The 60146-nt window shown below is 45.8% G+C and overlaps 3 protein-coding genes across 10 annotated transcripts; 2 read left to right on the top strand and 1 right to left on the bottom strand.

Moving 5' to 3' along the window:
- Nucleotides 1-2492: 2492 nt before the first annotated feature.
- On the top strand, nucleotides 2493-23911 carry WDR91 (WD repeat domain 91). Of its 3 annotated transcripts, none has more exons than XM_090042802.1 (15): nucleotides 2493-2658; nucleotides 6659-6838; nucleotides 7378-7585; nucleotides 10191-10273; nucleotides 10781-10911; nucleotides 12282-12459; nucleotides 12745-12900; nucleotides 15928-16127; nucleotides 16470-16620; nucleotides 18068-18162; nucleotides 18814-18982; nucleotides 20143-20251; nucleotides 21445-21557; nucleotides 22600-22797; nucleotides 23388-23911. In XM_090042802.1, exons 1-15 carry the CDS (start codon nucleotides 2500-2502, stop codon nucleotides 23550-23552), a joined length of 2295 nt encoding a protein of 764 aa, XP_089898928.1. In that variant the 5' UTR covers nucleotides 2493-2499; the 3' UTR covers nucleotides 23553-23911. The 3 variants fall into 3 exon arrangements, with proteins under 3 accessions (XP_089898928.1, XP_089898929.1, XP_089898930.1); XM_090042804.1 differs by having other exon boundaries at nucleotides 2494-2658; nucleotides 6605-6838; XM_090042803.1 differs by lacking the exon at nucleotides 6659-6838.
- A 1381-nt stretch (nucleotides 23912-25292) lies between these two features.
- Nucleotides 25293-30719, top strand: CYREN (cell cycle regulator of NHEJ). Of its 5 annotated transcripts, XM_090042812.1 has the most exons (5): nucleotides 25293-25625; nucleotides 25754-25803; nucleotides 26468-26620; nucleotides 27771-27837; nucleotides 28874-30719. In XM_090042812.1, exons 3-5 carry the CDS (start codon nucleotides 26493-26495, stop codon nucleotides 29105-29107), a joined length of 429 nt encoding a protein of 142 aa, XP_089898938.1. In that variant the 5' UTR covers nucleotides 25293-25625; nucleotides 25754-25803; nucleotides 26468-26492; the 3' UTR covers nucleotides 29108-30719. The 5 variants fall into 5 exon arrangements, with proteins under 5 accessions (XP_089898938.1, XP_089898937.1, XP_089898935.1 ...); XM_090042811.1 differs by lacking the exon at nucleotides 25754-25803; XM_090042809.1 differs by having other exon boundaries at nucleotides 25754-26620.
- Nucleotides 30720-32332: 1613 nt separating this feature from the next.
- Nucleotides 32333-46511, bottom strand: TMEM140 (transmembrane protein 140). 2 transcript variants are annotated; one of them, XM_090042806.1, is made up of 5 exons: nucleotides 46268-46511; nucleotides 40454-40554; nucleotides 39508-39601; nucleotides 37093-37240; nucleotides 32333-34221 (listed from the first exon to the last, which is right to left on the bottom strand). In XM_090042806.1, exon 5 carries the CDS (start codon nucleotides 34162-34164, stop codon nucleotides 33577-33579), a length of 588 nt encoding a protein of 195 aa, XP_089898932.1. In that variant the 5' UTR covers nucleotides 34165-34221; nucleotides 37093-37240; nucleotides 39508-39601; nucleotides 40454-40554; nucleotides 46268-46511; the 3' UTR covers nucleotides 32333-33576. The 2 variants fall into 2 exon arrangements, with proteins under 2 accessions (XP_089898932.1, XP_089898933.1); XM_090042807.1 differs by lacking the exon at nucleotides 46268-46511 and adding an exon at nucleotides 41249-43257.
- Nucleotides 46512-60146: the final 13635 nt, after the last annotated feature.

The raw sequence follows: 60146 nt of genomic DNA, 5'->3' as shown, positions 1-60146 counted from the left end.
GATGCTTTGCCCTAAAGTTTGGTGTCATCGGCGAACTTGGCCAGTCCGCTTCTGACTCCAATGGCCTCATCATTAATGAAGATGTTGAACAGTATGGGTCCAAGGTCAGAGCCTTGGGGGACTACTTACTGTTGACTACTTATGACAAACTCAGGGGACCTAAGCACCTACAACTGACTTAGCTCAGCAGCTCTCAACCTTCTTAGTATCAAGGCACCCCTTGAGAGTCTCAAGGCACCCTTTCATAGATACTGGCACCCCTCATACAATGTCAGATCTTAGTTTTTCACTCATTTTCTGACTACAGAGAAATAATAGAGCAATCCTGCTGCTGCAAAGAACTCACAAAGACCACAACAAGTCAGGATGTTTTTGGATTCCTTGTTTGCAACCTCTGGGTTTCTCTTGTGAATCATGTTTCCATGCCTAACAGTGCTAACATTGTGCAGCAGCCTTGAAAGGATATCAAGGCACCCTGGTTGCGAATCACTGATTCAGCTTCTTGGACACTTAAGTATTTCAAGCAGGGTGAGGCCTTTTAATGACCCAGGATTAATCAATTTACAGGGAAAAAAAATCTCAGAAATTCAGCTCAAGTCAAATGAGATGCTTTCCTTAAAGAATCATAGAAAATAAGGGTTGGGAAGGACCTCAGGAGGTCATCTAGTCCAACCCCCTGCTCAAAGCAGGGCCGTCCCCAAATAGATCATCCCAGCTAATGCTTTGTCTTTGGCCTTAAAAACTTACATACACCTTTCTGGGTCCCAGTGCTTTACCACCCTCTTGGTGAGAGTTTTTCCTAATATCTAGACTGCCCTTGCTGCAACTTGAAACCATTGCTCTTTGTTCTGGTACACATCAGTTGTATATTTGGCCTGAAAGAATATGGTTCCAGATCTGGTTTTCTTTATTGCTCAAACACAGAAAAGCAGGTGTCAAAACACACACATGTGGAGAAGAACATATTGCTAAAAATTAATACTCCCCTGAACTAAGGGTACTACCAGAGAGGGCCAAAGGGGTGAGGTAAACAGATCAGTCAGGCATGTGGACCCATTTTTTTGAATGGTGGTAGCAACAAGAGGATGAAGAATTTGCAGCCAGTGCATGGGCACAGGCTTGTTCTTCCCTCAGGATCCTGGGTGCAGGGAGAGATGCTGCACTGAGCAACCAGGCATCATCCCTTGCCACATTTGGGCACCGAGCTCCCCACCCTGGGCTGAGTCTCACAGTGGGTGCTGGAGTCCCCTTCCAGCTGGTGGCAGCTCACCTAAAAGCCCTTCTCCTGATCCGCCTTGATCTCCATGCCCAGCTGCTTTGAGGCGCTTGGTGAAGCCACGGAACAGCAGGTACTCGTGCACCAGCTCGTCCACGTGCTCGGCTGCTGCCGCCATGGGGCCTGAGTAGGTGGGACCGGACCAGGGGGAGCGGAGATTGGTGCAGGTAGCTGCATACAGACTCCCCCACCACCAGCCCCACCATTGCCCAGCCTCTCCCTGCCTGGATGTATTAAGAAGGGGGTAGTTTGATGGGACGGGTGTTTGCGTTCCTGATTCCCAGGACAGGCTGAGGGAACTGGCCTTATTTAGTCTGCAGAAGAGAAGACTGAGGGGGTGATTGAATAGCAGCACTGGTGATGTGTAGGGGGTGCAAGCGGGTGCATGCGCACCCTGAGCGTGGTGGTGCACCCCCTGCAAAAAGGTGCCGCTGACACTGCTGGTGGTGCCTGCAGGCGGTCGCCACTCATCCCCCTGCCCCCCACCACTCTGCTTACAGTGCCATGGCCACCAGCCGCCTGCTGGAGCTCCCTGCTTGTTGCTGCCCGCAGGAGCTCGCCGTGCCCCCCCAGCCTCCAGGGGCACATGGTGTTCATGAATAGCAGCCTTCAACTACATGAAGCAAGGTTCGGAAGAGAATGGAGCTAAACTGTTCTCAGTGGTGACAGATGACAAAACAAGGATCCACGGTCTCAAGTTGCAGCAAGGGAGCTTTAGGTTAGATATTAGGAAATATCTGTTGCTAGGAGGGTGGTGAAGCACTGGAACAGGCTACCCAGAGAGCTGGTGGAAGCCCCATCCTTGGAGGTTTTCAAGACCTGGCTGGGATGATGTAGTTGGGGCTGGTCCTGCTTTGAGCAGAGCGTCGGACTCCTGACCTCCTGCGGGCCCTTCCTACCCTCAATTTACGATTCTATCATCAGCGAGGACATTTTGTTTAACAGAGAATCCACAGCAAATCCCCTCCGGGGAGCACTGAAGAGCCCAGCACGCCAGGGCAAGCCACTGCCCCTTCCCACGCCCCGCCCGGCATGGATGACCCCCTCACCCAGGGCGAGGAGAAGGAGATGCCCCCTCCTACCAGCTGCCTACCGCCCTTCCCCCTGCGCCGAAAAGCCGTCGCCCTGCACTCCCCCCTCCCCCCACCCCTTGCCCGACGCCTTCCAGGGCGAGACCTCCGCGTTGCGCCGGGGGGCGGGGCGGGGCGCCGGCGGTCAGGCGGATGCGGGGCGGGGCGGATCGCTGCTGCTCGGGCCCCATGGCGGCCGCGGCCGAGTTCACGGACGAGCTGGTGCGCGAGTACCTGCTGTTCCGCGGCTTCACCGGCGCCCTCAAGCAGCTGGACGCGGAGATCAAGGCGGATCGGGAGAAGGGCTTCCGGGTGAGCCGCCGCCGGCCGGGAGGGGACCCCAGCGCCCGCCCTGGGATGCAGCCCAGGACCGGCCGGGCTGATGATGCCTGGCTGCTCCGTGCAGCATCTCTCCCCGCGGCCGGGAGCCGCTGACAGCAGCAGGAGGGTGGCTGCCGGGGCGGTGTCCCTTGCTTTACCTGGGGCGGGAGGGAGGTTGAGCTTAGATGGTGGTTTGGAGAGGGATGATCCTGCCCCAGGCAGCAGGGGTTGGACCAGGTCAGCGTTTGTCAACTCGCGGGTCACGAGGATCTATGAAAAGGTCACGAACAGACTTTAAAAATAATGGATTCTCCTTTCCAGGGGAAAAAAAAACGTGGGGAACGGGGGCTTTTCCCTGTGCAGGATGGCAGAGTTGCAGCCTGTGAGGGGCTGCTTCCCTTCCCCCCTCCTGCCCTACACACCCATCCCCTGCCCCATACACCCCGGGGGGGCAGGAGGCAGCAGGTCAGGAGTGAGGGGCACTGGGTTGGGACTGGCCATCGGTATTTACAAATGGGTCCTGGTCCAAAAAAGATTGAGAAGCACTATATTAGATGACCTCTGGAGGTCCCTTCCAGCCCTACTTCTCTGTGGCTTTATGCCATCCCTGCTAATCAGGTCCCTAATGGGCTTCCTGGAGTCTTCAGCTTTTCTCTGGCCCTTAGTAGAAGAGGGCAGGCTTTTTAGCCTGCTTCTGGCTTGAGGGAAATGCTTCCTCAACCAGCACGTGGCTGCAGTGGGCCTTGCTTGAAAGCATGTGAGCCTGACTTTTCCTACCGGTGTTGCTATGTGTCTGTCCTTGCAGAGCACTTTGCTTCCTTGAGGCTTTACAAGCTAAACTCCAGAGGTAGTAAAGCTGTGAGGCTGGCCAGGCCAGTGGCAAGTGGAGGAGATGCAGTCGCTTGTATATGTAGGTGCTGAGCCTTTAGGGTGTGAAAGATCAAGATTGTGAGCTGGAAGAGATGGAGGAAGGAGGAGGATGGTAGCAAGGTGGTCTTTCTTTCAGAGCGGGCAGGGAGAAAGGGAAACATTTCACTGGTTACACATTCGTTCCTGTACCTAATGAGTTGGAGCAGGGGTTTTCAACCGGGGGGGTAAGTGTATCTCTGGGGGTACTTAGGAAGGCCTCAGGGGGTACTTGACAGTGGGTGCTGCCACCACCACCATTTCCGTGCTCCTGCTAACACTTCCACCGCTAGCACTTTTGCTGTTGCCATGCTGCTGGCATGCTTTCTGATTGCCCCCATACCGCTCATCGACCTGCCGCCGGGGGTATACAGGCATACCTCGGAGATATTGCGGGTTCGGTTCCAGACCACCGCAATAAAGCGAATATCTCAATAAAGTGAGTCACACGCATTTTTTGGTTTCCCAGTGCATATAACAACTATGTTTACACTATACTGTAGTCTATTAAGTGTGCAATAGCATTATGTCTAAAAAACAATGTACATACCTTAATGAAAAAATACTTTATTGCTAAAAAATGCTAACCATCATCTGAGCCGAATGACGCCGATGGAAAAATGGCGCTGATAGACTTGCTCAACGCAGGGTTGCCACAAACCTTCAATTTGTAAAAGCGCAATATCTGCGAAGCGCAATAAAGCGAGGTATGCCTGTACTGACCCAAAAAGGTTGAAAATCCCTGAGTTAGAGTGCTGTAGGCTGGAAAGAGCAAATATATGGAAACTGGTTGGATCTCTTTGCTTGGGGGAACAATAGGATTTCTTAATGAGCTACAGATGCCCTCATACTACATACTATACAAGGTTAAGGTTCTTGTATCCTACCATGCTGGGTCAGATCACAGGTCCATCTGGTCTAGTAGCTCATTTCCCATTTCGGCCTGTATGGTCTGTTCAGTGTCCCCCCTTGGAGCACGTGTTATCAACATCTGACCCTCACTCCTGTCCCTGTTACTGTTTTAATTGTCCCAGGGAAGCAGTTGGCACACTTCTGATAGCCCTTTCCAAGAACAGGGGGGCTAATGTTCCTATGTGGGCATGTGCCTATGTTTCTTTCGTGTACCAGAATGGGGAACAGGCCTTTCTGGCCTGTGTGCTCTGCTTTGTCCCCACTTGGAGCACTTATTAATTTTTGACCCTCCACTTCCCTCCCTGTTTTTGCTTTTGTTGCCCCCTGGAATCTGTTGGTGCACACTTAGTGACCCCACTCCAATACCAGGAGAAATTAACAGTTTTCTTTGTGGGTCCCTGCCCACGTGCATTAAATGGGCCTGTTTCCCATTCTGGTTGGTGTGGTATGCTCTGTGCCCCTCTCTGGAGCACTTGTTATTAACCTTTGACCGGTTCTCCCATCCCTGTTTTCACTTTAGCGGCCCCAGGTATCCAGCTGTATGCTTAATTGCCCCTTCTAACAACAGAGGGGGTTAGCAGCTTCCGTGTGGGCCTGGATCCATGGTGCCTCATATGTAACAAATAGGCCTGTTTCCCATAGTGGCAGAGAGTGAATGCTAAGGGAAAGGGTATATATTTAAGCAGGGCCTAATCATACTGATCTGTCCCTATTCTTTTCTCCCTGTAGCTTCAAGCATTCAGAGCACTGTTCCAGGTGCTATAGAAATGTACAGTTGTTATGATTATGATCATCCTTTTGTTGCAACTGGAAGAGATTTTATAGTTCCTAGTAAATGCTTCACATTTGTATATGTACGGAGTATCTGTAGCCCCTCTGACACCTTTTGCCACCTGACTTACAGGTAGCTTGCAGCTTTGTAGCCAGATGTAAATGAAAACAGTACAAATCCAACAAGAAATGGGAAGACAGGTGTGGAGCAGAATTAGCATCTTTAACTTAATTCACTCCTGTTCCTGTTCTTTTAACCAAAAATCTTACTGTCTATGGACAGTTTTAGGCATCAGATCAATTATGCTGTGTATGTATATACCTTATACAGAATTCATGAACCCTGAAAACACATTACTGAACACATTAAGATCCACAGAAATGAACTTGCATAGTTTCTGTGCAGAGCAGTGAGTTTCTCTTTTTGCCAGAGTCCTAAGTTATACTGTAACCATGTTCTAGGCCTCAGGTTTAGATGTTTTACAGAGCAGACTTTTCTGCAACCAACACTACAATCAGTAACTTGATTGAAAACAAGCACAGGTGAACAATTGGTTTAAATCTTCTGCAATACGTGACTCACTCTGGGACTCTGCATTTGTTGTACTAATGCAGGAGGACCAGTAAGGAACTGAACGTAATTTAGGTGTTGCTTTTGAATTACCAAAAAATGTGGAAACAGGTGGTGATGAACAGCAAGCTAATTTTTAATCTGTTTACATTGTATCCATTTAAAAAGCATAACAGCCATTCTAAGACTCAACAAAAAGAGGCTCTCAGAAATTACTAAATTAAAGACCTTCTCTCACATCTTTGTTCCACACCCTTCATATTTCAGAAGCAGCTTAAAGGGAGACCTGGTATAAGCCTCTAGGCTTGGAAACAATTCACTTTTTATGCCTATTTTGCTGATGGTAGCTTACTAAGAGTAGATGATTAAAAATGCATTGTGACTGGTGTTCATTCTCTCACGTTTGATAAATGAAGTTAGTTTAATCTTTGTGTAAAGTTTTTGGTGCTTGGTTTTCAAATGCTTAATGAGAATGTTTCGTATTTTAGGTCATTGATATTTCCCAGTAGAAAACAAATTGGGAACATTTCTGATGGCTATAACATTTGTAGAAGGTAGTCTTTTATAAAATATAATTTGAACCAAATCTAGGTTGGTAGTATTCTTTTTAAGTTGTACTTCTGCAATTGAAAGGAAATAGGGGTGGTAGTGTAGAATGAAAACAATTCATACTGTTTTCTTTTTTTTAAGTACTAATCCAAAAAAAATCCTTGATTGTGGCTGCTTTTATGTGGTTAAGGCTTCCCAGATAAAGTTGTGAATATTCTTTTGTTTCAGAAGAGCTGTCACAGGACTAAGAAACTAAAGTACTTCCCCCCTTGCCTTCAATAGGTGGATAAAATAGTGGATCAATTGCAGCAGTTTGTTCAGAATTATGATCTCACTGCCCTTCGGGATTACTGGAACTATCTTGACCGGCGCCTTTTTAGTCGCTTGGAGGATATGTACCGGCCTACAGTGAACAAGTTGAAAACCAGTTTATTCCGCTACTATCTTGTCTACACTGTTCAGGTGTGGATTGGTCCATTTTGTCTTGGCGGGTTTTGCTTTAGAATGTTGCTATTCAAGTAAAACAAAAGGAATAAATACCACAGTGAACATAATAACACGGTGGGTTTGAATACACATAGAATTATTTTCATATTCTGTTAGTTGTGGGGTTGCTGCTGACTAACATGGGGTATGCTCTTTCCTTCCCTTAAGGGCTTAACTGCTTAGTCCTTCGCTGAATGTAAAAATTGCGCTTGTTAAAGTACATCAGTTTAACTGAATTGGTGCAAACTCAGCTGCATCAGCAAGGCCCTGTTGGCTATACGGGATCTCCAAATCAGTGCAGTCTTGCACTCTGTTGGTATACTTGGAGGGGTGGTGTTGGATGCAGTGGTTTTCCATTTAGTTGGTGTTAGCTCTCTTTTCTATTGCTTTTTTTGATGCTGCGAGAAGAGTTACTGTTTTATTCCCTATTTTGAACCTAGCAAAGACCATATTTTTGGAGTTGTTGCAGTAGAAAGGGAGAGTGCTCAAGTTTCACTCTGTTTCATGTGTTTCAGATGAACCGGAATGACAAGACTCAGGAGTTCTTTGTCAAGCTGGCTGCAGAACTCCAGAACCAGGCTGAATGGAAGGACTGGTTTGTTCTGCCCTTCCTACAAGCCCCGGATTCAAATCCCACCTTTGCCACATATTTCTCGCGACAGTGGGCAGACACATTTATTGTGTCTTTGCACAACTTTCTTAGCGTCTTGTTTCAATGTATGCATATCCTTTTTGCTTCAGAAGTATACTTGTTGCCAGGTTTCATGTGTCTGCTCAAGTTGGGGTGATGTTAATGTTCTTTTTGGTACATCAATAATGGCAAGACTCGAGTGGAATAGAAAACTTGAGTGCTGTTTTAAGAAGATTCCTCAGAGCAGAGGAGAACAAGGTGTTAGACTGATAAGTGCTTGCCTAAAATCATATTTGATTATTTAATTTAACAATGTTATAATTCCTGGCTAAGCTCAGCAGTAGCACAATTGAATCTCACTAGTCAGAAGCCGAGTTTAGTCAAAATGTTAACGATTGGCATTGGGACCACAGAACTTCTGCCCTGCAGGAGAATGGGGGCACAGGTGCAATTGTAGGAGCTATCGGGGGCAGGTGGCATCCACAGGGGGGTGCTGGGGTTCAGGAGGGTTTGGCAGAATCAGGGGGCTCACCAGGTTACATCTTGAGTGCACCTCCTGTAAGATGCAGATTTTGCTTTTGAGACCTTGCTTTCATTTTGTAGTCTATCAAAGGCAGGGACCATTGGTAAGGTAGGTAAAGTTTGCAGTTGTGACAGTGACTGTGGTTTGCATTAGGAGATTCGTTTGCTCCTTTTCCACTGTAGAGGAAGCCTCTAGGATGTTATGCTGGTGGTTTTATCAAAGTGTCATCTTCCAGAAAAATTCTCTCTGATGTTATGTGGGGCTAGAGAAGTAGCTGAAGGACTGAGGGATTCTGTTAGTAACCAGATCTGAAGGATTTGGGGATTCTGTTGGAAACCAACTCTGAGGCCATTTTTTAAGACTTTTCCAAACTAGTGTTCACTCTTAAATCAAGCCCATCTTTGGTATTTGAAACTGGCTTCTTTAAAATGTTCCATGAGAGTGTCTCAATCTAGAAACTGCTCACTACAACAGCTTCTACAGCTTAGAAAATACTGGTTCTCTGTGTCTAGGAACAAGGTGTTGGTTTTACTTCAACTGTGGACACTACTTAAGTCTTGGAAGCCTATTTACTAGTGACCAAGACCCTAAATGAATGAACAGGTGAGCAAAGCCTTGGCCTCAGGTTATAACTATGCTAGACATACCTGTGAGACTTTGCCTGGACAAAGCTGGTAACAACACCTTCATTTAGTGATGGGAAGATTTACATCATGGTGTCAGTACAACTTGGAAGTCAGGAGGCCTGGGTTCCCCTCCTGCTTGAGGTAGTGACTAGCATTTTACCTTTCTAGCTTTACATTTCCCATCTATAAAATGGCAATAATAATACCACTTCAAATAGGTTTTACAAGACTTTAATATTTATAAAAATACCTTAGGATTTGGGTTGTACCAATAGAGATTTTGGGGGCTAATACAGACAGCTGATTTTTAAGGTGGCGTATTGGCTGATACTGATCTGATTTCTGATACAGCTGTGTTCAGTTGGTGGGTCTATAGTGGTGAAAGGGAAGTGGGGAGAGAAGAGGCATGGGTGGGAAGATCAATGCCACCCTGTGGGGCTGGGACAGGTGCTGCCCAGGCGGGTGGGGTGGGCTTAGGACGGAGCCGCGGCTTGTCTGGGGGGCGCAGAGGCAGAGTGGGGGGAAGGGGCAGCTCCCACTGCTGCACGCCGCTCAACCAGGAGCCACTCGTCTGCTCATCTGGTAGCTCCTGCTGCTACTCCCACTGCTAGTCCAGGAGGGCACAGCGAGGGAGGGACGCGTGCCCCCAGATCTACATAGGGTGGGGCAGGGCAGGGTGCAGCTGCGGGCTGGGGCCAGGAGCTGCACTGCTCTTCAGGCGGGCAGTGGTGGTACTGGGAGAGGGGCTACGTTTGGGGGGGGGGGACTGCAGCTTCCCCAGATTTCACTGTATCCCCCTGTAGCTCCTTCCTAGCGTCACCGCTGCCTGCCCTGAGTGCAGCCCAGCCCCCAACCCAGGCTGCCTCATGCAGATCCAGGGGTACCCTCTCCCGTCCCCCGTGCCCTCCCAGATGAGTGGCAGGAACAGCAGTGGGAGCTGTTGGATGAGCACTGGACAAGTGGTGGGCAGCGGTGGGAGCCGCACCCCCCCAGACGAGCCGCGGCTCCATCCCGTGCCTGTCCCTCCCCTCCCGGGCTGGGCAGTGCCTGCCCCCCACACACCTTCCCTTCTGCCTCCCCTTCCGCAACGACGGACTTACTAGCTGCATGCAGCTGTCCGTGCTGCTGAGCCGTGCTCCTCACCGCCTATGTGTGGTGCTATGGCTGTGAGCATGCATGGGCATTAACTGGCCAAATTATCAGCCACTTCAGGTTGATTTCCGATACAGTCAGTTTTCTTTATATTGGTGCCTATCTGATATCAGACCAATGTATCGGTGCACCACTACTTAGGATCTGTAATGGAGGAGAGTGTTGCAGAAGTATAAAGTAGGTGTAGTTAAATACAGCACAAGCCCACTAGAAATCCACGACTTGCCCCCCTCCCTGCGCTCGCTGCATCAGCTACCTAGCATATTTTTCTACAGGTATTTGCAAATAAGGTACAGCTAATGTGAGTTCTTACTCTTGGCTTTGTTGAAAACACCTTAACTAAACATCGTGCTCACATATGATTGTTTTTAGTTTTGTTTCTTTAACCTCCTTCACCTGTGCCAGTGATCTTGAACTTTGATACTGAATGTCAAAGGATTGCTCTCATCCAGGAAGAAAATGAAACTTTACGTCAAAAGGTTAGAGTTCATATAGGTCTTGCTTCACTGAATGGAGCTGTTTTTTTTCAGGGGTTCAGAGATCTTTCCCCTAGGAAATGTCAGTTTTTAGCAGAAGGCCAAACCTGTGCTTGCATGCCTGATTACGTTGGGGTAAGATAATGGGCTCTTATTCTACCATCTCTTCTGCTTAACTTTGCATTTTGTTGCAAGGTCTTTGGTTTCCAAAAGATGAGGCCTAATCTGTACAATTGCTTAAATAGTGATTGGAAAAATGACACTAGCCTAAGCGCTTGTGAGGAAAAGTGAAGTATTTTAGTGGGCTGCAATTACACATACAAAAAAGTGATGGTTTTCTGCCACTTTGAATAATGCAATACTTAGCCAGTCAGAACAACTCTTTTAACTCATCCTATTATGGTTGTTGAACGAGTGCTGCCAGGCTGACAAATAATGACATCCAATGCCAAGTAGCACAGAGGGGAATCTCAGCAAAAGCTTTCCTAACTCAGCTCTGTCCCCTTGTAGCTCTTTGCCTTGCAGGCAGAATCCTATCGAATGAAGAAAGAGGAGCAGCAGCAGGAGGCAGAGGCGTCAATTGCCCACCACAAACTGCCTGCTTATGTGGCCAGCATGGACCGGCTGGGGGACTCAGAGCTGTGAGTATCTAGATAGGGGTGAGACAGCCTACCTTTATTTGTCGGCCCTTTTGTACTCTTGTTCACTCTTTGGTGCAGTCATATAATTGAAGAGTCTGTTTCTTCCCTTCTACACCTAGTATGTAGGGTGATGAGTTTTTCTTTAGAAACTCACCAGGCTAGAATTTCTGTTGGTAAAAATAGGTTGTGTATGCCAGAGCATCTCCTCTGGCTTTCTTGTAATGGGATTGGGATGCTATCCTCTGTATTCCTGCCAGAGCCGTGATGTTCTCTTCCTATCCATCCCTCAATTATAAAAGTTATTCTGGTATAGCAGTGGTCAAAATTGGTATCTTGCATCAATGATACCACAGTGCTCAGTACAGTTACTGTAGTCTTTGATAACCGGAGTCTTGCCATATACCTGCCTATCACACTAGCTGATGCAAATTGGATAAGGATGACTTTGGCACTTATAAATACCGTTCTGAAGTGATTCAGAGGGGTGATTAGGTAAGCAAAACATGCTTTTGACTTCACCTTTTTGCAGGCTTGTATACTGCCAATTGATGTTTCTCTTCCATACCTACCAGAGGTGGCTCCAGAAATGCTGTTTGAAAAAACAAAACCCCAGTTTAGCATTTTCCACTAGTAGATTTTGTCATACATGTGGTAATGTAGATCTTTTAACTGGCTGGCTTGTCATCTTTTTTCCTCTCAAAAGCCACAAGTAAGGCTGAGACTTTAATCTTAAATTTGCTTTGCATGTTTACATTCTAAAAGATTCTGCTAGCAAAATAATTGGTCACACACTCTCTTACTAATATTATTGGAACTTTAACTTCTCCTGTTCCATTTTGAGTTTAGGTACTGTTGTGCTAATCACATTTCTAGTGCTGCTGTCAGTAGTATACATGAAAGCCTTATCTTTTTGAGTGCATGTGAAGGAATGGTATTTTCTACCCCCTGGCTTCTCACTTTTTATTTGTTTACCCACATCAAGTTAATAGATGGGATGACCATGATTATGCCTCCAAGATAATTTCTCACCTCCCTTACCTAATTGAGTGGAATCTTATAGGTTTTCTCCAGCCCTGTGTAAAAAAAAAAAAAAAAAAAAAAATTCAGTAAAAAGCAGTTTTTAAAGAGTGAGTTTTAGCTTGTTGGGTTAATTCTGAACTCCCTATGAAGGACCATTGATGTGTGCAGGGTGTTTTTATTTATTTATTTATTTTTCATGGATCTTTATTTATGCTGGTTCAGCAGCCTGCAAAAATCTTTGTGTTATGGAAATGACCCAATGTACAGTCAGTTCTCTGATGATTGTGTATTGCCAGATGTTGTGCTTGAGTTGCATGCTTGTCATGTTCTGATTTTTTCTTTTTGACCAGTGATATGACATGCAGCCAGAAGAACATTGCACACTCTCTTCAGTCCCGAGGAGGCTTCTTATCTTCCCTGCTGTCTCAGGGGAAGAAGGGACCTTCCAAGCCAGCCCAGACAACTGGAGCTTCCCCAACGCAGACTGGCAACCTATTGTTAGGAAAGAAAGAGACATCAAATCACCAGGTGATTCTCAAATGTGTTTGTTGCAAGGTGATGTTTGAGCCAGAGTGCTCACTCCCGGCTACTTTACTTCTTAAGCTTGTACTCAAACTTGGAAAAGACAACCCATACTTCTGCCTGGATCCCAGAATTGACAGTCATTCTAGTGCTGCATTGGGCTCAGAACAGTTGAGGCTTGCTGCCGTCTTGCTAAATGTTTGATCCTGTAGTATTTTGCTTCCAGTTTTATGGTTTGTTCTAAGACACGGCACAGGAATAAGTCTTACAGGTCTTCCCTTTCTCTTCCAGAGCACCAAGGGAAAAGAGGGGGCAACCAGCTGCAAGGAAGGCAAGAGTAACTTTGGGTTGACAGCCAGTGAGGCTAACACTCTGCAGCAGCGTCAGAGGCGTCTGCAGGATCATGGGAAGGAAAGAAAGGAGCTTTTATCCAAAGGATCTTCCCAGGTATTTGGGAATGTCATAGCAGGACTTGGGACTGTGTAGCAGACTTCAGTTAGACAGAGGCAAATGCTCTTACAAGGTTCTGCACTACCATTCTAATGCTAATTAGCTGGACCAAAGGGTATTTTTTGTAGTTGATCAGTTAACAGTTTTTCCACTTCCAAAGTGTTTCTACAGAAGCCTAGAAAAATAAATGTAGGACTTGGGTTTCTACATGGTAGAGGAATAGTTGCTTCTTACTTCCCAGCATCTGCCCTGTGTGGTTCCAGTTCTACTCTCTTCATGTGTATCTACAGTTCTCTCTCATCAGTGATAGCATCTGCTCAGTTCAGTATAAGCAGTAACCAGTTGTCAGCAAAATTAACTTTCCTACCTTTAAAGCAGTGTTGTTTCAGAGAACCCAGCAGCACAAATTCCTGTAAAGGGGAACCCCTTCTCTTACCGTAACAGCATGGATCTCTGAGTAGTTTCTGCATTAGGAAATGCAAACAAGTTTTTCTTAGAAAGAAACTTAAATGCAGAAGCTTTGAAGCCTCAGGTATCAAGGTTGGCAGTGTCCTTTTTAGAGACTCTTGCACTGTACAGACAGGCCAATTCACTGGGAGTCTGCCCTTGATAGTCTTGTAAAGAAAAAAAAAATTGTTTTAAGGACTACAAAACCTGCAGGTGTGTGACATCACAGTTTAAGTAATTTGGCTTCCAACAGCTTTGTGTTGCCAGAGCAAATACCCCTGCAAAATGGATGCAGTGACATCTTAGCCTCGCTTATCTTGCTTGCTTAACCAAATACTGTGGCTGGAGGCCCCTTCTGAAAAAATGGTAAGGACTGTTGCTTATCAGTTCTTCCAGGCAGCACTTGTGTGTGAGAGGGCACCTCCCCATAGATGTGTGTGCATTAATAAATATTTCAGACCTCAATGAGAACCCTGTTTTTCTTGCAGTATATGTTTGTGGCAGGTGTTCAACAAGTGATATTCCAGTTTTTCCCAGTCCTGTTTAGGTTGCTGCTAAGTTATCATGAAGTGGGTATGGTTAGGTGTGCCTTGTTTCTGACATGCCTGGGCAAAGGGCTAATTCAAGTTAATTAATTAGCCAAGCTAATTAACATTGTGAAACCAAGGTGGTGGTAGTTCCATTCCACAAGCCTCTCCACCCTTGTGACTGCAGAAGATTTGATTCTGCAAGATCTGACCTGTTGTGTAAGACAGGTTGTTTGAAATGTCTCATGCACTCTTGTATCTTCAGGTAGTGGTGTAGCAAGGTGTTGTCTCCAGGTTTTTCCATCACTAGTGCTCTCCTCTGCTTTGTGTACAGCTCCTGTCTGTTGAGGAAAAGCTGAATTGTAGGTAGAGTGTTGGTATTGATTTCTTTGGGAGAGCCAGGAACTGAACAGACTTTATGTATGAATTTAAGTGGATCACTTCAGCTATGCTTTAGTTTTTTTCCTGTGAAATGGGATGGGGAATAGAATGGTCAACATATTGGTCACTTAAATTGTGATCTCCTTAATATTAAAGGCCAGGACATGCAATAGATTTACACTGGTATAATTCTCCGTGTGCTTTGTATGCTGACACAAATGACACTGGGATTAGAAGTAGGCAGATAGAATCATAGAGAAGTTGGGCTGGAAGGGACCTGCAGAAGTCATCTAGTCCAGCCCCCTGCCTGAGGCAGGACCAGCCCTATCCAAACTATCCCATACAAACCATAATATAACCTCTACATAAAAAGGAGAGCAAGCAAAAGAGACCCTGGGTCTAGGTCCCTGCACCTACTCTCTAAGGAGTGCAGAGTGCTCCCCGTACAGCCTAGCCTGTAGCTTGGTGTCTACATCACTTTCCCTCCAGCGCCGTGACTCTTGCATTCTTTCCCGACAGCTACAATAGGAGAGGTGCAAAGTGATCTTTCCTCTGACTAACCAGTAGGCTGATGGTTAGGGCACAGTCCTGTAATCTGGGGATTAACTCTGGCTGAGAAGGCCCCAGAATCGAGGCCTCCCACTCCCTGACTAAGTGTTGTAATCACCTAAGTCCTCGCAACCATTGCCCCTTGAAAGGAAAACAGTGATCATTTCTCATTTCTTAGGACAAATAGTTGTGCCTTGAGAAGCAAGTTCTGGCATGGAGGCCCTGAATGAATGGATGTATAATGGTTGTAGTCCTGATTCAAGAAACTCAATTCTGGAGAAGTAGCTGCTTTTCCAATGTACCCTTGTGCTGAGTGTCTCCTATTGGATAGCTCTAGACCCAGGCTGCAGCTAATCTGGCGGTGTCCAGGGATAGATGCTTGCAGTAGGATTGTTCACCATGCCTTGCCACTAGGTGGCAGAGGAGCCTGTAATAGCCCATTTGACTGTCCTAAACTGCTAGTCCTGGATCTCTGGGAATGTGTGACACCTTGCAAGGGTATAATTTTTAATCTGACTTTTCCTGGGCAATTCTACACTAGTTTTGAGCAAGCTGCACTAATGTAGACCTGCACTCCTTAATCAACTTCTATAGCATTGCAATCGTGGGTTGCACCTGAGCCCTCAGTGTTTGTTTTTGCATTGTTGTAGTTCCACAGTAGGGTTCTGATCTTGATTGGGGTTTTCATATAACAAATGCAAACATAAATATAATGAATTTGAAAGGCACAGATGTACGCTGAAATTCTCTTCAGACATACATATATGTTCATGGCATTTAAAACCTTCACAAACTTGCTGACTAAATTGTCTTTTATAGCCACTCTTTGTAAGGTTAGCATTTGACAACTATAATCCAGAAGCTGTAATTGTAGAAAGGGCTCCACCAATACCTGCCATGCTCTGGGCTCTTCTTGCAAGAGCAGTTGTGTGGACTGTGACTGCAGTTATACAGTTCTCTTTGCAAAAGAACTTCTAACATTTGAAAGGATTCTAGATGCTGGCCCATGACTACAGCCAGGTGCACAGCTCCTTGGCTCTCAGTATGAGGATGAGCACAAATAGCTTAATTCAGTACCGTTGCTTTGTTAGACTTCGCAGCACACTGTTCTTGCTTTTAGGGGCAGAGCATGGAAAGGAAGTTGGAGACTAATGCTACTGAGGCAGAGCCCTCCCCAGAGCCATATGGTGAGCAAGTGGAAACTGTCACCAAAGTTTCTTCATCAAGCACAGAGGGTGGAGGCATTCGGCAGGAGCAACCGTTCATTGTCTTGAGCCAGGATGAGTATGGAGAGCATCATTCATCTATCATGTACTGCAGGTAACAGAGCACTTGTCCTAGGGCAAAGAGGTAATAAGAGCATTTTCTCCTTAGGCTGCTATAGGAGCGCTTATAGTTTGCTGGCACCAGTATAACCTGTATCAGTGCCTTTGCTGCAGGGAATACCTGTGATTTCCAAGGGTGGTATCTGTAAAGGGTATTGTACATACACACTCCATTGAGACACTTATGGTTAATCTAGCATGTCTATATCCATGCATCTTGGAGCATCATATCAGTTCATTCTTTTAAGAGGAAGAATTTTTGAGGTGTCTTTAGGAGGAAGCAACAGTGACCATAAACATGAAGAACAAAGTGTTTACCATTTGCTTTCTTTCATAGGGTTGATTGCTCTGGGCGAAGGGTAGCTAGCTTGGACATGGATGGGGTCATCAAGGTGTGGTCTTTTAATCCTATAATGCAGACCAAAGCTTCATCCATTTCCAAATCTCAACTGCTTTCTTTGGAATGGGCAACCAAACGAGACAGGCTGGTGAGTGGTGTGTGTACACTGTTGAATTGCTACTGATGTCCTGGGGGTGTTCTGTTACCTGTTATCTGATGTCAGATGCTAAATTTAAAATGAGACTAAGGAAGCATGAAATGGAAATAAGTCATAAAGTTTAAGGGATGATGAGGAACACAAGCCTTTAGGGTCAGAAGCAGAGTTGAGAATGGAAGTGTGTTCTGATAAATTCAACATTATTTGCTTTGCTAATTGGAACAGAGGACTGGGAACCAGGATACCTGGGTTCTTTTTTTGGTGTATGCTTTAGCTGTGGGCAGCTGATTTAGCCACTTAATTACAGACTACAGGATAAAATTACTTTCTTTCAGGAGTGCAAAAGGTGACTTAATTTTTATGAAGTACTTTGAGGTCAGTCAGAGGAATGGTACTGTGGAATTGCAGAATGCTAGTGCTTATCTCACAGAAGAGCAGTCTGAATTTCCATTTAGTCCCTTCTCTTAAGTAACTTTACTGTCACCAGGTTTATACCCTGCTCAAAGGGCATCTTGCATCAACCTGCGGAGGAAAGAATTCAGTAATGTGAGAATCTCCTATGACAGGAGTTTTATGTTAAATTTATGTTAAATTGTTGATTCCTTGCTGCCAGCTCTTAAATGCCAGCCATGTAACATTACCAGTAGTTTTGCTGATTGTATGGTTCACTTTTCTAATGATTATTAAAGAGATTTAATGTCATTTGGATCTTTCTTGTTTAGAAGCTGCTTCTGTTCCTTCTCATTTTATTATTTCATAGATTTCATAGACATTAGAGCTGGAAGGGACCTCAGGAGATCATCGAGTCCAGCCCCCTGCCCAAAGGGCAGGAAGTCAGCTGGGGTCATAGGATCCCAGCAAGATAATTATTATTACTGTTATGGTGGGATTGCATTTTAAAAGCAGTGGGGTAACGTGGGGTTGAGCAGCAGGAGATCGAACTTAGAAGTAAGAAAGATTCAGTGTGCTTAAGTTTCTTTATCACTAAAAGTCAGGGGAGATGCTGCATACCAACTGTGCTGACTATGCATATATATTGGGCCTAGCTGAAGTTTCTGTCTCTCTCTGCTGGACAAGAGGAGACATTGCTATTTCCCTAATTGTCCCCCCAGCAGGCTGAACACTTATGCTGCAGGTCCATGTCAGTCTTTCCTGTACCTCTGCTCTCCACTCCTAACTGGAGGACATCTTGTCATCTTCTTTCCACTCCCATCAACACAATACTTCAGTAGCCAGCTGAGAATAAAAACCAGTAGAATATAACCAGTCCCCTGGTGACATGTCCCATCCTAGGATAGGATATGGAGTGGAGCGATATGTAGTTGGAATTGCATTTTCCTGTGGTGTTAATGATGGTGGGCAAGAGTTGTACTTTTCACTTGCAGTTTTACACAGGTTTTTTTTTTTTCTTTTCCCTGTCCTGTATGCTGGCTTCAAGCTATTGCTGGGCAGTGGGGTTGGGACAGTTCGTCTCTATGACACTGAAGCCAAGAAGAATCTCTGTGAAATCACCATTGATGAAGAGATGCGCAGGTAACCCTTACAGGCCCTCCCATTCTTCTTGGTTTGTGGAGGAGCAGGTTGGCTTTCAAAGTTTTTCCTGCATACTTTGACTGATATTAGGCAACATCCTCTGAAGCAAGGACTGGCTATCTGCTCTTTTGTGAAACTGCTGTTGGGTAATGCAGTTATTGATGACAGTGCAAATTATTTCTCAGTGTTATTGTGTTTCTTCTAGCCCTCTGTAGATGTTTTTCCAGAACGTTTGTGTAAGCCTACAAACCTTAAATGTTTGTAGGAAAGACTGAAACCGTATTGAAATAAAAAATGATTTCTGCACATCTCAACACACAAATGATCCCCACCACTACTGTATGAGCATATATTTTTAATGTACTTTGTGCCTTCTGGGTACCAGAAGGAAACCCCTCAGCACAGATTGTCCTCGCTAGCAAGCAAAGTGCTTTGCACAAAGACGTAAGTGGAGTTGCCAGGCCCAGGGCATCATAAGTCATAGAGAGATCTCATCTCTGTAAAGCCTTCTGTCACTGTTCAAGGAGGGGGTTTTGCCATGCAGCTTCTCTGTGGGTATAGGAAAGAGTGAGAAGTGATGTGCAGAACCACTCTCTAGGTTTCTTGTCTGAGAGGAGGTGAAGCTGACTGTGCTTGGGGGCTGTGTTTCAGGATTCTCTCGCTTGCGTGCAGCCCAAGTGGTGCATCTTTTGTCTGCTCTGCTGCAGCTCCAAGCCTCATCCCACAGCTGGACTTTGCAGGCCCTGCTGTTGGAGGGAAGGGTGTGAACCAAGTCCCAGGGAAGCTGCTTCTATGGGACACCAAGACAATGAAGCAGCAGGTATTATCTTATTTCTTTCCTCCTTGAACCTGCCCACTGAGAAAAGATGTCTTTCTTTCCTCACCTTGTTGTAGCTCCCCTCTTCTTTTCCAGAAAACTCGCACCTGTTTAACGAGTCATTTGGGGAGAGATAATTTTCCTATGGTGTTGTTAAGCAGCTAACAACATGAGACATAACATATTGTTCCTTTATTTATAAAGCTTGAGCTTAAAAGCTTATGTACTTTTGTTTTCCTCTCCCTAATTCCATCTCTACATAAGAGGAGGAGCCTGGAACTCAAGTTTTTTTTAAAATAGAAGACTTATGGATTTTTTAGCTTTATGTATTTTTTTATTATATATAACCTAGTTTAAGATTTAGCATATTTTGTATTACATTCTGCTTCCATTTTAAGCAGGTTTCTTTTTAAAGAGGAAACTATACAAACTTTGTAAAAATAAAAGCATTCATAGAATTAATGAAACTTGATACTATTGCTTCTGCAACATCTCACACAACTAATATGAAGAGAGAGGGGCATGCACTGAAGACTGGGCTGTGGCTCTCTAGGTAGCATTGATGCTGAGCTGCCTCAGCAAAATGTAGCTTTGATTTTTGGTTGAAACATTTGGCCTGATTGTGGTGCTGTGCCAGATAATTGGTGTATGGCAATATGTTCATTTGATTTCTAAAGCATGTGTTGCTGTAATATCCAGAGGTTTGTATATACAGTTTTGTGTGAGGGATGCTTCCTGGCCTAGGAGCATAGTTCTTTTTCTTCTCCAGAGCCCCAGTAAGAAGGGTCACACTAAAAAAGGAAGTTGTGGACATTGCCTATCCCATCTCTCTCAGTTGCCTGAGGAGGAGAGAATTCTACACCATGCTCAAAGGAGGCAAACTCACTGTGATATTTGGAAGTCCTTATCCTCAGGGCTACCATCAAGGGTACTAACTTGGCCAAAATGTCTTGATGAAATGCAGTGTGATGGACTGGCATGTAGTCAAGGGCATCATGGGGTCTGGGTAGAGTGTGGGGGATGCTTAGTTATGGTGGGAGTTGCTAGGTGGCTAAACGAATGAAACCCTGTGGTACTAGGTCCTTTGCATATTTGCTCCATGAGAGGTTTGTAGGAACACAAGTAACAGAGATCAGTTCAGTAATAGTGACTTTGCCTTTCAGCTCCAGTTTTCCCTTGATCCAGAGCCCATTGCCATAAACTGCACAGCCTTTAACCACAATGGCAACCTGCTGGTCACTGGAGCAGCAGATGGAATAATTCGTCTCTTTGGTAAGCAGGTTCTCAGACGGCAGTCTGACTGCTTTTTTCCCCTTAGCAGTAGCTCCCAGAAGGCACAATAAACTAGAACCAATTTGCAGTGGCAGGTGTTAGGTGTCCCTCAAACTGCCTTAAGGTCTTTATCTTTTCCTTTTACCACCTAATGGCAGGAGAGAGCTCTGGCATTTCTAGCAGTGCAGTAACCACTAGTACAGTATTGGAATATCGTTGGTGTGGGTCTGAGCTCTGCAGCAAAACTTCAGTTGGTGACCAGCTAGTTCAAAGATGTGTTATCTGTTTCCAGCTCATTCAGCCTGTACCACATCCAAGTGGTAACCTCAGGCGTTGCACAGTATTCTTTCTGTGAGCATCTAGGACGATTGAAGTGACTTTATAAGGAACAAGACCCAGGTTTTCCTAAATTTGTACCCTCTCTTTGGCAGTATCTGATGCGAGGTCCCCTGTTGAACTCCACTAGGAACCAGAGACCTTTAGGCAGGTGACACATCTTCCCTTTTAAATGAGTTTTGGAGTATAAAAAGGAAAGAAAAATTGTACTTCATAGTCTCTAAGTTTGACCTAACGATGAATTTGTGTAGACTACCAGCTGAGCCAGTCTTGGGATAGGCTGCCATCTTCTCAGCTTCCTCAATTACCCCTCCTCCCACCATAGGGCATGATTTTTCTAGCTTTCTGTATTTTTCTGCATACTGTACTTTTCCTCCGCTCTGCAAATTGTATCATCCGTTATAGTAACTTGCATCAGTTGAAGGGAGGCATGTTAGGGCTCTTGCATTCCGTGCTTGAACCTTGAGTCATCCCACGGAAGATGATTTGCCAAGAAAACTTGTGTTCTCCTAAACGCTGCCCAGGAGCAGTTGTGCTGCTTTGAAGAGAATTGTTCTAGAGCAGCTGCTCTGTAGTGCTGTCAGTGCCCTATCTTCCCTCCTGCGATGCCCTCAATATGCAGCCCTATAAATCTAGAGGGAATATTGCTTTGAATACTATGTCTTTGTGGGTAACGAAGGAAAATATCTGTTTAGGAAGATGGAGTGGGATGGTTGGGTAAGAAACTGGTATGGGAAGAGAATGGGTAAGTACTGGGGTAATCTTCACTGGTTGGTGAGGGCTGGCATTGACCCTGACCACTTCTATGTTCCCCACCTCTGTGCATGATGAACATTCAATGATCACTCTTCCTTCAGATATGCAGCAGCATGAGTGCGCTATGAGCTGGAAGGCACATGATGGAGAGGTCCACTCTGTCGAGTTCAGCTATGATGAAAACACAGTTTACAGCATAGGAGAAGATGGAAAGGTAGGCTGTCTATGACAGTGAGAAGATGTTGGGACCCTGGATTTGAGCATGAGTAACATCCTTGTAACAGGGTGGTCTGTCCCCTTAAAAAGGGGTAGCCAACCCTATTAAGGATATTTAGCTGTGAGACTTTCTGCTAAGAGGGGAGTGTCCCGCTGGGAGCTTCAAACCCCAGAGAAGAGAGCTGAAAGTAAGCAACCTGTGAGGGAACAGTTGCAAGGAGAAAGGAAGCGGGTTGTGAGCTGAACAGCTTTCTGCACAGAGGGGCCAGGCTGCTAAGCTGGGACCACAGGCAAAAGGCTTTCCCGCAGTGCCTGGGACAGAGCAGAAGGGTTTTGTTTTGCTTGCTTGGTACTTAAAGACTTGCAGTTAGGGGGAGTGACTGAAGAACTCCTCAATGAGCGATACCTGTCTGCAGAAGCCAGCAGGCAAAGCAGCCCGCTTACAGTCCTGTTCTCAGCTCAACGAATGGCTCATCAGTGATTGTTTCCTGGCTGCGTGCCAGTCCTCCCTACAGAGCTGGAGTGGAGGGGATCATCCACTGGGCCTCCTGCTATTCCTGGACCAGTATACTTCCCTAAGTGAGAACAGGTTTGATAGCGTGCTCACCCCTTGCCTTTTAAAACTCTATGGATCAAACCAACACCTTAATCTAGAAACCCATGTGCAACCAGTGCACAGCTTGTGGTAGAAGATGCTTGCCTATGCTGTCTAATACCAAGCAGCTCTATGATGCTGGAAAAGTCTTTTTTTTAAAATCCCAAAACAGATTATCATATATACAGACTATGCCAGCATGGAACCCCAGTATGAAGCAATGTTAAGACATTTTTCTAAAAGGTCTTCTCTAGATTGACCAAAAGGTTCAGGCTTGATACAGAAATTTCTTGCTAACATTCTTTAGCTTGTGTGATGCAGCAAATTAGAGGATGATATTTTCCTTTTGGCCTATACGAATCTATGAATAGTGCTGAGCTTCTTTATACCTCAGTAAAGAATTTTTTAACAAGAAGCTTTTATCCTTTCTGTTTTGCTTTTCTAGTTTATTCAGTGGAATATTCACAAAAGTGGCTCCAAAGTATCTGAATATGCTCTTCCCAGTGATGCCACGGGCCCTTTTGTGCTGTCAGGGTACAGTGGATACAAGCAAGTCCAAGTCCCACGAGGGAGACTTTTTGCCTTTGACTCTGAGGGAAACTACATGTTGACCTGTTCTTCCACTGGGGGCGTCATCTATAAGGTAACAGTTTGAAAAGTGACTGGCATGATTTGGACAGGTCAAAACAAGCTTCCTTATAGAAAACTGCAACCTTAGCTGCTTTTTTTTTTTTTAATAAGAATCTATTGGGGCTTGAGTCAGTAAAGACCCCCCAAACAAGTAATTGGACCCTAAGCCTTCTGTGTATAGATAGTCTTTGTTAAAATAGCTGATTTTTTTTAAAAGCAATTTTCCTTACTAGGAAGGGTATGGTGTGTGTTGGACAGAATACAGATTTATACTGGCTAGGGGTAGCTTAGTGCCAGGCTTGCATTTTAAGTTATATTTAGCTGGCCCATGGTGTTCACTTTGAGATTTCTATAGTCCTTTGCTAATTCAAGCATGAGTCTTTCCTTTTTAGAGCATGGCCATTTTAAAGTGCAGCAAGGGAGAGAAATGGTTCATTTTTCTTGCCATGTATGTGTTGCTCAAAATCCCAATTTACCTTTGAAGTATATTTGAAGTGCATGTGCTGATTATGATTCCCAGGCTTTAGATTCTCTTGAAGACAGGCTGTTGCTGCTCCAGAAACCTGCTTTATTAATGTCTTGTTTGTCTTCCACCTCTTGCAGCTGAACAGCGATGAGAAGATCCTGGAAAGCTGCCTCTCCCTGGGAGGTCACAGAGCCCCAGTGGTCACTGTGGACTGGAGCACAGCCATGGATTGTGGGACTTGCCTTACAGCCTCAATGGATGGAAAGATCAAATTAACAACCTTACTCGCTCAGAAATCATGAACAGTGGTTGGGAAGAGAGAGATGCATTGCAAAATCAGTGTTAACTACAAAAGAACAAACTACATAGAGGGGAAGCAAACTACAGTCTCTCTTCTCATTTTGGCTTCACCTCAGACAAACTTTTCTTTATAAGCATCAAGCCACTGTGCAATAAGATGCTGTTTGGTTACTGGAACAGCAGCAGTACTACAGTTGTTTTAGGAAGTATGTTTTTTTCTGGTAACTGAGCTCCCTTGATTTTGGAGGCTCAAGTAGTACGTGGCTCTGATTCCTTGGGATCGTGCAAAGGTGAGAGGGCAGATGGAGATTGGATGCAAATGGAGAAGAAAGTTGAAGAGCATCTGACACAAATGACTCCTTGGTGAAAATGCCTGTGAAACTAGCAGTATTGTGTGTAATTTTTTCTTAAAAGAAAATGTTTTCTTGCATTTGACTGGTGTGTGTGTGTGTGTGTGTGTATTGCTGCAGTGGATTAACACATTAGGGCCAGAAAGCCACAGTCATGGTTATGAGATCTGACAACACAGGCCATCAAAGGTTTATGCAGTGATCCCTGCATTTGGAGCACTTACCTATGGATTTAAGTAAAGCAGGGGTGGCCAACCTACAGCATGTGGCACAGACAGCCTTGATGTGTAATACGCAGCAGACTGCACAGTAGCAGATAGGGCAGGGAGCAAACAGCAGAGCAGCAAATCAAGCAGGAGGAGGGGACTTGAATGGCACTCAGAGGGTTCAGGGCTAATTTGTGACATGCCTGCCAAAAAAAAGGGTTTGCCCTTACTGAACTTAAGAACATCAGGCTGAACCTGATCTTGAAGTTAATTGGGTCTCTTGTAATCTGCCTGGGCCGTACTGAAAGCTTGTTCTGGTCACTAGGGCTAACACCCAGGAAGTAGAAGAGCTAGAGTCCATGTCTAAATATCTGGTCCGATTCAGGTGGGTTTCCCACATTCTCGGTGAGTGTCTTAGCATAGGCCCTGAGGTAAAGGGTCATAGTCTCTGTCTTACCCAATGAATATGTGATTGTTAACAAACTCAATGGCTCCAACAAAAGACAGAATAAGTCCATGCTCTGAATCAGTCAAAGAGACTTAGACATGGGTCTCCCACTCCCTGCAGTGGAGCCAGAGGAAGGGCTTGTTTCCTGGGTCTCTACAAGCCAGGTGAGTGGGCTGGCCAAGCATAGGAGCCTCTATGGAGCATCATGTCCAGTGTAGACAGACCCATGGGGTTATGGTGGGAGCAGGGAGACGCCATCTCGGTGCAACATCACAGAGCATCTGTTTGGCCAACAGCTGCCAGGTGCTTGCCCAACCGAAAATCCCCGGGGAGAGGAAGGGGAAAGAACACTGATTTGCTGCTCTTCTATCTGATGACTTTTGCTCTGCCTTCTTCCCTAAAAGATGGGGGTGGGGCAGGGATGGAGAATGGGCACTGCAGTGGGGCTGCCTTTCTCTCTGGGTGTTACAGGAGTGAAATGTTAAACAGCCCACCTGCTCCCTGCGTGGGTGGGCGGGTGCAGCACAAGGGAGGAGAGGAGAAAGGGCAACGTAGCGCCCTGCCAGTCAGCTTTATACCCTGGGGGGGAATCAGTTCTTTTGCAGCCTGGGTTTGAAACCTTTGTAGTCACAGCTTTGAGCCCCCCAGCTGCCCAGCAGGCTCTTGCATCCGCCGGAACCTGCCAGAGGAGGAGGCCGGAGCGACTTCTCGGACGGGCCGAGGACGAGCGAGGTCCTCGCGGCGGGAGCGGCTGGAGGGCAGGCGTCCGTGTCGGCGTCTCGCTCTGCCCCGGCAGCAGGCCCCGCAGCCGACGTGCGGGCTGGGGGAGGGGGGCCCGCGGGCCCCGATCCCGCCCGGCCGCGAGGGGGCGGGGCGAGCTCGCCGCCTGCGGGCGCGGAGGCCAGGCCGCCCCCTGGTGCCCCCGAGCGGCGGGCCTGAGGCGCGGGGAGGCCGGCGAGCGCCGAGCGGGAGTCGGGCCTTGGCGGCCCGCAGCTCTGGGCTGCCCGTGCCCCCTTCCTCCGGGGCGGGGCCGGGCCTTCAGCTCGCCCGCCTCTGGCACGGGGCAGCCGCGTGAGTTGTGGGGGGTCTTGGGAGCCTCAGCACCAGGGTCTTCCTCGTGCCCAGGGGCCTGACCGCAGGTCAGCGCGGCCTGAGAGCAAGGGAGGTCTCGGGTGATGAGAGTCAGCCTTTGTTTGTAGCTGTGTGTCAAAGGAGGGGACAGGAGTGTGACTGCGCACGACCAGTACAGGTACATAGGCTTACAGGCGCAGACACTGACTTCTTGAAGGCTCAGATCAAGTGTAGTCTATGCTTGCCTGGCAGGGGAAGTAACATGATCACCACAGTGGCTTCCTGGTTGCATTACGGAAGACCGCTCTGCTGGCATGGGATAGTACCCACATATGTAATGCATAGCTAACCTTGGCTTTATGCCCACTTTATGGAAGTGGGAGACTCGTCCCTGGCTTGCCCCTGCGGCCTTACAGCTGAGGGCAAGAAAAACTCGGGGCATGTGAACGCCAAGCCTCCAGGCTTGGGCCTGCACGTAGGATGCCTGCCAGAGGTTTTGGGAACATCTGAAGCCCCAGATGGGGGTAGGGGATGTTTGCTGGTAGTGGACTGACTCTCAGATTTGGAATTTGTTTGGGCTAATTTAGCTTGGACTATAGAAAAATATTTTTTAAAAAAAGGTACTGCCTGCTTCCTTGCATGTGTCTGTCTGTCTGTCTTTCTACCTACCTAGCCAATGTCTTCTCAAGACATTCACTGGGGGCCTGTTGTTCATTTCTTCCTGGTGCCACCTTAGCAGAGCATTAATAAAGGTTGCTGTGTGAGAGTGTGTGTATGGTGCTAACCATTAGGACAGGTAGTCCTGACTTTGATCTTTGTGCCTGTGTCTTGATTGTGGGTAGCGTTTCCTTTTGCACATTACAAGAGATGGAGGCCTCTGCATCAACAGCAAAGAAGAGGGTCCTCCCCCCATGGATGATAGCAGGGGTGGCAGAGCAGAGAGAGACGATGCCACCAACGAAACCCAAGAGGAGGAAGAAGGCAGCTGAGGCAGGGTAAGTGTATTGTGCCATCTCTGATTATGTGGATTCAAGTATGCTAAGCAAAATGGGATCTGACTGATGCCGGGATAAGAAACTTCCAAGGAAGAAGGTATGGTTTTGTGAGTGATGTGGAGGCAGTGGCTCATTAAGGGGCCTTCTGCCTTGCTTCAGAGCTATAGGGCTTCCCAGCCTGGTGGCTGGGGGGCATGTGGTGGTGGGCCCTGTGTTCTGTACCTCAGGACTCTAAGTGCATAGATCTGATAGCACTTCACAGATGCCAAGGAGAGTCTTAGTGCTAGAACCACAGCTGAATACCTCTTGCAATTTCACATTTGCTGTGAGCTAAATAATTCTTTGCTTTGCTCCCTGCATTCCCTGTCCCACAGAGTTGCTGTTGCTGATCTTTGTTCCCACAGTTGGTGAAGTGTTTTGAGAGCCCTTAGGGACAGTTAGCAGTGTAAGGTTTTAGGATGGTTATTGAAAGGCACAGAAGGATCAGACCCAGAAGAGGTACCTAATTGCTGCTTGCAGCTGGTGTATACAAGGAACAACACTACAGCCAGTGCAGTTACATTGGTGTAAGACTGAGAGACAAGAAAATCTTACTCCCATTTCTGACTTCTTGTCTTTCAAAAACAAGAATTTTGGGAACAAAGGGGATTCCTGAAGTGAACCCTGTGTAGGATCCTGCCTGCTTTTTCCTACGATGTGCACACCTAGGGTGTTTCCAGAGGGGCAGCATTCATAGACAAGCTGGGGGCCTCATAGATGGAAACACCTGCTGTAACCCTCTGCTCTTGTTCTTCTCTTAACTCCTTCACGTGTTCAGAGAAGCAGCAGCTTTGCTTGGTTTTGTGGTCAGTCTCTGAGCAAGATAAAGAGCATCTGGGTGACACAAGCCTGTGTCTTGGACTCGAGGCTGCACACGCTTTGCTCTTCCCACCGTCTAACCCAGTCAGTATCATTCCCACACACTTGCCCTGCATCTTCTTTTTGGTGACCTGGTAGAGTGAACTCCCACGGATGTAGAAGTCTCAGTTTAAGCAGGGGGTAGTGAGAGGAGAGTAGAATGTGTTAACTTCCACCTGTATCTTTTTGTGCATTGCAGCTCAACATTCCCTATGTTATCCCTGATTTTGGTGTCTCCTTTCTCTCTTTCCAGGACTGTGACTGTCTACTGTATGAATGAAGCCGAGCTGGTGACTGTGGCGCTGGGGATACTGGCTGAGGTGAGCAGTGATGTCTACGGGCCTGTCTCCCTGCCTCATCAGGCTTTATCAAACTTCCACCAGTGCTTTTGCCCAGACTAATTTTAAAATGTCTGCCCTGTGCCCCTTCCCTTAGGGAAACTCCCTTGCCAGGAAAGCTAAAAAGAAACTTTCTCCTTTTTTTCCCATCTACTGTATGTTAGTAACACCATAATTCAGTATGAGAACTTGAGCATTCACCCTTGTTGAAGCTGTTGTGATGTAAGGGACAGCAGGGAGTAAACTAGGCCAGAGAAAGGAAGGGGCATCCATCTGGTTTAGGTACAGGATTCAATGACTATATCATGCTCTGCCACAGCCTACTGGTTTAACCTTGGGCAGGTCACCTAATTTCTGGGCCTCAAGTTCCCTGTAAGTAAAATGCAGATGATAGAACTCTCCTATTTGGCTGTTGGGGAGATGACCAGGGACTAAGGTGATGGGGGCATTTAAGTGTCTGTAAATAAATATGAGAAGGCAGGACAACACCTCTGTTTCTGGGAGGAGTGTGCAGGGTAGGACCAGAAAGCGCTGTGGCAGGACTGGGTACTCCTGCTTCCTTTAAGTTTATCGGATAACCCTAATACAGGCAGGAGAGCATGCTTCACCCAGTTGCAGTGGCACCCTGGTTGAGAACCATTGCTGTACTTGTTTCTGATCCTCTCCTGTTCCGTCCTGAAGAGCCTTTAATTTCTCAGGATATATAATATAAGACTCGCCAACCACTTGAGGTCATTAAACAATCCAAAGCTTTTGTGACTGTAAAAATGTTAGCTGCAGGGTTCTCGCCAAATTGCAGTTAGGTGCAAAACATTGGTCTCTAGTATGATTTCCCCTGAGGTTCCAGTGGGCCAGAGCAGTATTAATTTCTGGACCTACACTTCTGGATGTGGAGTGTTGCCACTTCAGGGTGAAATAGAAACCCTTTCTATAATCATCTAAAATCTGGCTATTTGGATAAGGCTTTATCTTTGAGACAACATGCTTTATGGGTGTATACAATTATTTTATTTGCCAGAATTTGAAATGCAAGGAAAGAGAGGACAAGGTTTTGTCCGAAAGTGAAGAGGAGCAGGGATGCCAGCAGTTGCAGATTGATCCTCAGTGGAGTCCAGCAACTACAAGTGGGTCCAGAACACCAAAGTCACGCACCAAGCCCCAGACTGAAGCTTTGGGCTGTGCTGACAGGACTGTGTCAGAGGATGAGGACGACGATGTTTTAAAATATGTCAGGGAGATATTTTTTACTTAAAGTCTGTTTTGCTGCTGCTATTCCAATCAAAACTAATATAGCGGGAACCATTTTAGAGGACAGAAAGTCGGAAAGACCCACGAGGTTCCTAGAATGATGGATCTAGAAATGATGACAGCAGAGATGCTTTTGAGAAGCCAGTGGTCTCTGTACAAAATGAACGTGGAACTCATAACAAGGCCTTGGAAAGACCCTTTGCTGTGTGTTGGCTATGGGGAAGATGAACATTGGGGTTTTTTTGTTTGGAATATCAGAACTGCTTAAAGAGTTGCTTGTTTTTAAATAGCCTCTTTGACACTTCTTCCTCTTTTGTGGAAAGAAAGTAAGCAATGAAGAAAAGCTGAGAGTGCATGTATGAATGAGAGTAAACAGTTCCCATCCAGTCATGCCCTCAACTGAGCTTGCATGTTCATGACCAGAATATCTTGGAGATGCTTGTGACTTTGGCTGCTTCTCCATTTTTAATACTCATTCTACCCCTTATTACCATTGGGCCCTCCCACCTCACTTAGAACTGTGGGACTTCCTAACTGGCAGTCTTTGCACGGGGGTCATGGAGACTGAATTCTTCTCAGCCCTAGGTTTGACCTTTCAGGTCAGTGTGAGGCAGAGTGGGGAAGGTGTGCTGGGTTGTAGCCCTTGCTAACCCAGGAGTTCTTTCTGCAGGTTGTCTTTTATCAACATTATGTTAAGTTTGATGTCTCAACTTCTTATTTTTCAAATGAGTGTCTACTCTCTGGGAGCATCTGATGATGTCCTTGCTTGTGGATGCTCTGTAGGCTATTTGAAATCCTATCTCCTTCCATAAAGTATACTATTGGGAACTTGGGCCAGTCGCACGGGTGGAGTAGGCAGCAGCAGCAAGTTGCCTGCCAGATAGCAAACTAGTGTTTAACTCTGGCCTTCCAACACTCGTCCCAGAGCATGCTGAAAGGGAACATCAGTGTGAAAGGAGGGAATATTGAAGTAGATACGTGCAGCAGATTAGGGGTGTGAGAGCATGTGCCCTTGTCCACCCAGCTGCATTAGAATTACCTTGACCTCGGGCTTGTCCTTCCCGCTTTCCTGCCACGCCTTGATGGTATAATAATATTCGAGAGGATGGATGACTCTGAGCAGAGGTCAGTCTGGCAGGGACCATGGTCTTCTGCAGGGCTCCACCTCCCCTTCACCCTGCCCCTTTCCTCTCAGGTGGTTGGTCACTCTTCTGTGTTGGTCAGGAGTGTGAGATACCTTGCAGAGTCTCTGCTCAAGCTCAGCCAGGTTATTTACCCTGTGGTTCTTTGGTCTCAGTTTCTTCTGGTTGAGCCTCTCCTTGGCTGAATTGATTGGGTTATACTCTACCCATCCTCTTTTCTCTCCTCTCTCTTTGTCATCATCTCTACTCCTTCCTTCTAGTGACTCTTAAGTTTCTGTGATTATTCATGAATTTAACTCCTTTCTCACTTTCTCTTCCAGCCTTACTTCAGGCTTTGTAAACTAAAACACTTTTAAAAGACTCAGTTGTAGGGAATTAGGGTCTTGTAACCATAAATCAAGGACAAAGGAGATCATTCTCTCTATCTGGACTGTATTTACATGGGGGTAATAAAGCAAAAGGTGAGATCCCTTACTCCTGGTCTCAATTGTTTCTAATTCCAGTATACATGCACACAAAAAAGGTTTGATCACTCTTGCTTCCTTCCCAGTTTGAGGGTTCTGTTAGGCTATCACCACCTGGTTTAAGCTCTGTTTTTCTTTTCCCCAGTGTGCCACACAAATCTCTCCTTTGCTTTGGCCACCTCAACTTCTCTCAAGGTCCCACTTCACTCAGTGGGTCCGTTCTTTCCCTCCTCCCAGTTAGCTTCTACCAACTGTTCTATGGGTATTCCCCGCTTAGTCCTGGCTTTAGGGGCTTGCTGGGATGACCCCCATTACATTGCCATTTGCTGTTACTTAGCTTTCTGGGTGTACAGAGAAGATCCTTGCTCAGGGCTCACCTGGGTTGTGACACTCCACAAGGTTTAGGTCAGTAGGATTCTCAGATTTGTTGGGTCTTCTTCCCTGGGCCAGCTGTCCAGTCCCTGTTCCTGGAGATGGCACACCTTTTTTGAAGTCTCCCTTTAAATTACCTGGTCTTTTGTCCAGGCCAGTCAGAGCCAGCTCCCTGGGGCGCATGTTCTTTGGCCCCAGGTTCCTGCCTGTTTCCCTGGCTCTCCTTGGACCATTTCCTCCGGTGCACTGGCAATGCACCCGTTGTCTGGATCGGGCTGGGTAAGTTTCCTGACAGCGCAGCTGGCTCAGTAGGGGTATAGCATGGGCTTGGCCTCAGTCCCTGCTACAAGGTGGAATGAAGGCCAAGCAGGAGGAAGGAGGAGGAGCTGGATGATGCTGATGCCCTGTTATTTTGGAGCAGGGATTATGATTTGGGACTTTGTTAACTTCTCTGGCAAGAAGAGTAGGTCATTACCAGGGATCCTGGTTTTGTCTGATTTTTTTTTTAAATCACAAATTCTCTGACAAAACCCCCAAAATCCATTCTTAAAATTAAAAGCCCCCTGCTGGTGCTTATCAGTGCCCCCAGAGCCCCTCCAGCCCTGCTGGTACCCCTCACTGCCCCACTCTTGCCTTTTGCCCCCCACTCAGCCCTGCTGGAGGGGCCCCCAGCTGCAGCACCCTGCCCCCAACAGCAGGCAGCTGTAGCAGAAACAGCATAGCGCCGAGTCCCACACTGCTGCTGCCTGTTATATTTTAAACATACTATATTTGAAGAGGCACACCCAAGGCTGCTGGTATATGAAAGCCAAACTACTCTTGCTCTTTCTTTATTTGAACTGTTCCAGAGGCTGAAATGTTCCAGAAGTAGAAACCAAGGGACAGGGCATTGCTTTAAGCCACAAAATCACAGCTGATTCGAGCTACAGGTAGAATTCCATGGTTTCTGCCGACAGCTATACACTCAAATGCACCAGGCCATTCAGTTCTTGAAATAGTGCATACACAAACCAAAACGATAGGTTAACTAACAAAGATTAATTGCAATAACTTGAGCCCAGATTGTCAAAACTATTGAGACATTTCCATTCAGCCAACTGATTTGATATTAGAAGTGAGGTAGGTGCTTGAATGCCTTCAATGACTTGAGCTTCATTGTTTAGCTGTGCTGAACATAACTAATAAACTAACAAAATATTTCTAGCTTCCAAGGTGACATTGAAGACTAAGTCTTCTGAAGGAGTTCAGTGGTATCAAAAAAAAGGCTTCCCTTTACTCCCAGTTGTAGCAGTTCAGCTATTTGCAGGGGAAGAGAAGGAGTCCAAGTTGGACTGGAGAAGAGCAGCATAGAAGATAATATACCCTTTCATTACCTTTTTCCACATATGCCAGACATACTGAAAACCCATACACAAATTTAGTATAAGGAAAATGCTTAAGTAATAAGTCCAATAGGTCAAATGGTCTAAAATCGTGAGACTGTGTGAGTTCGATGCTGAATTATATAAGGACTGAATTAAGCACAGGCTCAGACCTGGATGTTCAATTTAAAACTTTCATTGTTTCACAAAGTCATAAACTAAAGGAGGTCTGTTGGTTCACGAGGTTCCCAAATCAAGCCCTTGCTCTCTAACCTGGAGGCTAGGTGCGGCTGCCTGATTCACTAGTCTCAGAACTGGTCAACAGCTCATTTAAAAGGAGTTCCTTATCTTTTTTTTAAACAAAAGATACAAAACTGTCCCCATGGTGGCAGTGAGGCATCTAACATAGCTTTATTATCAGTTATATCTGATAACACTTATACATATGCATTTCTAATTCTTACTTCTATTGGTCATTTAGTTAACTTATCTATATTATAATATCAGGTGATACGCTTTGTATTATAATTTTTACGCTTCTTATGTTAATTCTTAATGACCTTTATATTTCTTATGTTACTTTTCTATAACCTAAATACATTATTCATCTATATGTTTTGCTGGTTTTTGCAGGGTTAAAATGTCAAGGCTGACATAATATATGGTTGTTTTTTTGTCATTGTGGTTTAGCCATGCAGTTTCCTATTCTTAACAATATAAGCGGCTTGCCTGCTATTTTTATCATTGTTCAAAGGTCAGAAGGTCAGCATCTTTATCTAAGGGTCAGAAAGTGATTACCAGAATGTCAAATCGCTGGCTTCTCAACCTCCTTGAAGCATTCTGGGAGTTTTAGTGCATTGTTCTTAATGCTAGGCCTTGCTTAGCATAAGCACTCACTCACAGAGACCAATATATTTATGCTAAGCAATAAGAACTTTAGAACAGATGGTTAATTCTAGACTACTAATGATGACTAATCAAATCATTACATAAAAGTTAATCTAAGTTAATAAAAGTTATGATTTAGTTTATATAAATGAAATATTTCACTGTTAAGATATATATAAGTATAAGCAATCAAAGCAGTCACACCACAGGTACCTTTCAGTAGTCAGTGTGTTTCCCTTTCTCTCTTCAGACGTTCAAGGGTGGAAGTTGCTCCTCAGGGGAAGAGCTGCCCGTGATAATCTTATCCTTCACCCACTTGAGATATGTAGCAGCAGCAACCAGCTGGAGCACCAGCAGAACTTGAGCCCCAGCTAATGCTATGAAACCTACAGAAAGCTCAGAGACCTGTATCCAGGTCCAGACCTGAAACAAAAACAAGCTAAGGCCACCAGGTAACATTATGGTTGTGATGCCCAGCATCATCAGGATCAGTTCCCATTCCATTCTGTCATTACTACCCTGCACATGCACAATGAGATGCAATGAAAAGAGACAGATGACTAGGGGACAATATACAAGGACCCTTGCCACGGCTATCACAGCCTGGTGAATGTCTATTTTCTCAAAGTCCTTGATCATCAGGCATTGCAGGTCTTCAATTGTCTCGTTCCACAGGCAGAAGTTATAGAAGCCAATTCTTTTCTTAGGAAGGTTGACAATGTTTCCAGTTTCCACCAAAAGGGCATAAAACATCAGGGCAACAGACCCCACAGCCAGAAAGAAAATAATCAGATGGAGCAGATGCATCAACTTTTTCTGGCAAAATAGGACCATTCTGGTTGCTCCCCTGGGTCCTTGATGCTTCAGTAGTGCCCTCTTCAGAGAGACCTGCTGTGAGACATGAACAGAGAGAACCTTCAATTTCAGTGTATATGCCACAGGTACCACTGTTTTCTTCTACATAACACACCAACAGAGTGAGTGCTAATGTCCTCTTTTAGGACTAGTCTGCTAGAGGATAACAGCCTAAGGACTCGTTCATTCTGTGAGATTCATTAAGTGGTAGGATTTTATACTGTTGTGCTAGAGATCCAAGGATCAAATGCTGCTAATGACCTATACGAGGAGTTGTTAAACTCACTGTTAAGCAATCCTTATGGCTGAAGCTGAGGCAGCAATAGCAAAGTGTAAAAAACAGGAAAGATATAGGCGATGACAATATCCTTGCTGAATTTGTAAAACAGGGATAATCATTTGACTGGGATCCTTCCTAAGATCTGTAACCTTAAATTGGCTGAGCAATAGACAAGATTGATAGTGATAATTCAGTTCTCACAAATTTGTGAGACTGCAGTAAGCGCAGAACTATAGGCCTGATTAGTTACCCAAGCAAGGTACTACTACATATTTTGCCAAGTTAATTGAAGCCACAGATAGAAAATATAGCACCAGCAGGACAGGCAGATTTCACAAAAGACCTTAATACACCTGAGAAGATTTGCAATTTGAGAATACTTTGCATAAAATATATTGTAATGCATTTCCATTTGGTAGCCAATTAGAAAAACAAAAAAATGTTGATTGTATTTGGCTTTATGGGGATTTGTGACAAAGCATAAATATCAATCCAGGGAATATCTATACAATCACATCGCTCTACAGCAACTTTTCTTATTTTTTCTTGTCAGGGAGTACCTTATGGGAAGAATTTAAGATTCACATTGATGTAAGATAGGTGGGCATTTTCTTTTCTCTTTAGATGCACTTGAACACTTTGATAGGTTAGTATCAATTGTAGGTAGAAGAGACCACTGGAGGTTATGTAGTCCAATGCACTGCTCAAAAGCAGGATTATCCCTATCGAAACTAGTCTAGACAAGTGCTTGTTTAACTAATTTGTAAAACTACACAACCACCTTTTGCACAACTGCAAGGTACGCTGCCCACCCCTGCCTCCCCTAAGAACTCCCTAATCGACAAGGGCAATATAAAGGTCCTGCAGCTGAAAGCACTGTTAAAAATACACTGGAGAGATCCAAGGAAGAGGACCATGTCCCCTACTAGAGGAAGGAAAAAGATAAAGCAAGCTAATCAGGATCAGTAAGGAAACTGGCAGAATTAACATAGGCCCTAAACACTATAGCAACATTTCATGAAATGGAGATCACCGTGGGTAAAAGAAATATCAGGTCTGTGGCTGTACATGGCAATACAGATACATATATTAAAAAGGGGGGCATCCTGGAAAATTTAACTTCTTTAAATATTTGAAGTAAAATCTCTCAGAAAACTGTAGATCAGACACGGAAGTACAGACAAGAATTACAATAGAAACAGTAGTACAAGGAAAACTATCCAAGGTCTTGAAGGATAAGGATAGCTCTATCAAAATAAGGATCTGTCTTTTTAGATTAATGGCAATATCAACAAGCTGTATGCACATTTGAAAGCTGGACCCCAAATGTAGGTGTAAAGAGACAAATACAAGCCTTTGAAATGAAGTACTAGAGACTACTCTTAAAGATACTGTATGCAGTTCATAGGACAAATCGAAGAGGCTGCTGGAACTTTGCAGCTGCTGTTGGAAAATAAGAAAGCCTCCTTGACAATTAAAATGTAGAGATGTTATGAGATGTCCTCATTTGGCCAGCACCATACTTCAAGGAAGGGTAAACTGAAGGAGAAGAGGTCAACCAAGAAATATGTGAATAGGTAATATTAGTAAATGGACTGAAAAGACCATAAACGAAGTTGCTTGCTTGGTGGGGGAAGAAAAAAAAAGTCTAGCATAGAAAGAGGTCAGAAGGGAGCTCTTGTGACAGTATCCTGTGACCTTGGACATTATGGGAAACAGAGTGACTTGGGAATTTGGCTAGATGAATGGATGTGGGCAAGATGCATATAGTTACACAGAGAACACAAGTGAGAGTTGCGTGTTGATATAGTATTCAACCTTCCTTACTGGATTCAGCACTAATTATGTATCCTATTTCAACAACATGCTAGCCAGGATCCTGCTAATATAGTGCCACATAGAAAAGGAGTTATGAATACAAAACCATACCTCTACCTAAGTCCTAAAACAATAGATTAAAGAGGCAAATAAACTTCAAGTCATAGTTACATTTAGGGTTAATGCAACTGTTACACTAGAAAACTGGCTTTTGTCATGCTCAGTGGGTCAGGGGAAAGGAAGAAGCATTTACAGTTTCATTGTAAAGACCTAGTAAATTCAATCTAAATTCAGATTGTTGTAGGGGAGTAACATGAACAGAAGTTCCTCCAGGTAGAAGCTTCTAGGGAGATACTTTGTGCATGGACAATGAGTCAGTCTTTAGGCCAGGTTAACTATTAAGTTAACTATCAAGCTTGGCAATGAGGCCCTCTGTGTGTTATGTATCTTAGGGAAGATGATACTAGCAGCTTTTCTGGGAAGTACTTATTATTACTAGAACTGAAAGTAAAAGTGTATGAAACATCATGCATGAGAAACAAACAAAAGGCTGATGAGCAGTTTGAGCTTTGGACTGGAGTACAGGTCTATGAGAGAGCTCAGTGGGATTTAGGCAGAATTTGAGTACCTATGTCTTAATTTCAGATCTTTAATCTCCCCCCACCCCAACACATATGCACATATTCAACTGCTGCCTAATCCTAGAAGCACTTAAGTGCCTAAATAGTTGTATTAAGGATCTCTTGCACCTAAAATTTTGCTTCTATTCATGCACAGAATGCCAGTTTTAATTGGGCTGAACAACTTACCTTAAATGTGAGTCCACCAAAGTACAGATTCCTCTGCCTATCTTGCCCCCAAGGGCCTTGATCCTATTGGTGTGATCTGTACACTTTCCAGGCTCTGGCCAAAATGTGGTGCCAGTGACTGGTGTTCTCTGCTGATCAGGGCCCTCACCTGGAAGAAGACAGCTCTGGTTTCCATACCCTGATGCAAGCACTGTTTGTATTTTGCATTAAACAGGTTTGGATACAGATACAAGTACTTTTTGAAGTAAGGACTACAAGCCTGACTCCCCCATGAGAATACCCCCTCTCAGCAGGCTGGAGTAATGTATATACACTGCCTAGCTTTTCCTGACTCAATGATTAATAATACTACGCAAAGTCAAACAAGTTGAACAGGAGTGATGGAGGGTGCCCCCCACCAGCCTAGCCTCTAGTCTGGTAATGAAAGCAGTCTCCCGGGAGATGTGGATTGCAATTCCCTCAGGCTGAGGTGGGCCCTGAGCTCAGGTCTCTTACATCCCAGGTAAGTGCTCCAACTGCTGAAATATTTATGGATGGAATGGGTTGATGTGGCATAGTCTTCATACCGTGTTTTGAAAGAAGGTTGACACTGCTCTGTATCCAGAGATAATGTGAGCACTCACCTTCAAGAGAGAGTTCTAAGCTGTGTTATTGGCTAGATCAGGGGTCTTCTCATTCATTGTATGGCCCATTCTAAGGCACTTAAGCTTCCAATATAATGCGCAGGGAGAGTTAAGTGCTTAACTTAGCCTGTGGATTCTGATAAGGCAGCAGGGTAGATGGGAAATGCCTAAAAACCAGGTGCCTCTGCTGCATGTCACAGTTCCTGAGACCCAATCTCAATGTGGGGTTGAGGAATCGAGGAAGAGGGAACTGTGGAAATATTCTGGACAAAAGGGCTGTGCAAAGCCTCGGCTCATGATTCAGAGATGATATGGGTGATTTGGAGGCTGAATTTAATTGCTGGAAGCTTTAGGCTTTCCAAATCGATTCGGAGCGGATTCGGCCATAGAGTATAATGGGAGGCAATGAAATATCTATAACTTTGTTGTCTTTTGGCTGATTCAGATGAAACTTGCAGGGATAGTAGTAGCCCCTGCTGAGAGCATGATGCTTGACAAGTTTCAAGGTGATAGACGCAGGGGTTTCTGGGAAACTGCGCCTCAAAGTCCTGAAAGCAAAAACACGTCACATGTATGTGTTAAGCCACAGTGGGGTCAAAACTGCAGGGAAGGTAGCCTCTGTGGAGGCCACAAAGCCTGCCAGGTTTCCAGGAGATTGGTGCAGGGGTTTGGGGGGGAGGGGGATGTGCATCTCAAGCTGCGGACAAGCAAGACTCGTGACATGGGTGACACTGTGTGTTAAGGTGTAGCAGGATGAAAGCTGCAGAGATGGCGGCCCCTGCTGTGGCCACGAAGCCTGCCAACTCTTGAGGAGATAGGTGCAGGGCTTCTGGGTTCTGGGGCCCTGAACCTCTAGCTGCTGACAGGCAAAACTCATGACACGGGTGCTTGTGCAACTGTGTCCGTCTTGGGGCATGGGGATGGGGGACTAGGGCAGGCCTGGCTGCTAGGCTACTGTATTACCAGTCAATCATGATTCACTCAGGGACCAGCTCAATACACAGTAGCTAGCTAATGTAACGAGTTGATGAATAAGGATTAACACCAAAACCACAGACTAAAGAGAGGAAATAATCAATACAGATCATCAACTGCTCCAAGACAGACACAGTCAGTTGCACAAGCACCTATGTCACAAGTTTTGTCTGTCAGCAGCTAGGGGTGCAGGGCCCCAGACCCCCCCCCCTGCACCTATGTCCTTGACAGCTGGCAGGCTTCGTGGCCTCAGCATGGGCTAGCAGGTCTGCAGTTTTCACCTCACTGCGCCTTAACACACACAGGGTCATCTATGTCACAAGTTTTGCCTGTCAGCAGCCAGAGGTGCAGGGTCCCAGAAGCCAGACTCCCCCTGCACCTATCACCTTGAAACTTGGCAGGCTTTGTGGCCTCAGCAGGAGTGATCCCCCTCTGCAGTCTTCACCCCCCTGTGGTGCAACATATACACGTGACATGAGTTTTGCTTTCAAGAATTTGAGGTGCACTTTCCCCAAACGCCCCTACACCCATCTCCTTGAAACTTGGCAGGCATCATAATCTCCACAGAGGCTACCACCCCTGCAAGTTTCATCCAAATCAGACAAAAACCAACAAAGTTGTAAATATTTCATTGATTCTCCATTATACCCTATGGCTGGATCACTGAAGCGGCTCCAAAGCTTTGGAACCAATTTGGCCGAATCGAAGTGGGAAACTGATCCAGAGCTCTGAATTGGATCGCTGGCATCTGAATTGGCTGGATCCGAAGCTGAATCGAATAGCTGCCTATTCACACAGGACTACTGGACAGACAAACCCCTAATGGCAGTTCTTCTTGGCAGACGTTACTCTGCTTCTCTTCTAGAGACTTGGTTTCCTTTCGGTTATACTTTCTGGGTTCTCTCTTTGGGCTGAAAGACAAAATCAGAGGTAAGGAGAAGTTCCCCAGCCCATCTGCTCAGGGAAGCATGATCAGTAAAAAGCAGCCTACTTGTTCCAGGCCCTCAAGAGTTTATGGATCACTTGCTCTTTGGGTCTTCAAGGTGTCATAAGCAAGCAGGAGCTTGAACCTGCTTACTCTGCATTTGGCTTTGAGCAGTCTACAGAGAAAGGATTAATCTCAAGCACCCCACTTCCCTTACGGCATTTCTCTTTGCTGAAAGTCATTCATCCTCTTGCAGGTTTCCACCCTCAGGTGACTGCTTCTTAAATCATCATTTTCCCACCGGGGCAGAGGACTCAGCTTGGATCCCATTAATAACACGTTATTGCTTGTCACTGTTGGGGAAGTTGAGGCACACATTCCACCCCTTTCCTAGAGGCTGTGGTTTTTAGCAGAGCTAGGGGACGTGGTTAAAACTTCTCAACTACTGGACCAAGCCATGGTTTCAGTGTGCCATGGAAAAATTATACTGTAAGCAGATCCCTGGCAATAACTGCAGCACAGATGCTTCTGGAGGGTCCTCAATACTCCCAGGATCTATACCAAGACACCTGGACAAGGGCTGGGACCCCAGCCTCCCACATACAAGGGCAATGTAAGCCTTAATCTGAACACTGTATCAAATACTAACCCATAGCTTTCTTCATATTATTTATTCATAGAGGTTTAACATCTAAGGGAACATTTCTTTCCTACCTCCCTTGCCCCCCCGTGGCTTCTTCTCCCCTATCAGGGACTTATTTCTTTAGGATCACACACCATTATAAGACAAGTACCCAAAATCTATCGTTCTCCAAGAAAACCCCTACCCCATCCATACCTCACTTCAGCTTCCTAAGGTCTCTCTTGGAGGTCTTCCTCAAGACACGCTTCTGGAAAGTCCTGAATGGTATGGCACACTCACCAAGAGCCTGCATTTCACTATAACAAAGCGCAAAGGTTCAAAGACATCAGAAATTTGTGTACAATCAAACCCGTAGCCCACCACACTGGGAAATAAAGGAGCATGTGTGAACTGAAAAGAATAATAGATCCCAAATCATTTCCACCCAGGAGCCCCCAAATTACAACAGATGACTCATCCACAACCCCAGGGTAGCTGAGCACTTGCTCTGTTGTTGTTGTTTACTGTGACACCCCATCATCTTTTAGAGTGGACAGGTAAAAACTGCCATATGCAACCAGCCCCTGCAGCCAGGCTCTCTGTCACCCTTCCCTACACACTGGTTAGTAACTTACTGATTCTAATCCACATCAAACTAGAAAAGCCGAACTTTGGTATAAATCACCAGCTGGAATAACAGGGAAAGGGGACCTGGGGTTCCTTGCTTCCCATACAGCACAGCAGACTTCTAGGAATTTACATGTAAATGTCATTTTTCATTCTCAAATTATTCACACAATATGTGACACTTCAGCCAATGCTGAGTTAGAAGGTAGCTGTTCCTACTCTGCACCACAGCTGGAGAGAGGAAGGAACATTAGGGCCCAGCTGACAAGGCTTATATACAAAAAAGTCATCTGCTGTTTAGTAAGCATGTGGCTCATAGAGAAGCTTGGTCTCACTTGAAAGAGAAACTTTTATTTAATACATTTAGCATGTCTAAATTCATACCTGCCTTGATGCCAACTCCAGCTCTGGCACCAAGGGGATGCAGGAAGCTCACATCCCCAGAAATAGCAGCCCTGCTTATCACAAACAAGAAGCCCTATTGCTTCTTGCCTTGGCAGGAAGACAGAGGAGCAGTCAGCTGACTTATAGCATGTGGGTTGATATGCTAACCTCCAATGAACATTAACAGGCTAAGCAGGAGTTGGGAGGGAGGGGAAGAGTGCCTAGGGGTGGATCTTTCTGGACTGGATCACACCTCAAGAGATTCCCCGCTTCAGTGCTCAAAGACATATCCTTTCCCCTCCCATCTTTCTCTTGCTGCTGCTTTCTGTGTTGTCTGGCAGGCACAGGAGGCTTTAGAGCCTATCTGGCCTACTCCAGCCAAGCTGTGCAGAGGCTGGGCTCAGCTGGGACAGTGGCGACAGCAGCCACGATGAAGGAGGGTGTTCCCTCTTATGCCTGCTCCTGGAGGGACTGGGCAGGGAAGGGGAACCCACCCACCCACACATCACCATTGCTGCCATTGTGTTGCATTCCCAACTGAGCCCAGGCCTTACTCATCCCATCTGGAATGGGCAGAAGCTGCTCTGAAGCCCTCCCTGCCCTCAGGACAGGGAGGAAAACAGCGGTGGAGTAGTGGGGAATGGAAAGGAAGGATCTTGCCTCTGAGCATGGAGGAGAAGTGAGGGGATTCTCCTATGGTGTGCTCAGAACCTCATCTGCCACTAATCTGCAATAGATAGTATCCTGCAAATTCACTGTAACCCTTTGACATCCATCTCTTCTCGCTATCTCCAGCCCCATTCCCTTTCTAAAGTAGTGGCAGCACTGCTTCTTGCCTCCAGTCTTTGCTAAATCATTCTGGATCCAAAAGGAGCCTTCATTCTGGGACTAATTAATGATAGTTTCTGTTATAGTCACCTCCCAGCATCTAGATCAGTACAGGGGCCAAAAAGCAATAAAAGTTGCAGAGGGTAGGTGAACTGCATGCAAAAGTGTATTACTACACGAAAGGGTGGGAGCACTGAGGTGCATGGATATGAGCGGTGTGCTTGATTTTCAAGATTGTGCTGCAGCTGGTGATATATTCAGCTGTTGGTCATAGTCATAAACAACAGCAGATGACAGAGTCTCGATGCCTAGAGGTGGGAATTGATCTGCTGTCTTGAGGCTTACCAGCATTGTTTTCTTCTCCCAGGCTGACTAGATTTTAATATTAGCATCCTGTTAGTGCTGATCTACTATTAGGAAAATTTTCAAATGGGATAAGTCCAGTACTAAGCAGTATTACCTCCACAGACTACCACTCCCTGCTTCAATCTCACCTACTGCCCCACAGCTCCCCTACCCCTCATCCCAGTCTTGCTTGTGTACGTTTTCAGTAGGAAATGTTGAATGCTTATCCTCACCTCCCTTTAAGGAGTTAGATGCCTAGCACTGAGCTTCAGGAAGGTGTGTCCTTCTACTCAAGATTCACATCCATTAAATCTATCCTGGGAGTTTAGCACCCCAGCCCTTTCCCCCAAGAGCCCTGCAACCACAGGATGTAGTGATGCCTGAGAAGATCTGAACCTATATTTCCCAAGTGAATGCCTTTACCCCTTTTGGGTGGGGTGGTGGCTCCTTTGATATCTGTTATTGAAGTTGTTCCACTTTGTCTTGAATACTACCTGCAGCTTCCCCCCCTGCCTGGAGCAGCAGGTCTCTGGGCAGCTCCTGCCCCAGCATGTGGATGGGAGGAGGGCATAGGCTGCCCTGGGTGGGAGCAGGTGGGGCTCAGTCCCATATGGAGCACCATGGGGGCAGCCCTGGGCTGAATGGGGGGTGAGGAATGTGGACTGCATCTGCACAGCCCAAGTTAGTTCTGCTGCATGCACCCCACATCCTCCTCCCTTCACCATTGGTGAGCTCCCAGGACGTAGCCCACAGGCAAATTCCACCCCACCTCATACTCTACACCTCCCATCCCCCTTTTATTATGCAAATCACCTCTATATACACGCTACACACAAAAAAAAAATCAGGGCAAAAAGATTTTTTAAATAAAATTAAAATATGTTATAGTAGATATTTGATTTTAGTGTATGATTTGTTTTTATCTATAATTTCTCAAAATTATTATTCCTGAAAGATTTTATGCGTGTGTCCCTCAACAGCTTACTAAAACTCTTCATGTGGCCCACCAGCCAAAATAATTGCCCACCCCTGCTCTCAATCAGACACCTAAAGGGTTGAGCTAACACCTCACTGCTCTATGGAGGTAATACTATCAAGAGACTCTGGTGTAGTGGGGCAGCTGGGACCAAAAAAGGTTGTTTGTCGGTCCCACCCCCTGCAGCACACTGCAGTGTACCAGAGTCTTCAATGACTTTGGTACTTATAACATGTTTTATTTAGCAAGCATTGCCGTGCAGCTGCTCAGAAAACTTTAAACTCATAGTAACACTTACTACAATCTAAAATAAAACACATTCTAAGTGCAAAATGCACAAAGGCCCTATACATATCCCCTTACTGCTGCTGAAAGGCTTTTGTGTCTGAGATTCTTGTAAATGATAGCAGGTTTCTCTTTCACTGATGTTGCATGCTTTTAAGCAAACGAAACTTGTTTGCCTTTAAGCAAAAGAAGAACTTGTACAGGCATACCTCAGAAATATTGCGGGTTCGGTTCCAGACCACCACAATAAAATGAATATCGCAATAAAGCAAGTCACACAAATGTTTTGGTTTCCCAGTGCATATAAAAGTTATGTTTACCCTATACTGTAGTCTATTAAGTGTGCAATAGCATTATGTCTAAAAAACAATGTACATACCTTAATTAAAAAAATACTTTATTGCTAAAAAATGCTAACCACCATCTGAGCCGAATGGCGCTGATGGAAAAATGGCGCCGATAGACTTGCTCGACACAGGGTTGCCACAAACCTTAAATTTGTAAAAGCGCAATATCTGCGAAGCGCAATAAAGCGAAGCGCAATAAAACGAGGTATGCCTGTACATGATTAGTAAGCTGTTGTTTCGTTATTCCTTTTTTTCTGGCTCAGGTCTTGCTCACAGTGCAAAGAGCAGATTAAGTAAAGAAGATAGGAAAATGACAGACCAGCCAGCAATTGAAAACCGCAATAAAACATGTCCTTAGTGTAATGTGTGACCAGACCCTGAGCTTGAGAGCTAGCTTTGGTATGTCTGGCTGGCAGTTCATTGTACCATGTAGACACCCTGAGGTACCTAGGCAATTTAGGTGCCTCTGTGCTTAAGGCAGCAGCTGAGTGTAGGGTTTCAGGCTTTCATTTATAACTTAATGCTAGATAGCTAAGCAAGGTGCTGAGTATAACTTAATGCTAGATAGCTAAGCAAGGAACAGAGCCCCCTCACCTTGTGCCCTCCCCCCCAGCTATAGTATTGGGGTAGTTGGGCCGGGCCACCTCACCTTCCCCCCTCCAGCTCCAGCCTGGAAAAGCTACTGGCAGCTCTGTGATGCTTCCTCTCTTTCCCCATCTCTCCCCTATTGGCAGCCCCAGAGCTGGAGGGTGCGGGGCAGGCTGTGGGGAGGGATGGTTTGGCAGTGTCCTTGGAGGCTGGTGAAGTGCTCCCAGCTGCTGGCCAGGGCTGGTGCAGGCAGGCTTGATTTCCCCCAATCCAATAGGTGTCTGTTGGGTCAGTGGGGAGGGGGCTCTAACTCATGGTGCTTTGTATAAAGTGCCATGAGTTAGATCACAGCCCCTAAACACCTGTAGGCATTGTTAGCAGAGCACAAAGGTCAATCTTTAATTGGTGGTCTTAGGAACACCTTGTCACATACACAAAAAACCATGGGTTTCTGATTCTGCTGTCATTTGCACTTCTTTTCCATGGTTCCTTAACCCCTTTGAAATTAATGCCTCTGCCCTGTGGACATGAGAGAAAAATTTGGCCCTGCAGACAAAGGTGACATGACTAGAGCACCCTGACTTTGTTCAAGCAAGAAAGTCAGGGAGACACATCATAGAAATGCCAATAATCTCATTTTACTTTTTCAGTCAATCCAACTCTTGTCAACCACAAATCTAACCCAGTGGAAAAAAGGGAGGAGACGGGGGAGGGGGAAGAAACAAGAGGAATGTTAGGTAGGGTTGGCATCTTGTTGTAGGAGGGTAATTTTAGGTATTTACTTATACTTGATCTCATCTGCTTGCTCTGTCAGTGTAGGAGGAGCTGTGTGGAATGTTCTGGAAGGAGCGACAGGCAGGGGAGGGCTCCCTGGGAGGAAAGGTGGACTGGAGGCCCCTGGGTGGAGGGAGCTGGCTGGGACTGAGGGGGTGGTTAACCCTGGGGCAATTTTCATTGACATTTTATGAAGGCTAGGTGGTAGTCTGAGAGCAGCCTAAGGAGGCTGTCAGTTTTTGTCAGGTTTGTTTTACCATATTCTGTTGTCAAAGCATTTGATCACTTTTTCTTCCTATGAAATACACCCTTTTATTTTTTCTGTCATTTGACTTAGTTGCCTATGGTCAGTTATAACTTCTGGGCAGATCAGTAACTTGGGCAGACCCACACAATGCAGTGGGGGACTGGTAAACTTACACAAACAGGTGCATCTCTGGGAGCACCCTGACAGCTTAGGGTTTTGTCACAGCTTCTATTTTTTTTTTTAGTTAATTTTTCTATTTAAAACATTGTTTTCACTTTTCTGTTGCTGCATGAAAATTTGACACGAATATGTGATATTGGCTACACAAAGTGTGCTGTCAAACTCACAAAATATAATGCAGAAAGAAACTGATTATACCCCTCAATCATCAAATACACAAAAGAAGCAAATATGGAAAGTAAACAATATCTCCCCATATCCCTTTTGATTAGATTGAGTTTATATTCTACATATAAGAGAAACAAGTAAAAAAAATAAAATGGAAGCAGGGATTTAAATTGCTGGTGTCTCTTCAAAAGGCTCAGGAAAGAGACTTGTTTTTCACATGTGCAGTATAATTTCAAAAACAACATCTCAAAAACAGAGTAGCCAATGGGGAGGATACTTACAGGAGAGGCATCATACTGAAAGCTGAATTCCCAAAACAAGAACAGGCAGAACTCCACGTTCTGTTTTGTCGATCTTCTCTACTACAGCTTCTACAGCCTTGTGTTTTGTTAGTCAGCTGTTCTCCGACTGAGTGCTGCACCAGCTCTGAATGCTGCACTAGAACTGAACTGTATTTGCATAATGTGTGATTTTATAAGATAAGTATTTTCACTTTCATTTTGATATGGGACTTTCCATTCTTGTCGTGCGCAAATAAAAAGAATCCCTGTGTTGTCAAAGGATTCATAAGAAAGCCTGAGCCTAGCAGGTGGCAAACAAGTTTGAACATATCTCTTCTGTCTACTGCTTATACAAATGAGCTACTTACTAAGAGAAAGACATGTACACTAGAAATGTTGCTCTCAGGCTAGTAATTAATTAGGGCAGTGCTTATTTTTTACAGCATTTTATACTGGTCAAAGTCTTAAGGACAGGCACAAATATGCTAGCATAGAAATGCATTTGCCAGGATAGCTTATTTTGCTTAGGGAATGATACTAGCTGGCAAGAGCACTCTTTCACTAGTATAATGACATCTGCTCTAGAACAGTTGGCCAGCAAACCATTTTTTAGTGTAGACCTTGCCCTTCTTGCTGTTTGAACCACATAGACTATCCCTCACTCCCTAGGCTTCCCAGAGCTGTAGTTTAATACAGATACTGGTAGTAGAACAAGCATCTATTTCAAGAGGCCTCTCCCTATTATTTATATTTTTATACATGTTGCACAGACTCCCCAGTCCATCCTCATCAAACCATGACATTTCGGGACTGTTTAGAGACAACTTGGACCACACTGTTTGCTAACCACTGCTCGGAAATCTTCTATTGTAGCCATGTGACTACAAAAGCAACATTTGCTCTGTGAAGGTGTAACCGGGGGTCAGGGTATCCACCAAAAAAAAAAAATTTGTGCCTGCTTATTTGTGATGTCTGCCTGCATTCACCTGCCATGTGTTTGTTGGGATATTATATATTTGGATTGTGGGAGGCTACCATGATCTTTGTGGTGCATGCTGTCTTGGTTGCCTCAGCCTTATGGGCCACCACCCACGGCTCCGACCTTCCCCACACTGTGGACCATGCCTCACAGATGACACTCCTATTATAGTCCTGTCCAGTGCTGATCCACTTCTTGTTTACTATCTGAGCTGACCTCTGCCTCTGCTCATGACTTCCTGGACCTCTACTTTGTCCTATTCCATTTTCACTTAGTCATATCCTGTATGGTTTGTTGTTCTACACTGTAATAGAGAACCCTGGGCTCTCTGTTACTTTGAGAAAAAGACAGCCCAGCCAAGGAGCACTGCAGGGCAGGCAGGGCATAGCACCTGCCAGTTGCCAGGGCAACAGGGCAAAATGAGGCAATCAGCAGACACCTGCAAGTGATCAGCTGACCAGATGTAGGCAGGGCCCTGGGAACTTATAAGTGGAAGGCTGGGGCTGGGTAGGGGCGTCTCTTCCTGACTGTGCAGGGGAAGGAATTCCTGCCCAGGGGAGCCTCCCAGGGGTGCTGGGCTGATTGTGTGCTGCCTACAGAAACAGGGAGGCATGCTATATTTGGGGTAAAGTTTTGCCCTTTTAAAGGTGCAGAGGGCTGCTTCCATTGTTATGTTACAGCCCAGGATATGATTTACACTACTGTTTCTACCAGAGGTTTGGGATGAGGGGAGGTACGGAGGCCTTATTAGTGCTCAGCGGACACTTGACTGCCTTGAGCCCTGCTGGGGGCAGGCTCAAGTACACAGGGACCTGGGGTGCAGCCACATAGAAGACAGGGGCCTGGGGCCTGCTGACTGGAAGGGACAAACTGAAGCTAGTGCCTCAAAGCTAGGTGTGACACAGCGGGCCTAGGCTGGAAGACCTAGCTAGATTAAAGGGGCTGAGACCGAGGAGGCCGAAGCCCCAACAGGGGGAATAACATCTTTGTAACACCTGCGAGGTATGGGGCACAGTAAAGGGAAGGATTTGGAGCCATGCAATTAGACCTTAAGGCTTGAGGTGCCTTCAGTGACACAGTTATCAGTGAGGCAAAGTGAGGGGCCTGGACGCAGCAAGGTCCAGTGGGACTGAGGCCTGGTGAGGGCCTGTGGGCAGCCTCCCTATTTATTCCATCAAGGTGTGGCAGGTGAAATGGGAAGGTGCCCTTGGGGCAGAGTGAGGCACAGTCACGGAGTCACCAGGGGGTGTCACAGTCACACCCAGGCCCTGTGCAGGCCCTCTCCACTCAGGCTGGCCTATTGTTACCAGTTTAAGCCCTGTTCAGGCCTTCTCCACATGTGCTGGCCTGTTGGCAGATCTCCAAGCCCCTTCCCAGTCTTATAGGCCTGATGATGCCTAATTCAGGCCCCGCTTCTCAAACTGGTCTGCTATTTGCCACTCAGACCCTACATTCTCCCTTGGCCTGATGGTGTTTAAAATCTGTTTATACAAGCCGTTGCCACTCATCTTTAGCCCATGGTAGCTTGGGCTCTCCCCACTCTCAAGTGGCCTGGCCTTTTCTACAACATCTCATTAGCTGGGCCTCTCTACTTAGGCCTTCTTCCCCAATCTTAAGGATCTGGCCCTGTCTGCCCAGGCCTTCCTTACGATAGCCTGGCCTCACAGTTTAGGCCTCCTCCACACTCTTAAGGACCTGGCCTTATCTGCTCTGGCCTTTCTTATCTTAGATCACCTGGCCCTTGGGCTCAGAACTATTTTTTTGCTTGCTAGCGTGGTCCTACCAGCTCAGGTCTACTCTGTAACTTAGGCCTGGCTTGGGTGTGCTCAAGTCCTTCTTTTATGTCTGGCACCAACCTGCTCACACCTCTAATAGCCTGGTCCCAGTTTGCTCAGGCTACAGCATAGCCTACCAGCTTGAGCTTCTTTGCAATAGCCCGGCCTACCTGCTCAGGCTCCCCTCTACTCCCAGGGACCTCAAGGCCCTCCTGGCCCCTATTATCTTCTGGGGACCCTTGTTTTTCTGTCAGGGTGTGCTCCCTTAGCCTTCTCCCTCCACCAGGTGCCCTCACAAGGCAGCAGTGGCTGAGGCTTTCCAGAGCCCCATCCTTCCTTTTCATTGGGGAGACAAGGTGTAGGATTTCCTGGAGGCTGCCCCACCACAGGCAGTCCCACCACACCGCTGGGCTGAATGAGGGGTGCAGGGTGCAGTTTCAGGATGTACCAAGGACCCTTCTGGCAGGCTACCCTGCCTCCGAACTCTCCCTAGCTTTCCCCTGGGTGTACTTTCTCCCTTCTGGGAGGCTCTTCCCTGCTGTAGCCCCAGATCTCGCTCAGGCTCACCCTGGCCCCTATTCAACCACATGCCCAGCTCCTTACAACTCTACCTTCAGGAGGCTCTCCTAGACCCCATCATGTGGGCTGGGATGGCCCTGCCTTCCACCTCTCATCCGTGGCCCTCAGTAAGTCAGGACCTAGTGACCTTCTATGGTCCTGGCCCCAGGTTGGGCCAGTTGCGGTGCCAGGGCCTCTGTGGCTCTGGCCTGCCCCTTTCAAGTAGGCAACTGCCCTTTGGCCCCTCTGGGCCCTGGACTCGACTAGGCCAGTCGAGGTGGATGAAATGCCACCATGGTCATCTGCCCTCTCTCTCACTCTGGGTTTCATGCTCTGAGCCATATCGACTCTTATACCAGTTCCTGGGTCTCAAGCCCCAATATGCTCTTAACTCTCAGCTTCCCAGGCACACCCTGGCCTGGCACCGTTCTCCTTATGCCTCTGGCCTCGGAGCTCTCTGAACCCGCTCCCTTTCCTACAGTGGTCTGCTGCCCTAACCGAGCGCCTTACCCCACTCTCTCAGGGGCACCCAAGCTCCTCAAGGCTTTATCTGGGGCTCTGCTTATCTGGCCCCTTACTCTCAGCCTCGGCCAGGCTGGGGACTCTCTCAGGATCCCTTGGAACCTCCTCCATCCCCAGTAGTTCCTCTGCTGTCCTCCAGGTGTTGCCGTGTCTTTCTGGAGTGATCCCACTGCCTCCCAAAGCATGCTGTTCCCTTTGGCTCCACTGTTGCAACTACCAGCTTGCAGCTCTCTGCCTGAGCTGGAGCCCTGACCCAGCTCAGGCTCTCTCAGCCAGCTTCCTCCCCTGCAGTCACATGAGACTTCTTATTGCCACCACCTGCCAGCTTTTTAAGTTGTGGGCTGCCCTAAGGAAGACCAGCAACACCTGCAGGGCTCCCCTGGCTGGCCTTACTGCCACACAAGGCAACGGTATGAATAACCTCAAAATGCTGTTGTGAGAATCAGCTATATAATTACACTTATATTATTATACCTCACTATACTCCGTCTCCTTAAAATGCTTTAAACATGTAAATAAGTGTTAAGTATTAATTACTCAACTCAGGGTATAGTTACATGTTCAATTAGCACATGCTAACTTTAAGGAATGTTAGGTGGTGTTAAAAAAGTTAGCAGTGCTTTGAGCAGTTGCATGCTAAGGGTTAATATCCCCTGTAATGTTCACTGCTCTGACCTACCCTTAGAGGGCTGGAGAGCAGAGGCACAGCTAGGAGCCAGGTAGGCTGTGTCTGCCCAGCTCCCTTGCTCTCAGGAGCAGTGTAGGCAGCTCAGATCAAGACACCACCAGTCCCCATCTGCCCAGACTGGGTCCCCACTGTGCATATATGGCCTGGATTGGGTTCGTGTCACCTCTTGATCCAGCCCACCACTCCCCCCAGCCTGGATCAGGTCTGATACTCCTGCCCCACAACCTAGGATTGAACCTGCTTATCCCCACTGACCTGGGGGTGGAGGAGAGGAGGAGGAGGAGGAGGAAGGAGAGTGCAAGCAGTTAGTTTTGAATTGTGCAAGCAAATCAGGTTCTCTGCTGGTAGAGGCCACAAAAAACTGGCTGGGATCAGTGGAAAAAGTAATTACATGTTTTAGCTACTGTCATTATTGGTGATAGCATTTTCTGTTGCCTTTAACTTTATGCAATTGTTTTCCAAGGAGGAGGGTCAGTGTCCTTCTGAGGATTAGTCTTGAGCAACACTTCAAATGTGCTTCTCAATATGGCTGCTGTTCTTGGGTGTGGAACACTGCAAGGCCAGTTAGCATTGTTTGGGGGACTAGGTAAATATACCAGGCTTGACACTGGGACTTCAATTCATCATTGTGCTACAACAGTCCAGCATTTTTGTACTGTTACTAGCCATATTTTTCTTTCAGTTGGAGGAAATCCTGTTGAAGCAGCAACTCGTGGGCAGCAAATACATACATCTGTAAAGTTACTCATGTGTAAGTCTGCAGAAGTTCATGATCTAATATTTCACATACAGTTGTCCCTACTCACACGAATAAGTGACTGCTGTTCTGTTTGAGGCTTTATAAAGGAATGTATTACCTTGAAATTATTTTCTTTTCCAAGACACAGAAGCAGCAGCTGTGACTGCAGTATGCCCTATCTCTAAAATCACTGGGTGTGTACAGAAGTTGCTTTTTTCTCCATTTAAAGCCCCTTATTGCTGTGACTTAAAAGAAGTGCTGAGCTTTATAGCACTTGAAAAATGAGTATAGTGCTTTAAATTAACTGTTGTTAAATGAGGTGTTCAATTTGAAGCACTGTATTTTACAGCACTTAGCAACCTACAGCACTTTTAATAACTTCTGTACACTGGTCACACATCTGACCAGTGGAGAAGCTCCAGGAGGCTGAGGAGCATCTTTTGCCACCTAGTGTGGAAGGGAGGCTTATTGGCCCCCACACCAAACACTGAGCTTCTGTCATGTTTAACAGTGCTATAACTGTATAGTGCTTTCAAAAGTGCTCTAAATTACAGCACTGTAAAACATGCATGCAGCACTTCTGTACACACCCTCTGTGGTTCAAGAAATACAAAAGGAAGGAGCTAGTTATACATACTTTAAATACTTCATCATACCATGACATTTTAAAAATAGCCAGGGCAAGTGGCGGCTGCATTTGTTATATTATGAAATGAATGCAGTAATGGGGTTTGGGGGGAGGCTTGCTTGGGAATCTCTGTTTCCACATGAGCATGTTTTGCACAGTGATGATAGATTCCAGGACTCATCACAAGTTGCATGGGGCACTCACTGAACCAGAATACAGCACTGCAAAACTCAGCTGCTTAAGGTTGCTCCATGGCTGCCTGGAGTAGGACACTCGTAAACCTGTAGTTAGTTCTCAAAATCCAAGATCCACCTAAACACAACAGCCCAAAGAGCCATCAGGCTTAAGTCACAGCAGTTTTTGTAGCCAATGGTACACACAGGCCCTTAGGTGCCCTTACCTGAAGGACTAGATACAGCTGGGTCAACAGTGTCAGCCCTTCAGTATGAGTCCAACAACGTAAGGCTCACGCCCATGCCTCTGGAGATGGAGTAAGAAGCCTTAACTGCTCTGCCTACCACATCCCACTACAGATCAGAGTTTTACAGTCTAATCCATGCTGGTGGTCCTGGAAGGGGTGAATAAGCACTTTTACAATCTGTTCCCAAACTATTTTGAATACTTATTGACCACAGCTCAGGATCTGTCCCTTTACTTTGGGACTTGCTGGTTAGTAACTGAGGCCATTAGAAATTACCTTGTGGAGATCTAGTCCAGAGATTTCCCCAGCCTCCAGTTCAGATTAGCAACCTTAAAAATTTTTAAATAATTCAGATTTGTTGGGAGCACTGAGCATCAGTTGAGGGGATGCAGTCAGAAACATACGTGCTTTCATCATTCTGTAAGTCAGCCTCGTCAGAAGTTCATGTGCTCTAAGAGCGAGCCTTTATCCTACTTGAAACAAACCCTAAATGTACCTTGAAGGTTTGCAACAGAGTGGAGATGTTATTACAGGCATCAGCTCAATATGGGATAAAGAATCTTTGCACTTAGCAATATTTAGTCTATCAATTAGAGGATCCAAGCCCTGGACTGATGTGCCAGAGAATAGTCCCTGTCCATATCTGAGAAGGAATAAAATCTTTGGCTGGCATATGTAGAATGGATTAAATGGATAGCCATATAACCATTCTGGCCCACAAAGGATTCAACCCCATAGCAAAACAGACAGTAGGATGGGATTTCAATGACCTTTTACTTTTTTTTTTAAATCTATTGTAAAATATATTTTTGCCACCCTCCTGTCCACCTTTGAGCAGCCCTCCAAGATAAATAGTCCTTGTCCTGTCTTCCCTATACAGCCTCTACCCTATAGTTAGCAACCTTCAGTAGTACCACATTTACACTGTGAACAAGACCTGAGCCAAAGAAAGGAGGAAAAAACAACACCTCATCAATCACATGGGGATTCTTTATTTGTCAAAATGACATGTGACTTCAGTGAAATGAAAACCTGTTCAGTGTAACTTACTAGGGCTGGGCTGTGCGAAGCTTTGCTGGCTGTTTTGTTTCAGGGTTGTTTTGACTGATTTCAAGCTTGAAACAGCAAAATCAAAACAAAATTCAGGGCTACAAATAAAAACAGCCTTGAAACGAAATGAGGCCAGTTGAAATGTTTCGAATTTTGAAGCAGCCTGGTGGTGGGAGGCAGGGGAGAGCCAGGGTTGTGCTCTGAGTGGCTCCGCAGCCCCACATGGCTTAGCTCTGTGGAGAGCACAGCCCTGGCTCTCCCCACCTCTCCGCCTCCTTGGATCGGCTCTGGTGTGGGGCCCAGGGAAAATCAGCTCTTGCAGGGATCCACCCTTGCCCCAGGATCGGGGCGGGGGCAGGTCTCTGCATGAGCTGGTTTGCTCCAGGCCCGTCTGCCGCTGGCCCCAGGTGGCAGCACCAAGCTCCTGTGATCTGGGAGGCAGATCGGGGCCCGCATGCCCAGGAGCAGTTCAGCACAGCCTTACAGCCCTCCTGGTGGTGCAGGTGAGCCCCCGATCTGCCTGCCAGATCACAGGACACTGGTGCTGCCAGCTGGGCGCAGCCTGTGCTGGGAAGATCAGTGCTGCCACTGGCCCCAGCTGGCAGCACCAGCCTCCTGTCATCTGGCAGGCAGATCGGGGGCTTGCCCATCTGAGGTCAGGGTTGCAGGGGCTGTGCTGGACTGCTCCTGGGGGTGCAGCCCCTGTTCTGCTTGCCAGATGGCAGGCTGGTGCTGCTGGCTGGGGCCAGTGACAGCACCGATCTTCCTGGTGCTGGCTATGAGCAAAACATCAAAACAGCATCGAAACAGCGAAAGATTTTTGATGAAAGGAAATGGATCAGTGCTATCTAAATGAAACAAAACACTGTTCTGTCAAAATGTTGAACGGACGTCAAAGCAGAATGATGCTGTTTCACATAGCCCTATAACTTACAGAAACACAAAAATCCTTCAGCAGCAGATAATCATAAGAGGATTTGTATAACATGATCTATAGTTAGCATATGATTATGGATAAAGCCAATGAGCAGAGGGACTAATCTTTATTCTTCCCCTTTTAAGTTCTAAGCTGAATTCCCTGGAGGCAGTGCTGGTAAGTTCATGATGCTACTCCTTTGGGGCTGATTTCTAAATGATGAGGTGCTTGACACCTTTATGAAGCCCTTTGTCCTGGTGAGTGACAGTGTAAATTTACCTGCCCCTGTGCTATTTGGCCAGGCAGATGTAACTGCACTTCTGATTTAAGAGGCAATCTGTGAAGAGCAGCCCAGCATGCTTGAGGGCTACTGGGAATAGTCATCCCGTCATTCCTGCTAATGCAAACAACAGAACATAACAATAGATAAAGACTCTTCCACTAGAAATAGGATGGGAACAGTGCAGTGGCAAAGGCACTAACTTTTGGTGCTAGAGTGAGGTTCTTTAGGTTTTTCTCAACTAAATCTTCATGCAGGGGTTAAAAATTTCATGGTACTTTTTAAAGAGCAAAGCGATTAATTTTCAGTCCCCTCTTCAAGGCACACAGTGAAACCAGTTCTGGCATCCTTTACTGTGATATAAGGATTCAGTAGAGAAGATCCTTACATAGCAGTTGCTGCTTGCCAAACTGTGGAATATGCTTCACTGAGGTGGAGGTGTGAATCGCAACACCAGTCAATGGCACCCTCCTATTTCAACCATTCTTGTGCCCCCTCTGGGTAGCTGGTGACTCTTCTGCTTTGGTGCTTCTCTGTCCTCTTGAAGCACTGAGAAGACAGGTGTGCACTGTTGGATAGGGGCACATCAAGGGGGACACTTTTTCCTGAGCTAGAGTTTTTTTCATGATGTTTTCCATCAGCACCACCAGTCAGTCTCAGAGCTGAAAGACATGGAGAACCTACCAGTAATGGATTAATTCTGAAGCAGACCATCTTTCAATGTGATGGAATAACAGCGGCTCTTATCCTACTTCTGAATAATATACCATCACACATTGTTAATCCAAAAGTAGCCTACAGGGCCTACTGAACAAACTAAGGAATCTATTATCTTGTCAATATAGGTATATGTGCATTAGTGATGAACATCAGGGCAGTGCAAAGCTTCAGTTCCTGATTTGATTCAGTGGAGATTCAGCCCGATTCGGTGGCTGAATCTCTGAATCCAAATTGAATCGGAGGACACTTTAATCTCTTTGATTCAAATCAGAACCCTCTGAATCAATTCAAAGAAGTTCAGAAAGATTCAGCAATTTGGACAGAGAGACAGCTTTAAATGTTTTTTCTATATACCTCTAGGTAGCAGGCAGCTCATGAATGCTGTGATGCTGGGGTGCACGGAGTGTCCCACGGGAGTGGAAGGAGCTCCCTGGTGTGCTTGGCAGCAGACACAGAAGTGGACCAGAAGCCCTTCCGGTGCACATCCAGGTCCACTGGGGAGGATGCAGGGGGACTACCCTGCACACCCCTAGCTTGGCGGCTGGTGCCTTCTGGGTCTGGAGGTGCACCTGGAGTCCCCCCATGGCCGATTGCTGAGCTGGGGGGATGTGGGAGACACCCCACATGCTCCTCAGCAGACCCAGAAGTGGACCGGAAGTACATCTGGGTTCTGGGTTTGCGGCTGAGCATGCAGGGGGCCCCCAGTGCTCCTGTGGGATGCTCCATCTGCCCCAGGATCGAAGCTTTCACAAGCCGTGCTGGTACCTTGAGATATGTAGAAAAAACATTTAAAGCTGTGTCTATGTCCAAATCACTGATTTTCTGAATCAGCATCGAATCTTCAGATTCGGATTCAGCCAAATTGAATCGTGGACAGTGATCCAAATCAATGAATTGAATCACTGTCCCCAATTTGGGCCAAATCAAAATCTGAATCAAATAGGGCCCGCTTCGCACACCCCTAATGAACATGGATCATCAGTGTTATTGGAATACTGTCCCATGCGTCCACAAGAAAATGCATCCTTGAGAATTTTCACTGACAAGACAGCCAAAATCTGGAAGAGCATATATGAATGTCTCACCTTTAAGTCTCATTGATTAAGAGACAAATCCTGCATTAAAAGTTAAATACATGCATAAGACTTTTAAAGATCTAAAATGGGATGATAGAAGGGAATAAAGTACAAAATGTCAGGTAAATAAAAACAAGGTAACATAAGATGAAAATCATCTTCCAAAAGCAGCCATGGTCTGAGCAGCCACTGAGGAACATTGTATTCATCCACTGGTTTCAGTTTGTTTCCTTCCCCACATCATGAAAGGATAAAAAGGTAGGGTTGAGAATTCAGGTTTGGGATTGCTCTTTCCCCTCCAGAAAAAAATTCTGGAAGTCAAACATGATGTTCTCCTACCTGACGTGTCTTCCCACTTGCTTGATGCGGGCAGTAACTGTCAGTTTAACTGTAACAGTGGAAGAGGGGGAATAATTACCATTTTGAAAGTGTGTGTCAGATCTACAGAAAATAATCTGTTACATACCACAAGCCCAGTTTTTCTCTTTGTTAGTTTACTCCCACTGTTCATGGTTAGTTCAAGTTAACAGGAGCCATGGGTACATAGCAACTCTGAAAATGAAGACATTCTGGTAGCACAACATAGCACTCAAAATTAATTTACCTTGCTCCACACTGCATTTAATTCTGGGCTACTGTGGCTAGGTTGCTTTTGGTATTTTCTGCTAGTTTATTTAGAGCTAAGTTCGGTATCTCTACAGTAAACAAGTAGGCAGCACAAACATACTCCTGATCTGAGACTAACATTCCCCAGGTGAAAGAAGGACATAAATAATACTTTATCTCTCTCTCTCTGATTGCCTTATACTGATTTAAGTGCCCCAATGCTGAGGCTGCAACAGCTACTTCTAGGCACCTGGCACAGTGGAGTCTAGAGACCTCAGTTACAGACCTGAGCTCCTTATTCAATATCTGGAGGAGGGAGTTAGGCACCTCAGAATGGGATCTGAAAAAATCTGATCAAGGAGCTACACAGACTAGTCAATAGCGTAGTGCTGAGGACAAGGCTGTAACAGATCATGCTGCTCTCCAGGGTTATGTACTTTATCAAGCACTACTTGGGTTTTCTCTCCACTCAGGATTGGCAACCCTGAATTCCTTCCTGGTGATAGCTGCTTATTTTCCTTTCTTTCACAAAAGGAGAAGAGCAGGATGAGAGGGAAATGGCAATACTATCCCTCTTTTATACAGTGGCCAGATGACTCACTGAGGGTGTGGAAAGCATAAGTTCAGTTCTCATGTCTGCCTGAAAAAATTCAAGTGTACCTCCCTTACCTCCCAGAATAATTTATTAATTATCAGACTATGGACTATTCTGGGGTAGGTGCATTCACCCCTACAGGCTGAAACTATACATCTCTTCATGAGATATTTGTACAAATGCTAGGCCTGAGAGAGAAAGGAGCAGAAACGGACATGATTCTGCAGAATCAGTTTAGATTTAGGCACCTGCATTCTACCTAAGGCACCTAACAGTCTATCTGTTCCACCTAGGTCTCACTTCAGATGCCTGTATGCAGACATGGAAAAAAAAAGATGCATGCTACCAGAAGCAGCAGTCCGTTATGTCAACCCGGGGCCACAGCATCTGTACGGATGGGGTGCTTCAGTGGGGCTTTTCAATGCTTTTAACTAAAGTTGATTCAATCAACTATTAGATAAAAGCATCAATAAAGCCCCACTAAACTGTCCAATCTTTACAGATGCTAAGAAAGCCAGGTGCACTGCCTCTTTTGGGCACATACTCCGATCAATGCTCTCCCGCACTGAGTTTAAAGTAAAGCGCTGTTTTTCTGTCCCCCCACAGCTGGAAGCAGTCAATAATAATGTCCAAGTCAGGGGAAAAAAATCACAGTACAGTGGGTTGAGAGCAAATGTGGTTCACACTGGTTGTGTGTACATGAGACGCTATGTCATTGTAGTGACGTAGCTTGTTGCTACAGTGATGTAGTGTTGGTGGGCATGAACCGTGATGCCGACGCTACTGTGCAGTAAGGTCAAAAACAACCCATGTGCTGCTGGGACTGCTCTGTAGCGGTGGTTACCGTGCAGTCATTTAGTACTTGGTAAAGTAACAACTCTGCAGTTGGGGGCATGTGTAGACGTGCCCACTTACTACAGACCACTCACTAATCATAATAAATTAAACCAAATTCCCCAAACCTTGGATTAAGGGAAAACAAAGAAACTCCATGCTCCTGCAGAATCCCTGCTTCCAGAAAAGCAAGCTAAAACCGAAGTTACATTCTAATGGTGCACAGTAGCTACACTGATTCTACTGCTAAGGCCCAGAGGTACAGTCGATTATTTCATCTGACTTCCTGTGCAACACAGCTCAGTAATTTTACCCACTTATCCCTCTTGTATTTAGCCCTATAAAATTGTGTTTGACTAAGGCCTATTTTGAAGATGGGCATCCAGTCTTGATTTCAAGACATCAAAGAAATGGAGAATCTACCTGTCTCCTTGGCTATTTGTCAGGTACACTCACTGTTAAAAATGTGTGCCCAACTTCCAGTTTAATTTTACCTGGCATCCGTTTGTAATCTGCTTTTTTCCCATGACTTTACTGTCAGGCTTGCTGAACCCACTATTTTCTGATATGCTTTCCCAGCTAAAATACCAGTGCACTGTAATAAAGTAATCTCTCAGTAGTCTTTTTTGCTGAACTGAACAGGTTGTACTCTTCAAGCCTCTTGTTCTGAGACATTCATCCTAACCATCAGATAATTTCTGTAGCTCTTTCTTGCATGAGTGTCATATTTTCCAGCATAGTTAAAAAAAAATCTTAACACCAGAACAGGATACAATAATCCAGTATTAGTCTCATCAATGTCATATACAGGAGTAAGCCAATTCCCTATTCCTACTCTCCTGCCTATCTATCCAAGGATCACAAAGGTCCCATTTGACACAGTATGTTTGGAGCTTAAGCAGACTAGTTTGTTCACCGAGATCTCTAAATCTTTTCCAGAGTCACTGCTTTCCAGGACATGGTCCTCCATTCTGTAGGTTCTTGTTCTTAAGCCTGTGACTTTGTCTTGGCTGAATTAACTATTTTTTCTAAGTGTTGATGCTTCTGCTAGTTCCTATTTTAGCAAAAATTCTGAAGCCCAAGTTGGAAAAAAAAAGTTTTGTTTGAATGAGTAAGTATTGATGACAATTCTGTGGAGATAAGAATCATTTTGCTTCATAATCTTAAGGCTAGGGAATGTATGGTACCTCAAAAACAATGCTGGATTGATGTTTTGGTGTTATTTTACTAAACAGTTTCTTCTTTAACCTTTGTACCAATGAATACATTATTACAACTCCTCTGTTTGTAATGCCAACAGTGACAAATACTTAGTTCTTTTCAGCTTTCTGCAAGGAGCCAGTTACCTTGGATTAAGGACTTCTCTGCTGAGACAGCTGCTGATTGATGAAGATGAATGTGACTGGTGAGGGTAGTATAATTTATGAAGAATGGGCTGTTCAAAATGTTTGGCATAATAGAAGCCACCCTGAGAGTTTTGCATGTCTCTTTT

This window comes from Crocodylus siamensis, chromosome 4 (genome assembly GCF_052110815.1).
Source record: "Crocodylus siamensis isolate JL-2025a chromosome 4, ASM5211081v1, whole genome shotgun sequence".
In the NCBI taxonomy this organism is placed as follows: Eukaryota; Metazoa; Chordata; order Crocodylia; family Crocodylidae; genus Crocodylus; species Crocodylus siamensis.
This window is presented reverse-complemented; position numbering and strand designations above follow the sequence as displayed.

Bases quoted from the DNA above. Each gene is read 5' to 3' on its own strand.
- TMEM140 (XM_090042806.1), bottom strand. From the start codon at position 34,164: ATGGTCCTATTTTGCCAGAAAAAGTTGATGCATCTGCTCCATCTGATT.
- WDR91 (XM_090042802.1), top strand. From the start codon at position 2,500: ATGCGGGGCGGGGCGGATCGCTGCTGCTCGGGCCCCATGGCGGCCGCG. The intron at 7,586-10,190 runs ATATCCTTTTTG...AACCTCCTTCAC, and splicing joins CGTCTTGTTTCAATGTATGC to CTGTGCCAGTGATCTTGAAC. The intron at 18,983-20,142 runs GTATTATCTTAT...TTTGCCTTTCAG, and splicing joins CCAAGACAATGAAGCAGCAG to CTCCAGTTTTCCCTTGATCC.
- CYREN (XM_090042809.1), top strand. From the start codon at position 26,400: ATGGTGCTAACCATTAGGACAGGTAGTCCTGACTTTGATCTTTGTGCC. The intron at 26,621-27,770 runs GTAAGTGTATTG...CTCTCTTTCCAG, and splicing joins AAGAAGGCAGCTGAGGCAGG to GACTGTGACTGTCTACTGTA. The intron at 27,838-28,873 runs GTGAGCAGTGAT...TTTATTTGCCAG, and splicing joins CGCTGGGGATACTGGCTGAG to AATTTGAAATGCAAGGAAAG.